The following is a 72,089-nucleotide window of genomic DNA, read 5'->3' on the forward strand; positions in this document are numbered from 1 at the left end:
CAGGCATCTTAATCATAGGGCGGGTCCTTTTGGAAAGTCAGGTGATGGACTGCTGCTCATTTCCCTATCACATGCATTCTCCAGTGAAGTGCATGCTAGTTGCAGTAGTCCCGATTCTTTCCCTTCGGTGGGGTCCGTTTTTTCCAAATCATTTTTACACCCAATTTCAGCAAAATATTATTTCTTCCCTCCAGTGGGTTTAAAGTTCGTAATTCTGCCTCGTACTTGCTGGCTTACTCGTACTGGAATTAGGCTGCCACAGTCTGCAGCCCCACAGACCTTCAACCAATTGTCAGCGGCGGTGCGTCTCCCACGGCTGGAGCAGCCGTTTGATTAATCCTCCACAAAAGCCTCCAAGCTTTTAGAAACGCACTCCACGAGTGAGAGTTCAACAGAACCTTTTATTTCCAGAGGCAGCAATTTGCAACTTTATTGATTCCAAGTCCCTGACGCGTTTCGATGCCACAGGCATCTTAATCATAGGGCGGGTCCTTTTGGAAAGTCAGGTGATGGACTGCTGCTCATTTCCCTATCACATGCATTCTCCAGTGAAGTGCATGCTAGTTGCAGTAGTCCCGATTCTTTCCCTTCGGTGGGGTCCGTTTTTTCCAAATCATTTTTACACCCAATTTCAGCAAAATATTTTTTGTTCCCTCCAGTGGGTTTAAAGTTCGTAATTCTGCCTCGTACTTGCTGGCTTACTCGTACTGGAATTAGGCTGCCACAGTCTGCAGCCCCACAGACCTTCAACCAATTGTCAGCGGCGGTGCGTCTCCCACGGCTGGAGCAGCCGTTTGATTAATCCTCCACAAAAGCCTCCAAGCTTTTAGAAACGCACTCCACGAGTGAGAGTTCAACAGAACCTTTTATTTACAGAGGCAGCAATTTGCAACTTTATTGATTCCAAATCCCTGACGCGTTTCGATGCCACAGGCATCTTAATCATAGGGCGGGTCCTTTTGGAAAGTCAGGTGATGGACTGCTGCTCATTTCCCTATCACATGCATTCTCCAGTGAAATGCATGCTAGTTGCAGTAGTCCCGATTCTTTCCCTTCAGTGGGGTCCGTTTTTTCCAAATCATTTTTACACCCAATTTCAGCAAAATATTTTTTCTTCCCTCCAGTGGGTTTAAAGTTCGTAATTCTGCCTCGTACTTGCTGGCTTACTCGTACTGGAATTAGGCTGCCACAGTCTGCAGCCCCACAGACCTTCAACCAATTGTCAGCGGCGGTGCGTCTCCCACGGCTGGAGCAGCCGTTTGATTAATCCTCCACAAAAGCCTCCAAGCTTTTAGAAACGCACTCCACGAGTGAGAGTTCAACAGAACCTTTTATTTCCAGAGGCAGCAATTTGCAACTTTATTGATTCCAAGTCCCTGACGCGTTTCGATGCCACATGCATCTTAATCGTAGGGCAGGTCCTTTTGGAAAGTCAGGTGATGGACTGCTGCTCATTTCCCTATCACATGCATTCTCCAGTGAAGTGCATGCTAGTTGCAGTAGTCCCGATTCTTTCCCTTCGGTGGGGTCCGTTTTTTCCAAATCATTTTTACACCCAATTTCAGCAAAATATTTTTTCTTCCCTCCAGTGGGTTTAAAGTTCGTAATTCTGCCTCGTACTTGCTGGCTTACTCGTACTGGAATTAGGCTGCCACAGTCTGCAGCCCCACAGACCTTCAACCAATTGTCAGCGGCGGTGCGTCTCCCACGGCTGGAGCAGCCGTTTGATTAATCCTCCACAAAAGCCTCCAAGCTTTTAGAAACGCACTCCACGAGTGAGAGTTCAACAGAACCTTTTATTTCCAGAGGCAGCAATTTGCAACTTTATTGATTCCAAGTCCCTGACGCGTTTCGATGCCACAGGCATCTTAATCATAGGGCGGGTCCTTTTGGAAAGTCAGGTGATGGACTGCTGCTCATTTCCCTATCACATGCATTCTCCAGTGAAGTGCATGCTAGTTGCAGTAGTCCCGATTCTTTCCCTTCGGTGGGGTCCGTTTTTTCCAAATCATTTTTACACCCAATTTCAGCAAAATATTTTTTCTTCCTCCAGTGGGTTTAAAGTTCGTAATTCTGCCTCGTACTTGCTGGCTTACTCGTACTGGAATTAGGCTGCCACAGTCTGCAGCCCCACAGACCTTCAACCAATTGTCAGCGGCGGTGCGTCTCCCACGGCTGGAGCAGCCGTTTGATTAATCCTCCACAAAAGCCTCCAAGCTTTTTGAAACGCACTCCACGAGTGAGAGTTCAACAGAACCTTTTATTTCCAGAGGCAGCAATTTGCAACTTTATTGATTCCAAGTCCCTGACGCGTTTCGATGCCACAGGCATCTTAATCGTAGGGCAGGTCCTTTTGGAAAGTCAGGTGATGGACTGCTGCTCATTTCCCTATCACATGCATTCTCCAGTGAAGTGCATGCTAGTTGCAGTAGTCCCGATTCTTTCCCTTCGGTGGGGTCCGTTTTTTCCAAATCATTTTTACACCCAATTTCAGCAAAATATTTTTTCTTCCCTCCAGTGGGTTTAAAGTTCGTAATTCTGCCTCGTACTTGCTGGCTTACTCGTACTGGAATTAGGCTGCCACAGTCTGCAGCCCCACAGACCTTCAACCAATTGTCAGCGGCGGTGCGTCTCCCATGGCTGGAGCAGCCGTTTGATTAATCCTCCACAAAAGCCTCCAAGCTTTTAGAAACGCACTCCACGAGTGAGAGTTCAACAGAACCTTTTATTTCCAGAGGCAGCAATTTGCAACTTTATTGATTCCAAGTCCCTGACGCGTTTCGATGCCACAGGCATCTTAATCATAGGGCGGGTCCTTTTGGAAAGTCAGGTGATGGACTGCTGCTCATTTCCCTATCACATGCATTCTCCAGTGAAGTGCATGCTAGTTGCAGTAGTCCCGATTCTTTCCCTTCGGTGGGGTCCGTTTTTTCCAAATCATTTTTACACCCAATTTCAGCAAAATATTTTTTCTTCCCTCCAGTGGGTTTAAAGTTCGTAATTCTGCCTCGTACTTGCTGGCTTACTCGTACTGGAATTAGGCTGCCACAGTCTGCAGCCCCACAGACCTTCAACCAATTGTCAGCGGCGGTGTGTCTCCCACGGCTGGAGCAGCCGTTTGATTAATCCTCCACAAAAGCCTCCAAGCTTTTAGAAACGCACTCCACGAGTGAGAGTTCAACAGAACCTTTTATTTCCAGAGGCAGCAATTTGCAACTTTATTGATTCCAAGTCCCTGACGCGTTTCGATGCCACAGGCATCTTAATCATAGGGCGGGTCCTTTTGGAAAGTCAGGTGATGGACTGCTGCTCATTTCCCTATCACATGCATTCTCCAGTGAAGTGCATGCTAGTTGCAGTAGTCCCGATTCTTTCCCTTCGGTGGGGTCCGTTTTTTCCAAATCATTTTTACACCCAATTTCAGCAAAATATTTTTTCTTCCCTCCAGTGGGTTTAAAGTTCGTAATTCTGCCTCATACTTGCTGGCTTACTCGTACTGGAATTAGGCTGCCACAGTCTGCAGCCCCACAGACCTTCAACCAATTGTCAGCGGCGGTGCGTCTCCCACGGCTGGAGCAGCCGTTTGATTAATCCTCCACAAAAGCCTCCAAGCTTTTCGAAACGCACTCCACGAGTGAGAGTTCAACAGAACCTTTTATTTCCAGAGGCAGCAATTTGCAACTTTATTGATTCCAAGTCCCTGACGCGTTTCGATGCCACAGGCATCTTAATCATAGGGCGGGTCCTTTTGGAAAGTCAGGTGATGGACTGCTGCTCATTTCCCTATCACATGCATTCTCCAGTGAAGTGCATGCTAGTTGCAGTAGTCCCGATTCTTTCCCTTCGGTGGGGTCCGTTTTTTCCAAATCATTTTTACACCCAATTTCAGCAAAATATTTTTTCTTCCCTCCAGTGGGTTTAAAGTTCGTAATTCTGCCTCGTACTTGCTGGCTTACTCGTACTGGAATTAGGCTGCCACAGTCTGCAGCCCCACAGACCTTCAACCAATTGTCAGCGGCGGTGCGTCTCCCACGGCTGGAGCAGCCGTTTGATTAATCCTCCACAAAAGCCTCCAAGCTTTTCGAAACGCACTCCACGAGTGAGAGTTCAACAGAACCTTTTATTTCCAGAGGCAGCAATTTGCAACTTTATTGGTTCCAAGTCCCTGACGCGTTTCGATGCCACAGGCATCTTAATCATAGGGCGGGTCCTTTTGGAAAGTCAGGTGATGGACTGCTGCTCATTTCCCTATCACATGCATTCTCCAGTGAAGTGCATGCTAGTTGCAGTAGTCCCGATTCTTTCCCTTCGGTGGGGTCCGTTTTTTCCAAATCATTTTTACACCCAATTTCAGCAAAATATTTTTTCTTCCCTCCAGTGGGTTTAAAGTTCGTAATTCTGCCTCGTACTTGCTGGCTTACTCGTACTGGAATTAGGCTGCCACAGTCTGCAGCCCCACAGACCTTCAACCAATTGTCAGCGGCGGTGCGTCTCCCACGGCTGGAGCAGCCGTTTGATTAATCCTCCACAAAAGCCTCCAAGCTTTTAGAAACGCACTCCACGAGTGAGAGTTCAACAGAACCTTTTATTTCCAGAGGCAGCAATTTGCAACTTTATTGATTCCAAGTCCCTGACGCGTTTCGATGCCACAGGCATCTTAATCATAGGGCGGGTCCTTTTGGAAAGTCAGGTGATGGACTGCTGCTCATTTCCCTATCACATGCATTCTCCAGTGAAGTGCATGCTAGTTGCAGTAGTCCCGATTCTTTCCCTTCGGTGGGGTCCGTTTTTTCCAAATCATTTTTACACCCAATTTCAGCAAAATATTTTTTCTTCCCTCCAGTGGGTTTAAAGTTCGTAATTCTGCCTCGTACTTGCTGGCTTACTCGTACTGGAATTAGGCTGCCACAGTCTGCAGCCCCACAGACCTTCAACCAATTGTCAGCGGCGGTGCGTCTCCCACGGCTGGAGCAGCCGTTTGATTAATCCTCCACAAAAGCCTCCAAGCTTTTCGAAACGCACTCCACGAGTGAGAGTTCAACAGAACCTTTTATTTCCAGAGGCAGCAATTCGCAACTTTATTGATTCCAAGTCCCTGACGCGTTTCGATGCCACAGGCATCTTAATCATAGGGCGGGTCCTTTTGGAAAGTCAGGTGATGGACTGCTGCTCATTTCCCTATCACATGCATTCTCCAGTGAAGTGCATGCTAGTTGCAGTAGTCCCGATTCTTTCCCTTCGGTGGGGTCCGTTTTTTCCAAATCATTTTTACACCCAATTTCAGCAAAATATTTTTTCTTCCCTCCAGTGGGTTTAAAGTTCGTAATTCTGCCTCGTACTTGCTGGCTTACTCGTACTGGAATTAGGCTGCCACAGTCTGCAGCCCCACAGACCTTCAACCAATTGTCAGCGGCGGTGCGTCTCCCACGGCTGGAGCAGCCGTTTGATTAATCCTCCACAAAAGCCTCCAAGCTTTTCGAAACGCACTCCACGAGTGAGAGTTCAACAGAACCTTTTATTTCCAGAGGCAGCAATTCGCAACTTTATTGATTCCAAGTCCCTGACGCGTTTCGATGCCACAGGCATCTTAATCATAGGGCGGGTCCTTTTGGAAAGTCAGGTGATGGACTGCTGCTCATTTCCCTATCACATGCATTCTCCAGTGAAGTGCATGCTAGTTGCAGTAGTCCCGATTCTTTCCCTTCGGTGGGGTCCGTTTTTTCCAAATCATTTTTACACCCAATTTCAGCAAAATATTTTTTCTTCCCTCCAGTGGGTTTAAAGTTCGTAATTCTGCCTCGTACTTGCTGGCTTACTCGTACTGGAATTAGGCTGCCACAGTCTGCAGCCCCACAGACCTTCAACCAATTGTCAGCGGCGGTGCGTCTCCCACGGCTGGAGCAGCCGTTTGATTAATCCTCCACAAAAGCCTCCAAGCTTTTCCAAACGCACTCCACGAGTGAGAGTTCAACAGAACCTTTTATTTCCAGAGGCAGCAATTTGCAACTTTATTGATTCCAAGTCCCTGACGCGTTTCGATGCCACAGGCATCTTAATCATAGGGCGGGTCCTTTTGGAAAGTCAGGTGATGGACTGCTGCTCATTTCCCTATCACATGCATTCTCCAGTGAAGTGCATGCTAGTTGCAGTACTCCCGATTCTTTCCCTTCGGTGGGGTCCGTTTTTTCCAAATCATTTTTACACCCAATTTCAGCAAAATATTTTTTCTTCCCTCCAGTAGGTTTAAAGTTCGTAATTCTGCCTCGTACTTGCTGGCTTACTCGTACTGGAATTAGGCAGCCACAGTCTGCAGCCCCACAGACCTTCAACCAATTGTCAGCGGCGGTGCGTCTCCCACGGCTGGAGCAGCCGTTTGATTAATCCTCCACAAAAGCCTCCAAGCTTTTAGAAACGCACTCCACGAGTGAGAGTTCAACAGAACCTTTTATTTCCAGAGGCAGCAATTTGCAACTTTATTGATTCCAAGTCCCTGACGCGTTTCGATGCCACAGGCATCTTAATCATAGGGCGGGTCCTTTTGGAAAGTCAGGTGATGGACTGCTGCTCATTTCCCTATCACATGCATTCTCCAGTGAAGTGCATGCTAGTTGCAGTAGTCCCGATTCTTTCCCTTCGGTGGGGTCCGTTTTTTCCAAATCATTTTTACACCCAATTTCAGCAAAATATTTTTTCTTCCCTCCAGTGGGTTTAAAGTTCGTAATTCTGCCTCGTACTTGCTGGCTTACTCGTACTGGAATTAGGCTGCCACAGTCTGCAGCCCCACAGACCTTCAACCAATTGTCAGCGGCGGTGCGTCTCCCACGGCTGGAGCAGCCGTTTGATTAATCCTCCACAAAAGCCTCCAAGCTTTTAGAAACGCACTCCACGAGTGAGAGTTCAACAGAACCTTTTATTTCCAGAGGCAGCAATTTGCAACTTTATTGATTCCAAGTCCCTGACGCGTTTCGATGCCACAGGCATCTTAATCATAGGGCGGGTCCTTTTGGAAAGTCAGGTGATGGACTGCTGCTCATTTCCCTATCACATGCATTCTCCAGTGAAGTGCATGCTAGTTGCAGTAGTCCCGATTCTTTCCCTTCGGTGGGGTCCGTTTTTTCCAAATCATTTTTACACCCAATTTCAGCAAAATATTTTTTCTTCCCTCCAGTGGGTTTAAAGTTCGTAATTCTGCCTCGTACTTGCTGGCTTACTCGTACTGGAATTAGGCTGCCACAGTCTGCAGCTCCACAGACCTTCAACCAATTGTCAGCGGCAGTGCGTCTCCCACGGCTGGAGCAGCCGTTTGATTAATCCTCCACAAAAGCCTCCAAGCTTTTAGAAACGCACTCCACGAGTGAGAGTTCAACAGAACCTTTTATTTCCAGAGGCAGCAATTTGCAACTTTATTGATTCCAAGTCCCTGACGCGTTTCGATGCCACAGGCATCTTAATCATAGGGCGGGTCCTTTTGGAAAGTCAGGTGATGGACTGCTGCTCATTTCCCTATCACATGCATTCTCCAGTGAAGTCCATGCTAGTTGCAGTAGTCCCGATTCTTTCCCTTCGGTGGGGTCCGTTTTTTCCAAATCATTTTTACACCCAATTTCAGCAAAATATTTTTTCTTCCCTCCAGTGGGTTTAAAGTTCGTAATTCTGCCTCGTACTTGCTGGCTTACTCGTACTGGAATTAGGCTGCCACAGTCTGCAGCCCCACAGACCTTCAACCAATTGTCAGCGGCGGTGCGTCTCCCACGGCTGGAGCAGCCGTTTGATTAATCCTCCACAAAAGCCTCCAAGCTTTTAGAAACGCACTCCACGAGTGAGAGTTCAACAGAACCTTTTATTTCCAGAGGCAGCAATTTGCAACTTTATTGATTCCAAGTCCCTGACGCGTTTCGATGCCACAGGCATCTTAATCATAGGGCGGGTCCTTTTGGAAAGTCAGGTGATGGACTGCTGCTCATTTCCCTATCACATGCATTCTCCAGTGAAGTGCATGCTAGTTGCAGTAGTCCCGATTCTTTCCCTTCGGTGGGGTCCGTTTTTTCCAAATCATTTTTACACCCAATTTCAGCAAAATATTTTTTCTTCCCTCCAGTGGGTTTAAAGTTCGTAATTCTGCCTCGTACTTGCTGGCTTACTCGTACTGGAATTAGGCTGCCACAGTCTGCAGCTCCACAGACCTTCAACCAATTGTCAGCGGCAGTGCGTCTCCCACGGCTGGAGCAGCCGTTTGATTAATCCTCCACAAAAGCCTCCAAGCTTTTAGAAACGCACTCCACGAGTGAGAGTTCAACAGAACCTTTTATTTCCAGAGGCAGCAATTTGCAACTTTATTGATTCCAAGTCCCTGACGCGTTTCGATGCCACAGGCATCTTAATCATAGGGCGGGTCCTTTTGGAAAGTCAGGTGATGGACTGCTGCTCATTTCCCTATCACATGCATTCTCCAGTGAAGTCCATGCTAGTTGCAGTAGTCCCGATTCTTTCCCTTCGGTGGGGTCCGTTTTTTCCAAATCATTTTTACACCCAATTTCAGCAAAATATTTTTTCTTCCCTCCAGTGGGTTTAAAGTTCGTAATTCTGCCTCGTACTTGCTGGCTTACTCGTACATATATATATATATATATATATATATATATATATATATATATATATATATATATATATATATATATATATATATATATATATATATATATATATATATATATATATATATATATATATATATATATATATATATATATATATACATACCAAAATTCCTCCTTTACCATGGAAAGAAGTGCACTGACTCCGGAAATGCTGCTTTGAAATTTCTTTAATGAGTGGAACGACACGAAGGCAAAGAGGCTTACTGTTCCCAACGTTTCTGCTCACCAGAGCCTTGTTCTCGGGAGGCAGTCTCTCTGACATTTGAATTGCCCACGTGGTTTGTCTTTTAAACACGCAGGCCGTATTCTCTTGCAGAAAGCGCAAAGGAAAACTTTCACGACTTTCCTTGGATGCAGAGTCTTGCTTTTTAATAAAGTCCGTAATAAAGTATTCTGCATGATTTTCAGTCTTTTCCTTGCGCCTTCCCTCTATGCACAGTTCGTTTTTAACATTTTCCACTTACTTTTTCAAAGCTGCAAAACCTGCAGTCTTAGGAAAGCGTTCCTTCTGCTCCCCAACTTTCCACACTCCGAGAGTCTTCTCAGGGGGCAAGCAGGTCATGCTATATATATGCCCAGACGTGGGTCTCATGCTCACATTGCCACTGGAGTCAAGCTATCCTGGTTGATGAGGGGTGAAACCTTGAAACCAGTCCTAGGATGCTTGTTTCCAGTCCAGGGAGGACCTGGCCTTGCAGACCGGGCTGTACTGTTCCCATTGGGTGTAGGGTTACGACTGATTTGCATATGGCTGGGTCCAAACTGGATCTGTTGTCTGACATTTAAAGAAATGATTTCTGGAAAACTTAGCAAATACAGTTTTTGATATAAACACAGTAGCTTTGCAAATATATATATATTTTTGCAACAATTATTATTGAAATATATCAAAACAATCACATGTATAATAAAAAGTTTTTAATATCTAAAGAATATCTGTGAATAATATAATAAATGTTCTGAAGTTTGTTTAGTTTGCTGAACGTAGTTGTTTTTTTTGGCATGTTAGAACCTGAAATGGTCATATGGAACTTAAAAAGGTCGGGACGGAGGTTTCTCAAATTTGCTGGGGTGGATGTATGACATTGTTTTGCATTATGTCCATCAATTGTTCTTTTTGCATTTGTCACCCCGAGTGGGACGGGTATGCCCAGACGTGGGTCCCATGCTCTACATGCCACTGGGCCTGGCCTGGCAGTTCTGTCTGTACTGTTCCCATTGGGTGCAGGGTCAAGACTAAGGTCTAAACTGGATTGGCATGGTGAGCAAAAAAAACAATGTATTTATGCCCAGATATCTGTACTGGGGTGAATGTATGACATTGTTCTGCATTCTTTCCATCAATTGTTCTTTTTGCATTTGTCACCTCAGGTGTGACGGGTATGCCTGGAAATGGGTCCGGTGCTCTCCATGCCACTGTAGTCAAGCTATCCTGGCTGATGAGGGGTGAAACCCTGCGACCGGTCCTAGGATGCTAGTTTCCAGTCCAGGAAGGATCCGGCCTGGCAGTTCTGGCTGTACTGTTCCCATTGGGTGCAGGGTCAAGACTGAGGTCTAAACTGGACTGGCATGGTGAGCAAAAAAAACGATGGATTTAGGCCCAGATCTCTGTACTGGGGTGAATGTATGACATTTTTCTGCATTTTGTCCATCAATTGTTCTTTTTGCATATATACTTACGTGTATATATATAATATATTATCTACTGGCCAGTAAACTCCTTTTTTGTTTTCCCAATATCTTTGGCGCCGTTTGACGAATCTTCGCAAGATGGCTGGCTCCGGTCTGCTTCTATCTTGAAAGTTTCGGGGTGATTCGGCAAGTGGGGACCGAGAAAAAAGGGGGATCCCAAAACGTGTTTTCTCCATGCAATTTTCCATAGGAAGCTTTAGACACTGCTACAGCCCAAACTGCTGAACGGAATTAAACCGAATTCGGCAAAAAGGTAGCCTTTGTTTAGAAAAAACTATTTTGTTAAATGGTGTAAATCAATCAGTAGTTTTTAAAACATTAATGGAAAATGAAATATATATATCTGGGCGGAGCCTAACCACACATCTCATCGTGAGATCTGATTGGCAGTGTTATGATTCTGTATGAAGTCTCCACTGGGGGAGCTCTAATGTCTTATTGGCGCTATTCACCTTAAAAAACCCACCCCTTTTCCGTGCACCTGCACTCCATAAGAATGTATTATGAGGGTGTGTGTTTTGCGTAATACTGTATTTAAACATTGTGACTCTGAATGCTTTTGAAACGTAAAGCCTTTAATTGTGGTATTTTCAATCAGTTTTTGTTGGACCTGGGGGTTTCCCAGTCACATCGGGTAGCCTGGTACCGAACAGGAAGGCCTAACCTAGAGGCAGAGTATTAAGCGTGCGTCTCACCCTCTCAGTAACTCAGTGTCCATCCATACAAAAATAACACTACACCGTAATTTTTTATAAAAGTAGAAAATTCTTTATATTCTTTTCTCTCTTTTAGTTAGTTTATTGGTTCCCTTAGTTCCAAAGACAGTTACTCATACACATTTATCACAGTACCATACCTTTTTCCCCACATGTATATTTTGTCACCTTCATAGTTACATAGTTACTTTAGTAAAGCGTTTTCAATTCCAAGGTTTCATTTAGCACATCAAAATTCTCAATTAGGGTATTTTCAAACTGGTACGATTAGGGGGTTTCCAACACCAACTACCCTGAGTTGTCTCACTCAATTACAACCTGTAAAAGAAGGCACCCTAATTCCAATTTTACCACAGTTATGCTTTACATTTCACACTAGTTTTACCCCTCCTCTTCCTCTGAACTGAAGAGGTACAAATGACCGACTGCACCCTAAGGGGTTCAGTCTCCTTCTTCTGCCGTGCCGTTTCAGTTTTTCAGGACTCAGAGTTTCCCTTCGGGTCTCCCCCTGTTCACTTGCCACTGCTGGGTTGCTTAGTTCTTCCAAGCTCACAGGGATCAAGTACAAGGCTAGCGTCACAATTGGACCCATTCGCCCGACTTCCTCTGGGCTGCCAGCACCTTCTAATGAGCCGGTGTCAGGGCAAAACTCCTCCTTTCCTCCCCCCTCACCCAGCGCAAAGTCACGAAAAAAAGTGAGACTCTCCTCGGATCCAAGGGGAGGTCCCGCGCTCTCCGACCGTCTTACCAGGCTCTTTGGACTTCCTCCCGGACAGATGGTCTGCTTACGCCACTTCTACTGGTCAAACCTTCGAGATTCGGCTCCGCACACTGCCGCTGCCGGCTCTCCTTAGCTGCCGAAGACAAAGCTTTTCTGCGACTCCTTTGATGACGCCACGGGATCCGCGTCCCGCCCTCTCCTGGCTTGACGGAAGGGAAGGGAGCGGAGGGGGCTGGTCTGGCTCCCGCCCCTTCACTACCGCTCCTCCCAAATCACCTCGTTCGCGTCAGGAACCCAGTCTCTGTCAGCTGGACCTCCCTGCCAGGGGCCTGTGCCTACAAGCCAGGCACACGATGGCGGGACAGTCGGGGACCGTGTCTACCAGGTAAAATTTCCCTTACACTAGTGGGAGGGTGAGGAGGTTTCCGTGGAACAGTCTCTGTCGCCTCAGCTGCTCTCTGCCAACGAACGACTGCTCTCCATAACGGGAAGGGGGGGGGGTTCTAAAGTCGCTTCCCACAGGGATCTCTTCAAAAGTCCTGGCCACTAATGACCATAGCCTGGTGACAAGGATCGGTCAATGGCTAGGGGGAGACGTCCTCAAGAAGAGGCTGACTTATGGGACGATCTAACCACTTACAGTGCGCCTACCTCCCCAAACCACTGCCTCACTCCTCAACTCTCTGGTCAATACAAAATGTCCACCCACCCACTGGCCTTATATATAGGCAGGCCTCAGGCTACTAGAACCAGCTAGAAGGTTCTAGAGCATCCCTATGCAATCCTATGGGCCCCTCTCCTTCAGTATCCGTTATAACAGTTACTGGCCACCATTTTGTGGGTCTTGTAAATTCAGTCAGAAAGGCACCTAGGCCTCAGGAAAAAGACTATGTGGGAAAAGAGCACCTAACCCCTAGGTCAACACCTGAAAAATCCAGTGGACATCAAAAATAAAGAGATTGAGGGGCAAAAAGAGGACAAAAATAAATAAATAAATAGGAGGGAACACCCAAAGGGCTGACAGGTCTAACAGTTTTGTTTTGCCTTTTAGTATCTGAAATTCACCTTGCCCCTTGGTTTAAAACATGCAAGCTTGCTTCGGAACAAAGGCATCAAAGCTGTTCACTCGCGTGCGCCTCAGCCTAATCTGGCCGAGCGCACGCATACATGGGGTGCGGCTGGGTGCGGTCGGAAGGCGCTTTGCTTTCCGCCTGCTCCAAAGAAAGGACGCGCTGTGCTCCAACTCTAGTGAAGATGGCAGCTTACCTGATTTATGATCCCAGAGCTTCAGTCTTCAAACATCGACATCCTTTTGAAGATAAAAGCCCGGCATCTTCTTTTCAGCATCGGAAATCTGCAAAGACAAAAAAGATAAGTGAGATTTCTTTCTAGTTTAAGGCGCCCTTTGCAAGAAAGATCACCGGAACAATTTTTGGAACTATTCAAGAAAAAAAACCTACAAGACTTTTGGAAGTGAAACTTGAGATTTGTTTTAGGTATTTAGGAATGTGAACTTGTTAAAGAAAAGGTCAAAAGGAGATCCCTGTAATTTGGAAAGGCGTTATTTCTGAATGTAGTACTTGTTTCCTCTTGTTATTAAAACCTTTATTTCTAGACAGAAAGACTCAGAACTTAAAAGACACAGACCATAGTCTAAGTAAGTGAATAAGGGAGAAAGGCTTTTGATTTCTTACAAAAAGGGGAATTTATAACAAGAAGAGGGTAGGAAAGGAGTTTAACTAATATTTTGTTTATTACAGAATATCTATCAAAGGCACGAGTTAACAACAGAACAACAAGACAGGGTAACAGAAAAATCACCTGACAAGACTGACCAACAAGACAAGAAAGACATACTGGATGAAAGACAGACAACAGCTGTTCGCAGGTAGGCGAGAGTTTCTACATCTAGAGAGAGGGCTGAAGTTAGAAGTTGTGATTATCAGAAAGATTAGAACAAGGAGTAAATTCATGATTCTTGTTGCTTCACAGGTCGACAGCAAGAACATCTACGTCCAGTACCGGCCCTCCTCCCCTTAGTCTACTTAGTCTAGCTCATATCTTGTAGTGTTAAATACTTCCTCCAGGAAGGGGTTAGTCTCTAGGGAGGTTGGTCCCTTGCGTCCCTGCGAATTCACTACTCGTCTCATAACAAGACAAGGTAAGAGACGTCGTAATTACTGTTCTGACAGGCAGCCCTCTTGGGACCAATATACATGATAGAACCTCATTAAAAAGCATTGCAGTTAACAGAAGGTTTTAAGACTTTAGTTACATTATAAATCATGTGTTGATGGTACCATACTCATTTTAGGTATTGCGGTGTGTTCTAAGGTGATTTTACCATGTAAAAAAACGTTCTGCTGGGATATCATCAATCATGTTTGAGAGAAAACAGTTTTTTCATGCTTTTCCTACAGAGGTTTGGAAGGTGATCTATAAGCGAAACGGAGAGCATATTTTCTGCAAATTCACATTATCTTTCTCAGTCATGTGAGAATGAAGTCTGACATTCTCAGTAAAACATGTACATCCAACAAGGGCAGAGACTGTCAGTTGATTCCTTTGTGTTCTACTGCAGCTTCCTTGAGTGTTCTAAAGAACAACTAGAGCGCTAACAGTCCTACTTATGACAAACATATTGCACACCTGAAGCCACCTTTGTCTTTTCACCGAGTTGGAGCTTGTTGCAGCTTTTTTGGCCTCAAATTTCAATCTGGGTTGACGGGTGTCAGTTTTCCCCATGACGGCATGGGCTAGGACAGGGTACTGGGGCACAAATGCTGCAATCCAAGATCACCAGATGGTCCCCCTCCCATGTGTGATTACACTGTATAGAAAATGGCTTAAAGGGGCCACTCTGCACCCCCGGTTGCAACCAGCTGTTGACAGGACGTGAACAACTAGGTCTCCTGGATTGTTTATATCCGAAGGCTGCGGCGGTCATCGGCAAATGCACGGAGGAAGCCTAGTGTTTTTGGGCAAGTCTTGCATGAGGTGACAGGATAGACAGCCCACAGGTAGGGCCCACCTTTGGGCTTGAGCAAAGTTACCACAGCAATGTTGTGTACACGGAGAGAGTAGTGACCACAAACACCCCAGGATTAGGTCATGCACAGCAGATGTCAGCCAGCCATGCACAGTCTGTAGGTATCCGAAAGTCCAAAGGCCCACCAGCCTGCAGAACCTGCAGCACAGGTCACAAATCACTCCCATGTCACACAGGTGCAGCGCCAAACAGCTGGCACAGGCTATTAGATGTAAATGTAAATGTAAATGTAAATGTCACTGCCACCAAGCGGTTTCCTGGCGCTATTACTCATACCGCTGTGGAACCCTTCCTGGCTTTCCCTGTGAAGTGTCCACTCCTGGGCACCCCCAGGGTGAAGCCAGGCATCCTAGTGCTCGTGGGGCCGGTGTGGAGGTTAAGCAAGCTATTGCCCAGGGTTGCAGTGTGGGGCCCATGATTAGAATAGGCACGAGGAGAGAATTGTCAGGTCCGAGGAAATTGAGCCCAAGACCCACGAGGCAGGAATTGAACCCAGGTCCCGGGCCAGAACTCTGCATCAGGGTCTGCCGCTCTAACCATTGAGTCACACTCCTCCTATTAGGTGCCGAGAGGTAGAGTGGAAACAAATATAGAGGCTCCAGTCATTCATATACCCCCCGCACCTGAAGCCATCTTGATTGGAATAAAGTGGTAACTCATAAAACATTTAATTTAAAAAGGAACAACATTAGGGGGTTCATTTTGCCATAGTATGATTAGTGCTGCGGAAATAAAAATTAGGGCACATTTTGAGTAACTTCTCAAATCCTCTTCTGTTTCATTAAACAATTCTGACATGCAGACGGAAACATGCAATTTCAATACCAGTAGCTGACTTCCCTGGTGAGCAGTAGCTTTACCACAGTGATATGATAAGCAATTAGAGTGCTAACATTTAGAATTTATGGCAAACGTGTGACACATCTGAATGCCTTCTTTATGGAATCAAAGTAAAAAAGTGAAAGTATTTCCTACTGAGGAGACTGTAGTAAATGAGGAAATTAGGAAACTTCATAACAAATAAGTCTTCCAAGATGGTCACTAGAGACAAAAGAGCCCAAATGTAGTACATATATCATCCAGATGTAGCCCACTTATAGCTCAATGGCATAATGTTTCTGATTGTTCTTCAGAACAACTAGAGCGCTTACTGTCTTACTTACCATAAACGTATGGCACACCTGAAACCATCTTGGTTGGAATAAACTGGTGGTAACACTTAAAACATTTAATTTAAAAAGGAACACAATGAGGGGGTTCATTTTGCCATAGAAATTATGATTAGTGCTGAAGAAAGAAAAATTAGGGCACATTTTGAGTGACTTTTCAAATCTTCTTCTATTTCATTAAAACATTCTGACATGCAGACTGAAACACACATTTTTAATACCAGCAGCAGACTTCCGTGGTGAGCAGTAGCTTTACTACAGTGATCTAATGAGCAACTAGAGAGCTAACATTCAGAATTTATGGCAAATGTGTGACATATCTGAATACCTTCTTGATGGAATCAAAGTAAAAAACTGACAGCATTTCCTACTGAGGAGACAGCAGTAAATGAGGAAATTAGGAAACTTCATAACAAATAAATCTCCCAAGATGGCCACCAGAGACAAAAGAGCCCAAATGTAGCACAAATATCACCCAGATATAGCCCACAAGTAGCCCAATGACAGAAGTGTGCAAAACAGTTTATATTTTTTGTATTTTTGAAGTTTTATATGGTGCAGACTTGTCAGGTATTGGAGTGCTTTACATGAGCATTGGTTACATCACACAAGAACACATTAATTTTGGTTATAGACATGGGGAGATTAAGTGATTTGATCAGAATCACAGAATGTCGAGCTGAAGCAGAAACTCCAAACTGGTTCCGCAGTTGCAAAGTCTACAGCTCTGGACGAAACACCCCATCCTCTCCCCTAAGTGCAACATTTATTCAAGTGTTCAACAGGATAAAAAAACATAAAGATGACAAATAATTTAAAAGTGCTTTGTCACTATTTGAAAACTCAGAAAATATGTCCTCATTTCAGTTTTTTAGAGCACTAACCATAATTTTGATGCAAATAAGACACTCTCATATATGTAATTACTAAAGGAAATGCTCTAGGTATTGCAGTATTGATTACATCAAGATGACACCAGGCGTTCCACACCTTTGTAATAAATATAGAATGTTAGCAATCTAGTAGCTCATACTGATGAGAGGCACGGACTCTAATAAATTGAAGGCAGGTAGGAGTGTGAAGAGGCAACAATTTTACCACACTGGGCAGGCAGGAAGGGCAGTGGCAGCCCAACAGACTGTGGAGGGCAATGGAAAGGGGGGCAGGGGTAACAAACCAACAATACAGGCCTGGCAAGAGAGGCTGTGGCAATTTAATAGACCATTGTGGGCAGAAGGAAGAGGCAGTTGTAGTACAACCATACATGCCAACAGACCCGATTCAGCCAGGAAATGTCCAATGTTTTTAAGCCCAAATGGGCTTTTTTTGCTCTGCCTCCTGTCTACAATCTCCTCTTTTTCAATGTAAGTCAAAGGGAAAAATCAATACCCCATTTTTTTTCAAAATCTCCCTCTTACCAAGTTCAAAATGTTAGCCAGTATGGTACATAGGATCATGGAAGGCAGGAGGAATTGGGGTAGGGACATGATCTCGGATAACAGAGGACAGGAGGGACATGGAGAGATGCACCAAACTGACCCTACAGGTCAGGCATCATGGTTTGCAGCAGCACATACACCACATTCGGGACGAGAGTGCAGCACAACAATCCATAGAAAACAATAGGGAGGGGGCAGGACCATTCACATGTCCATAATGGACAGACAGGAGAGAAAGCTGCAGCATAACGGACCATAAAGGGCAGGAGGGATGGAACAGGGGCATTACAATGGAACAGACAAGCCAGGAGGGAGGGAATAGGGGTATGCACATGGAAACAGAAGGCTGGGGGCAAGGGAGCAGGGCAGGAGTGGCACGATGACCATGGAGGTCAGGCAGGGTGGGCACTAGAAGCAAGACACACCATGGAGAGCAATACTGAGACTATAATGGCATACACACAGACCATGGAGGGAAGGTGGGAGGGGCTGTGGCAGCACAGAGGATCATGCATGGCAAGCAGGAGGGTTAGTGTCATGGATGATAGAAGGGAAGATCAGGACCTGGGCACAGACATGAGAGTTCAGGGGAAGGGGCCTCACACCAGACCACATGGGGCAGGCAGTAGGAGCAGTTGCAGCACAACAGACCAGGGAGGGCAGAAGGGTTTGGCAGTAAAATGGACCATGGGGGACAGGAGGAAGGGGATAGGGGCATGGAATGAGGACAGATAGGGTAGAGGTGGCAGGGACCAGTTACAGTCATCTGACAATGCTAGGCAGGTGAGAGGGGAGTGGCAGCTCAACAGAACACTCAGAGTAAACAGGAGTGGCAGGTCCATGGAACATGGTGGGCAAAAACGATGGAGCAGGGGCATACATACAGACATTGGAGGGTGGGGGAAGGAGAATAGGGGCAGCAAGCTAAGCACAGAGGCTAAGCAGGAGGTCAATGATGGGGCATATAATTGGGCAATGGAGGGCAGGAGGAGTGGACTGGTACATCATGCTAAAAGGAAGGCAGTGGCAGAACATCAGATCATGCATGGCAGGAGGAGGAGGCTAGTCCATGGATTCAGACAACAGAGGATAGGGAGGAGGTGGATGGGGCAGCAAGCTGACTGTTCAGAGAAGGCAGGAAGGCCAGTGACCAAACAACAGCCACACAGGGCTGTAATAAGGGAGCAGGGACTTGGACTTGGACAATGGATGGCTAGGAGGAGGGAAGGCAGGGGATGGCTAGGAGGAAGGTAGGTGGGAGAAGCAAGCTTGGGTGGGGACAGCAAAATGCCAGGCCCTGCTTCCAACCCCCCACCATCCATGGAAATGTGCTGAAAAGAACAAAGATTACAGGGACGGTATATTTAGACTCAGATTTTACTCATACACAACCAGTGAAATTCAGCAGTTATAGTTACCTGAACTAACTATAACTTACGCCCCCGCAATGTACTGCTAATGACCTCAGACATTACATCGTTCATGACATGGTCTCAAATGAGCTGTGAATAGAATTGAACTATAATCGCTAGAACTTTATTTATCGATAGTGTGTGTATATTAGCACCCCTTTTTTTCTTTTCTTTCATGTATGAACCATTATAATACGCAACGTGCCCAGATTAATATGGCCAATATCCTTTCACTTTAAAGTAATGTGTAATCCATTTTTTATGTTGATGTTTGCAATCCTAAGTATGTTTATTATAAATAAATCACGTTGACAAACATACAGGTATGGCGGTCACAGGGCAAGATATGCTGAAATGACATTGTGTGCATATTAACACTTGTTTTCTTTTAGTTATTGTATCAATTCCTGTATTTTGACATCATGACCAGGCCAATATGGTTACCAGCTTTTTGGATTAAAGTAATATGTAGTCCTTTGTTAATGTTGGCAACTTTAGGCAATTGTACATTTAAATAAGGATGCTACGTCTTGTATCGTTATCAAGGTTCGGATGAGAAAAAACGTGTGGATCACGTTCTTTGCAGATTTAATACTTTCAAACTACAACCTGAGTGCTGAATCCTTCCTTGTAAGAGTGAGAGGAGATTAAATACATATATATAAAATTCACTGAAAAAACCACAAGTTTCAGGGACATTATAGTTAGAAATTAGCATTTAAAAAATCTCAGATTCACTGCAAAAACCACAGTTTTCATGGACGCCTCAGTTAATTGGACATTTCACTCATACAAAACAAGAGAAATTTGGCCGTTATAGTTTGTGCTAACTATAACTCACGCCCCCACAATGCACTGCTGATGAAGTCACATATTACATCACTCATGACATGGTCAGTGACATCACTGATGACATCACTGATGACATCTCAAATGACATCACTGATGACTCAGCCACCTGATCATCTGATACATCTCCTCACACTCTAAAATCCAGACTACCATTCTCGAAACCATTGACACACCAATACTAGTTCAGCTACAATATTCTGTGCACTATGCATGCAGACCTCTAACCAGCTACCTACTATTGATACGCTCTTCTAAATACCCAGTTAGTACCTACGCAGTCTAGGAATCCTTCTGTCTGTCCCATGCACTTCTCCATTCACCCATCCAGCACTATCAACATATCCTATCACTCCACTAATTCCTAAGCACTTACAAATTCAGCACGCACTTTCTTTGCAGCACTGAAATTACTCCAGTTATTAGTCGTATACTTGAGTAATGGCGTAATCACTAACAGAAGTGCAGGTATAATATTTTGCACACTATGCATGCACACCTCTAACCAGCTACAAACTATTGATAAGCTCTTCTAAATACCCAGTTAGTACCTATGCAGTGTAGGAAACCTCCTGTCTATCCCATGCATTTCTCCAATCACCCATCCAGTACTAACTACATATTCTATTACTCCACCAATTCCTAAGCACCTATAAATTCACTATACACTCTGTTTGTAATACTGTAATTATTCTAGTTACTAGTCATGAACTTATGGAACAGCCTAGCTACTATCACAAGTACAGTTATAATATGTTATGCACTATCTAAGCAGACCTCTAACTAGCTACATACTATTGATACACTCTTCTAAGTACCCAGTTAGTACTCATGCAGTGTAGGAATCGTCCATTCTGTCCCATTCACTTCTTTAATCACTTATTTACCACTATCTACTTATCCTATCACTCCATCAATGCCTAAGCACTTATAAATTAAGTTTTTACTTTGTTTGCGGCATTGTCATCATCCCAGTTACTAGTGGTATTTTTATAAAATGACCTAGGCACCAACAAAAGTACACATAAAATATTCTGTGCATAATCCCTACAAATCTCTAAGCAGATACATACTATTGGTCCACTCCATTAAATACTGAAGTAGTATCCATGCAGCGTAGGATACCTCTTGTAAGTCTCATGCAATTCTTCAATCACCCATCCCGCACTATGTTCTGATTGTATCAGTTTGCCAATACCTAAGCACTTATGGGGCAGATTTACAAGCACCCTGGACCACCAGTACGTCACTTTTTGTAACGTAGTTATGGCGCCAGGCACTCCTTCATATTTACAAGGAGAGAAAAAGTCACCCTGCATGGTTTTTCCTCTCCTTGTAAATACGACCCTTTCATACTCAGACCTTTGCGTTGAAGGGGCTTTCCATAGGTATTGCTGTGGGTGTTCCCACGCAACAACCATAGAACAAGACACATCTCCAGATTTAGGAGAAATCGTAATCCTGGAGTTGTGTGTGAATGCTGCAACATCCTAGAGTTGGTGCAGCAATGCGTAACAAGGAGAATTGTTTCAATTTCTCCTTATTTTTTCCTCTTTCAATGCATGCTGCATTCCACAGCATACATTGAAGAGGAAAATGCCTTTACTGATTGTTTTTGTGCAGGAAGGTGTCCCTTCCTGCACAAAAAAAAATCTCTGCATGACACAGACATCCTTGCACCATGGTGCAAGGGTGCCTGTGTCATTGCATGGCTGCAGTTTGTGTAGCAGTTTAGAGGAAAGCACAGAGTTGCAACATATTCATGTACATATGTCACATACGTGTGCTTCAGAAGTGCCACAGTGCAGTGCAACTAAAGAGCTTGCAGTGTCACACTGCAGTACTTCCTCATAAATCTTCACCTATAAATTCACCATACACTACTAATGCATTCTTTCAGTCAATCATGCTGTATACATATATCATCGACGATGTGCTGCAAATACTCGACCAAAATAGATCTTGCCTACTCATCCTACTTGACCTCTCCTCGGCCTTTAACACGGTCAAGCACGAGAATTTGTTGGACCTCCTGAAACACAGAATGGGCCTATCTGGTGTAGTGCTGAGCTGGTTCACTTCTTTTCTCCAAAACCGGACACAACAATTCAAAGTCAATAACACCCTGTCCATGCCTGTTCCAGTAACCCTGGGGGTACCTCAAGGATCCGCACTATCTCCAACACTGTTTAATCTCTTCTTGCAACCTCTCACCAAAATTCTGCAATCCTCTAATGTGCAATATCATATGTACGCAGATGGTACACAGCTATACCTCAAGATACACACCCTAGAGGACATCAAATTACTTAACACAGCTCTTAGGAATACCCAAACTTGGCTAGCAGAAAATCATCTTAAATTGAACGCCCTCAAGACTGAATTCCTACAAATAGCTCCGCCAGATCAAATCCCGAAAATGCAAAACTTGATCAAAAATATCACAGCGTTTAACGTACAACCTACCATTGTGGACTCAGCGAAGTCACTTGGAATACCTTTAGACAGTAACCTTAACATGCAAAAACACATCAGCAATGCTACAAAGGGAGCTAACTTCCAGATAAACACATTAAGGAAATTGAAACCCTTCCTACCACATAATGACTTTCAGCAGGCAGTTCAAGCTCTGGTTATACCCAGAGTGGAATACGGTTGTGTCTCCCTATATGGCCTACCCAAAGCATCGTTTGCACCTCTCAGAGCCTCAATCAACGCCGCAGCAAGACTCATAACTGGATCTAAACGCAGCTCCCACATCTCCCCGGACCTTCAATCCTTTAACTGGCTACCCCTAGAGGCGAGAATTCATTTGAAAATTGTGTGCATGACACACAGAGCCCTACATCAAAAGACACCCAGTTACTTGGCACAGAAACTTACGATCTCTGGTAGGGCCAGATCCTCAAGAAATGCGGAAAAAATACTTCTGAAACCACAAAAATTCCAGAAGAAAAAAACTTATAACAGATCCTTCTCTGGGATGGCACCCAGAATTTGGAACGCCTTACCACCAGAAACCAGACTTAACCCGTCCTCTACTTCTTTTAAAAAGGAAGTTAAATCCATCCTCATGGCCGAATACACATGACTAGGGTCTGCTGAAACCCTGTAATGAGATGCTTTCGCGCTCTCAACTACATGACACTTATTGATGCTAAATCTAACTATGCTGCTTTTTACTATATTTTATGTACATTTAATTGTATCTATTTCAATTTCCTGTATAAGTAACATTTATTGTCTGTACAGCGCTCTGATATCTGCTAGGATCTTGTTCGCGCTTTATAAAACTCTCCAAATAAATAAAATTCAACCAAACTTTCACACATTACCTTGAAATTATAGTTCTTTGTTTAACCAGATAAGGTAGTTCTGATAAGAACTTTTTTTTTCTTCTTATTGCTTTTGTATTTTTTTGAACATTTTTGTATTTTTGGGGGTATTTTTTCAAAATATGAACAAAAAAAAGAACAAATAAAACAAGAAACTTTTGGAATTACTTATCATTGAAAAAACAACAACAACAACAAAAATGTAACAACGATGATTGCGTTGCGCAGCACAAACTGAATCCACCGACTGCTCACCGAAGCATTTAGGTTTCTTACAGTTCATGCAGTGTTGCTCGAAAAAGGCGAATTCTGGCCTAATGTCCATTACAGGTGTTCCTGAGGACACTCCAGACGTACTTGCCACAGCAGGTGAGGGGTTCAAAGCAGCTCGCCTCATTTCCTCCCGAGCAAGATTGCGAGGATGTGTGGTCCGGAGATTTTTGTACATAGAAGCAGTGCCACAAGAGTATTTTTTTTTCACTGCCTCTTGACAAGACTCGGTCACAAATTTTTCACGTCACCTTTCTTGCATTTAATTTCTTCTCTACAGGTGGAAAAGTGAAGAATATCCACACGTCAGATTCCGGCCTTTGTGGACATGGTGCCTTCTGCAAGAATTCTTCTTCAGAAGATACTTCCTCCTGCTGCTGCTACTTTCCAGATGCCATGTTGTTTGATATTTTTTTGAAAAACACCCCAAAAAAAGAGGGTTCTTGTAGGAAAAGAGATTGTCAGAAGGCTCTTCTTCCATAGATATTGAGGACTAAACTGGCAGATCTCCCTAGAATTATCTTCCATCAGATCCTTTGACTGGCCATGGATTGAGGAAACTACATCTCCGACAATGCCGTGTAAGCAGCTGAGGAATCCCACCATCCAAACATGATTCCCATCCCCGGAACCAGCCACTCCAGAATCCGTCCTGTGCTCTGTCCCAGTTTCAGTTTCATTTCGTAGCTCTGAGATCGGAGGGGGGATGGCAGCTATCACACTCTATTGGTCTTGTACTGCCGGGTCTAGCACAGTCTTGACCTTCCCAGCCTGTATTTTAAATAGCGCGGGACCGTCTGCTTCCCACGAGTAGAGACGTTCTTCTTTTTAGAGAGTCACCCGACCCTGGTGACCAGCCCACTGCCACTTTCCAGGAAAGGGGCCCCCACAGGTTCAGGATTGACCCCAGCGTGTTCTGCTTTGCGGGGACTCCCGGGGATTGCCGGCGCCCCTCGCACCTTTCCACCCTTGATGACAGCCAGTGAAAGTATCACAATCCACCAGACGAAAGGTGAGCAGGACTCCCCAGAGCCAGGACCAGGAAACCCAAATCATCCACACCTACATAAACGCTGCGAGGACACCACTGAGACCGGTAAGCCTTCTGCACTCTAACATTCTACACAGGGAGGAGAGGGGAAGCAGGGAGAGGATAGGAGTCCGCTCACTCGGCCATAGTCACGGCCACCTTCTTTTTCCTATCAGACCATTCTAGCCTGTCAGGCGATGATATCAATGGCAAAGACTGGGCTGCACAAGAGAGTGACACCAGCAGTTTGCAATAGAAGGAGGAAGGTAACGATACGGTTCAGACAAATACAGTCCGCAAAGGAAAGGAACCAGATACTTTCCCAGAGCAGGGTGCAGTTGGTACATTAACTCGGGATTACTCCTTTTCTACCCAGCTGAATTTTAATGGTAATGGCAATGAGGCAGTTTTAGGTGAGGTACCAACTATTAAGGATTATAATCTTAATGGCTCTGAAGAAATCACACTGTTAACAATATGTCAAAGCATCATGGCTCATCGAACAGAAACCAGAGCAGAGAGTTCCCGGAAACAAGGGGAGTGTCGTAAATTGCAGAATTCTATGCACCGGATTTCGAAGACATGCTCTGATTTTGCGGAAAGAATTAGCGACGCTGAGACACGGATTTCGCAAATAGAGGATGACCTGGCTGCACAGAAAAACGGAATCGATCAAAGCAGTGAAAGATGATACAGTCTGGAAATTAAAAGACTTGGAAAACAGATTGAGGAGGAACAACCTGCAGGTTTTGGGTATTCCTGAAGGCAAAGAGGCAGAAGATCCCCGGCAGTTTGTGATTGACCTGTTTGAAGAGGCATTTCCTGATCTACAGCAGTGGGACTGGAAAGTGCGAATTCAGAGGGCTCACGGATTTCCTTTTAATCAGCGTAAGAAAGCCGGTCAGGCGGAGAACAGGCAGCGGCTTACCTTATTTACCTGAATATTTTCCTGGCTAGGGAGTGAAGGACTGGGTTCTTTGGACCCAGCGGTGCCAGGGCACAACACCTGAAACCTTCGTGGGTAACCTGCTCCGGCGTACAAATCACAGAGACACGGGACACTTCCTTCGGCGTCAAAGAGTCAAGGTTTATTTACTGCAGGGAACACAGAAGTCACAAGAAGTACATCGAGTGTAGTTCGGGGAGACTGCTTCAAATTGTATTTGTGGATCGCTCCTTTTATACAGTTTCTACCCATAGGATAACATGATACACAATAGTTTACAACCTGGTTCCCACAAGTCGCTCTCAGAGGGGTCGCTTAGATCACTTTGAAACACACAAGATCCGGAACATAAGTGCGGAAACATTTGGCGGTTCCCAACTGTAAAAACCCATCTTCCCACCATTAGCAAATTCCAATCAGCAGTAAAGTAGATCGAAACAGGAACGAAGACAGGTGCAGAGGAAGACGGAGACAGTGGGGAGATCGGAAAGGGTGTAAAAGGGGAGTGTCGAGAGGCACGAGATACAGGCATCAAAGGGACGTGCCTAATGAGATGCACGGCTGAGACAATAAGCCCGTGCGGCAAGATGAGCCTCGAGCGGCGCCATCTGCCTTACAGTAGCATCCCCCTCGTCATAAAGACACTTTCAAAGAACATGTGTCTTCCGCAAATATCTTGGGAGTCCCAGGGTCGCGAAGCGGACAGCGTCCGTTCGCTGGCTACTTGAGGGCAAGAGACAAAATGGATGCCGTATCTAAGATGGAACCCGTGGGTACAGATGACAAACCCACATAACAAACGAACGGTTTAAGTTAGCACAGCGAAACTGCGCACACTTGCTAAACTCGTCATTTGCGGTTCATAGATACTAGACTCGACCATATTCGTGTGAGTCGAAAACACCACTTACAATTGTCACGGAACCTCAGACGCTCCTTTTGCCCTCATGTAGGCAAGCACTAGTCGGAATCATACTCGATATTCATCAGACCATCAAGATGTCGTTGTAGCATAGCTCTGTCCAACCGAGTCCCCTTGGTAACAGATGGTTGTCTCATACACGCTGTAGCACAGAGGCCACATAAGGCAGGACCACACTGCACACAAAGGCAACACGTGAACAGGAACACTACCACAACCCCGATGATCGTCAGAATCTTCCAACCCCAAGTCGACACCAGGCCCCAAAACCAACCAAGTAGCGTCCAATCCCCTACATCCACGTGTATGGATTCGGAGATCTTGTGCAACTTCGAGATGGCTTGATAGACAGTAGGAGCATTATCTGGAATGAAAATGCAACAGCTCGAATGGATCACTTTACATACCCCACCGCGATCTGCTAAGACAACATCTAAAACCATACGGTTTTGTAATGTCATAAGTCTCTCCGCCTGAAGTTCTGTGGTGATATTACCAAGGGCACTGGCAGTAATGTTAGCTGTCGATTCTACCACTCGAGTCAAATGTCTCAGGTTCCTACTATTAACCATAGGTCCCCAAAACGGGAGGAAACCCTTGAAAAAGTCTCCTGCCTCTTGACCGGCAGTATCCTCTTCACTAATTACGCCTCGTACAACTCTAGTCTTATGGTAATCGGCATCTACAGTAAACGTCGGAGGCAACAGATTTGCAACAAAACATGAGCCCATGAAGTCTGCGGGCAACCATGTGTATGCACGATCATGACAGATGAAGTACGTACCCTTGGCAGCCAGAAGCACAGGGATCGGGGACATTGACAGAACGTAACTTTCAGTGCAAGCACTTACTCCAAGTGAGGCTTGCGAGCCACGACCCACAAGACAAAGATTACCAGTGTGGGGTACGACCCATATTGGAGACGAGCTTTTAAGCTGCTTTTCATTAGTGAACGTACTATATTCCCCTTTATTCGGTGCCCTATAGGCTTGTACCTCTGCCTTAGGGATGAGATAAGCATCATGGATCTCATCTTCCAAATCCTGTATTATCATCGATACCACCCACTGCCATGAGGTAGGACCCGGTTTGGGGGAACGTTCTGGAGAGGGGTGGAAACCTAGTGCGCTTCGAAGCATTGTTTGGTATGCTCGAGCTGACCCTTGGGAACTATACGGTAACACCAGATATGGAATTCCCTTACCCGTAGTATGTGGCATCAACCCACACACCCAACAATTAGTAGTGTTAACCACTAACTGATGCTGATGGAGGAGCTGGATAAAGGAATTGTTGCGGAATTCTACACGTCTAGCCTGTTCGTGTTCTGGTAACATATGAAAGGAATGAGGAGAAGCAGTAGAAGTAATGTTAGGGTAAGGAGTAGGAGTAGGGGTAGGAAGTAAGAAGTAAGACATAGTGTAATACACCCCACCCGCCAAAAATGCGGAAGCAGTTAAAAACAGTACAAACAATTGGAATACAAAACATTTAGTACGACTAAGTTTCTGCAGTTTGACTCTATACGCCTGCGTTCCTTCCAAATCGTTCAGCTTTGAAAATGCCATTTCCCTATGACCGTCCGCAACGTTTCTTGACGCACTTCGTTCTGTGCAGCAATAGTCAATTCCCAGGAGTTCCTAGGAACCGACGGCCTTTAACCTAGCGTCAAGACCTACTGTCCAGAAGGAAGTACGCGCGCGGCCCTACGGCCCTCAATACACAATATGTATTTTATTTAGCACAATAATTCAGCTGTGGAAGGAAAAAGATACAAGGAAGAAGCTTGATATATATATATATACAAAACAATTTTCAATGATACGAATGTTCAAAGTTGATCATGGGAAACGAAGATATTGCAGTTATCAGTTTCAGCAAAGCAAGGAAAAAAATTTATTTGTCCTTAGTATGAGAACGCAAAGAATATCGATGTTTCCCAGGACGTGTCTGCTCGTCAAACAAAGGATCTGTCGAAGAGACAGCGTCCTGCTGATCAGTTCGTTGGTCTGGTCTTGAGTCTCTTGCTGACAATGTTCCAACAATGGCTTTCTGCTGCACTGAGTGTTCACCAACAAGTTGTGCGTCACTGAAAGGTACAAACGCCGGCAATGTCGCTGCTTCTGTTGACGCAATGCCTTTCCTCACCCACGGGTCTGCCGGCAAAGGAATAGGGACTCGCTTACAATGGGTAGCATGTACCCAGTTCTTCCGTCCCTCAAGACGAACGGCAGTCCTCGTGGCCAAAAGCACCTGGTGAGGTCCAACAAAGCGGGGGTCCAGATTCTTCTTGCGCGAAAAATTTCGGGTGACAACCCAATCACCAGGCTGGAGCTGGTGGCCTGGACCCTCCGTCTGCGTCGGCAAGGCGTCGTAAACCTGTTGATGAATTAACCTCAGTTTAGCAGTCAAGTCATGTAAGTAGTCAATCAACATCGGGTACTCAAGATCAACGAATATACCTGGCCTAGGAACCCCCCACACATTCGCAGGACGGCCGAACACTATTTCATAGGGACTAAGCCCTATTCGGGAGTGTACAGTCGCCCTAGTTGACAGTAATGCTAGAGGCAAAGCGTCAGGCCACGAAAGTCCAGTCGTAGCCTGGATCTTCGCTAATTTTAGTTTAAGGGTGCCATTGTACCCTTCAACCAATCCAGCTGACTGGGGATGATTGGCGCTGTGGAATTTCTGATTAATTCCAAGGCCCTTACACACACTCCTCATCACACTTCCAACAAACTCACTTCCGTTATCTGACCACACGACTCTAGGCATTCCATACCGAGGAAAGTATTCCTTCAGTAGGATTTTCGCAGTAGACAAAGCAGTATTATCTTTGAGGGGATAGGCCTCGATCCATCGGGAGAATGCGCAAACCACAACCAAAACGTATTTCAGGTTATTGCATCGCTCCATATGGATGAAGTCCAATTGGATCACCTCAAAGGGATACGAAGGAGGAGCAAAACTGCCAGGGGGAGTTGGGGTTCCTTTGCCAGGATTGTACATTATACACACCATACAATTCTTCACCAAACGTTCAGCACACTTAGTAATTCCATCATTCTTCCACACATCAGCCAACAACTTGCAAATACCTTTCGCGCTAATATGTGCTAACCCATGTGCCATTTGCACAACGGCCAGTACATACGCATCAGGCAACATCCATCTTTTCTGATCTGACAAATCAATCCAGCAACCATTCACATCCAACCTTCCCGTACTTTCTTTCCACTTCATCTTTTCAGTGTCGGTGGCCTCATTCTGAATTGCTTTCACACTCTCTATAGTATTCTCACACATACTTGATTCTGTAGGCCACCTAACCGAATTCGTCACATACATTCGAGTGCTAAGGTTCCGGGCAGTCTCCTTAGCAATCTCATCTGCAAACGCATTACCACGACCAACATCATCCGTCACCTTACGATGCGCACTACATTTAACAATTGCAACTTGAGCAGGCAAAGTCAATGCATCCAAAAGATCGTTCACAAGCTGGCCATGCTGTATTTTCGTGCCATGTGACGTCAAGAAACCACGTTCTCGCCACAATCGTCCGAAACTATGCGCTACACCGAAAGCATACTGACTATCGGTGTACACATTCACACGTTTACCTTTTGCTAATACACATGCTCTAGTAAGAGCGATCAGTTCTGCAGCTTGGGCAGAATTCTGATTCAATCTCGCAGTCTCAACAACAGTATTCAATGTCACCACAGCATAAGCAGTAGTCACATCACCATTCGGCAATTTAAAACATGACCCATCCACATACAGGATGCCATCCGGGTCTTCCAATGGGGTGTTTTTAAGGTCCACACGACCTTTTGTTTCCTCCTCTGTCCGCAAGTAACAGTCATGTTCTGTTACTGCATCTGACTCTGCACTAATTGGTAACAAAGTTGCCGGATTTAGGACATTACAACGTTTTATCTGAATGTGGCTTGCCAAGAGCGTCAATTCGTACCCAGATAACCTCGCACTCGTCAAGTGCTGAGTTTTCGTACGGTTCAAAAGAGTATCGACTGCATGCGGAACCATCACCGTAAGCATATTATCCATGACCAATCCTGCTGATTGTCGGATGGAGACCGCAGCTGCCGCAGTTGCTCTCAAACAACTCGGCAATGCTCTAGCTACTGGGTCTAAGGTCGAGGAAAAATATGCACATGGACGTTGCTTACCACCAAAAGGTTGCGTTAAGACGCTTAAAGCACAACCTTCCCTCTCGTGAACATATAACGTGAACGGTTTACTGTAATCAGGGGTACCTAACACAGGGGCCGAACACAATGAATCACGTAATTCAGAAAAACGTTTCTGACATTCTTCCGTCCATGGTAAAGGAGTCGAAACATCCTTGCACGTAAGAGCCACCAATGGTTTCGCTAGCAATGAAAAATTAGGAATCCACTGCCTGCAGTACGATGTGATACCTAGAAAGGCACGCACATCTCTTTGGGTTTGTGGCACAGCCATGCGCGCAATCGCTGCAATTCTCTCTGGGGTCAATCTCCTTCCCTCCTTTGACAATAAGTGACCTAGATAGGTTACTTCTTGACAACAATATTGGAGTTTAGAAGGTGACACCTTGTGATTTAACTCACAGAGATGTTGCAGCAACGACACTGTAGCAATTTTGCAAATGTCCTGAGTATCAGCAGCCACCAATAAGTCGTCGACGTATTGGATTAAAGCCGCACCAACCGGCAACCTAAACGCATCTAGTTGACCCTTCAAAGCTTGACTGTAAATCGATGGACTTTCACAGTAGCCCTGAGGAGCGCGTTTGAACCGGAAGCTACGTCCACCAAGAGAGAAACCGAAAAGGTCCCTGCTCTCTTCGGCAATCGGGATGCTGAAAAACGCATTTTTCAAATCAATCACCGAAAACCATGAAGCCGTAGCTGGAATCAGAGTCAGTAGCGCCGTAATGTCAGGCACAACAGGGAATTGAGGAACCACAATTTTATTCACCTCCCGTAAATCAATAACAAAACGATAAACAGGCGGTTTGGTAGGATCAGTACGTTTAAGAATGGGCAGTACAGGACTATTGCACACGTTTCCCCGAGTTTCTTCAATGACATCTTTCTCGATCAAATCATAGATGATCGCTAACAAAGCTCGTTCACCATCCAGGGAGATACGATATTGGGGAATACGTGGCAATCGCACATTCGATTTCAACTGAACAACATAAGGGGAGATATCAAGTAGGCCCACGTCGTTTGGACCCGTCGCCCACAAAGATGCAGGAAGAGAACTCAATTCCGGTGGAAGCTTATCGAGGGACAAGTACATGGGAGAGACTACCCTCTCTCCTAACGTAAGCTTTATACCCGCAGGAGAACAATACAAAGTCGCATACAAGCGTTTAAGCAAATCCAGACCCAAAAGATTTTCACCACAACCAGTGGTTAAAATCAACGGAGCTTCGAGCTCACGTGGCCCAATTTTAAGGGGCAAAGGGCGCGAAACTGGATTGCTAACGGGGGCGCCAGAGAATCCAACGGATACATTTGTTAAGCCAGACAAAGGTGCGCCAGGGAGTTTCGAATGCATGATAGAACTTTTCGCTGCACCAGTGTCCAACAGAAAAGGCTCAACGACGCCCGATGTAGCAACTGCGACGTAAGGCCCTCTCTGATCAACCGGAACTGATACCACTCCCTCTCCTTGTCTTTGGCTGTCCTAGTAATTACTATCGTCAGTTCCCTGATCGACGTAATAATTGTCTACATTGTACTGCGCAGATCGTCCTTGCGATGATCCACGTTGGTCGAAACAATTATTAGAATTTGACGAGTTATCAGAACGGTCGTTCTGAGCACCACGACCTCTACCACGTGATGCGTTCTGTGAACCACCACGACCTCCTCTAGACGAATTACCACCACTACGGTCATTTAAAGCAGGACAATTGAATTTAATGTGTCCCTCCTGTCTACAATAAGCACATTGGTTGTACCCCAACGAAGATCTCTGAAAAGATGAATCATTACGCGGCTGCGATCGATTTGATTGCGACTGCGATCTATTCTGCTGAGGCGCATTCTGATTAGAACGCGGCGGATATGCTTGTTGTAACAACACTTTAGTTTTCAGCTCTTTCGTCTTTTTATCGGCACGGTCATTTTCCTCTTTTTCTCTATTTTCGTAATATTGTGCCGTAGCCAATATCTGAGCTGAGGTAGAAACGGCCCACGCACTTTCTGAATTTTTCAATTTATTGCACAAGTCGGGCAATAAGTTCGATACAAATTTATCCACAAACAACCTCTGTCCACCCTCAGTACCCATATCCTGCCCACTATGATCGACGAATGTTTCCTCGAACCTCGTAAAGAAGTCTGAAACACTCTCATCTTTCTTCTGCTTACAGGCTGACAACTTGTCCCAATTTACCCTCATAGCTGGCATAAGCGTTTTCATTAACGTAATGATTCGCTGGGGAAGAAGTTCAATCAACTGATCGGGTTTAGTAGCAGCCACTTGTCCAGCGTCTGCCGCTGTAATGGCAGCCCAATCACCACCTAATTCATTCGCGTGATCTTGGTGACGAATCTTGGCCCATACCGGTTGCGGTACGACATTGCCAAACAACATGTCGATATCGGCCAGATTCATTATCGTAGCGTCTACGAGCTGCGATAATTCTTTGTAATATCCCGCAGGATTTTTGCGAGGATCAGGCAAAGTTTGTTTCACCTGAAGCACTTCCGATCGTTTCCAAGGGAGGTGTATCCACACTCTCTGGAAATGTGCTGGTATTGGAGCATTAGCATTAGTATTATCAGCGGGTACCCAAACTGGCGGAACTTCTCGCATAGGATATTGGCCAGACCCATCTCGTTGTTCAATGTCCTCAACGAACAATGCATGAGGAATAGGAGCAGGACGAAGAGATAGCAACCGTTCAATAGCACGTCGGACATTAGTATCGACTATCAGTCCAGTTGCGAACTGAAGCCGAAGATTAGACAGGGCGGTCAGCACCTCGTCAGGCGCATTGTCCGCTATCTGATCATGTAAGAACTTGCACATTTCATCAAACACATATCTCTGAGTAGGTATGTTGAATTGATCAAACGTTTCGAGGACAACACGAGGTGGATTTCTAACAGGGTTTATCATCCAACCCATCGCCATATTGTATAGCGCAACACGTTCTCTATTACCAGGAAGCTGGCTACGTCTCTGTGGACCATCAGAACCAGCAGACCCAAAAACAGGTCCGAGCGACTGAAAGAAGTTTGTCGCAAGGGGAGAATCACGATTACGAGTAGAGGGAGAAGAGTAAGACACAGGACTAACAAGAGAAGGAGTAGAGACGTTAGCAGCAACAGGGGTTAACAACACAGGAGCAGTAGCGTGAGCAGTAGCGGGAACAGGAGTATGTGGAAGCGGAGGAGCAGTAGGAATAGAAAGAGGCAAAGGAGCAGGAACAGTCGGAAGAGCAAGTGCAGGTTGAGGAACTGGTGGAACAGGTACGGCAGGGACCACAGGAGCTGCGGTACCCTGTACGTACGGAGGTGGCGACTTCATAAGATAGGACATTAAAGAATCCTCAACTGCCTCTTCCTTCTTATCCGACTCCGTAGACAAAACAGGATAGCATTTGTCTATGGACATACGCTGTAATCTCTCAAACACTTCCTTATCCTTATCCTCCTTATCACGCTGAAACTGCTCAGCTTTCTTCACTATAGTAGCAACAGTATCTCGCTGACTACGTTTATTTTGTCTGATCTCTTTCTGTCGGGCTTCTTTGCGCCAGAACCGAAAGGCATCAAACATGGCCGGCCTAGATTTGCGTTCGAACAACTTTATTTCCAAATTATCTAAGATCGACGCTTCGAAGCTACCGTGAGGTGGCCAACGAAGATCGCCGTCTTTCTTTGTATATTTGATCCAATAATCGTTAAAAGCAATCGGGCCTAGCCCATGTTTGCTATATAAGTCATATGTAGGAGTTCCAACCGGAGGTATCGGACATGAGTCCTCCAGCAGGGAATCCGCACCACAAGGTCTAAAGCAACTGAACAAAGTACTGCGACCAGGCATCTTGCACACTAGCCGAGTTTCACAAACTTCAAGGGTTACGGGATTTCGGGATTTACCAAGTCCCAGCAAGAACAAAACCCTCGGTCTTTGGCGGCTGCAGTCGTCAAACAAATACAACAACAACAAAGTACGCTAGCAAAGTGTCACCGACAAAAACACTCACACAGCGTGTACAACAAAGACACCCGCTAAAGTGTCTACAACCAAGAACACTCGCTAAAGTGTCTACAACCAAGAACTCTGGGAGCGACCCACAAATACTTAACTCAAAGATCAATGGCGTCCTCAGGAAGGCCCGTCTAATCGTCTCGCTATACCAAGGTCTACGCCAGGCGCCAAAACAGGTCTACAGTCAGGGTAGCAGTCCGTCGCAGCCGTTAGGAGGCGGGAATCTTCGCGGGAAAAGTCTTCGGGCCACTTATTTCGACAACAGGATCGATGAAGCGGGGTGCACCTTCCCTCGGAGATTTCACACGAAGTTCCTCACGATCGTCAGGCTTGGACCGGTACCACTGATGCAGCCCCACGTTGGGCGCCAACTGAAGGACTGGGTTCTTTGGACCCAGCGGTGCCAGGGCACAACACCTGAAACCTTCGTGGGTAACCTGCTCCGGCGTACAAATCACAGAGACACGGGACACTTCCTTCGGCGTCAAAGAGTCAAGGTTTATTTACTGCAGGGAACACAGAAGTCACAAGAAGTACATCGAGTGTAGTTCGGGGAGACTGCTTCAAATTGTATTTGTGGATCGCTCCTTTTATACAGTTTCTACCCATAGGATAACATGATACACAATAGTTTACAACCTGGTTCCCACAAGTCGCTCTCAGAGGGGTCGCTTAGATCACTTTGAAACACACAAGATCCGGAACATAAGTGCGGAAACATTTGGCGGTTCCCAACTGTAAAAACCCATCTTCCCACCATTAGCAAATTCCAATCAGCAGTAAAGTAGATCGAAACAGGAACGAAGACAGGTGCAGAGGAAGACGGAGACAGTGGGGAGATCGGAAAGGGTGTAAAAGGGGAGTGTCGAGAGGCACGAGATACAGGCATCAAAGGGACGTGCCTAATGAGATGCACGGCTGAGACAATAAGCCCGTGCGGCAAGATGAGCCTCGAGCGGCGCCATCTGCCTTACAGTAGCATCCCCCTCGTCATAAAGACACTTTCAAAGAACATGTGTCTTCCGCAAATATCTTGGGAGTCCCAGGGTCGCGAAGCGGACAGCGTCCGTTCGCTGGCTACTTGAGGGCAAGAGACAAAATGGATGCCGTATCTAAGATGGAACCCGTGGGTACAGATGACAAACCCACATAACAAACGAACGGTTTAAGTTAGCACAGCGAAACTGCGCACACTTGCTAAACTCGTCATTTGCGGTTCATAGATACTAGACTCGACCATATTCGTGTGAGTCGAAAACACCACTTACAATTGTCACGGAACCTCAGGAGGCTCTGTATGACTTGGCAAGGCCTGATAGGAAGCGAGCCGCAAAAGGCTGCGATTTCTTTGTAAGGCCTGACTTCTGTCAGGTCACTGTGGAACACAGATGGCTTCTGAGACAACTAAAATCAGCCTTTCAGGCAAAGGGCGCACAGGCCTATCTTCTTAACCCTGCCAAATTAAAGGTGGTTGTTCAGGAAAAATCCCATTATTTTTGTCTGAGATCCTAGCCAAGGAATTTCTGCTCTCCATATAAGGATGCGAGGACTTATACTTTTTTGATTTGAGTGCTGGTGTTTTTTCCTTTCAGCAAGTCCTGTGTCTTTGATAGGGTTTAATAGGCTATTAGCAAAACTAGGGAATCAGTCGTAGAGCAGATAACTTATACTCAATAGCCTAGGAGGGGGGGATAGCTTAGTAAGGAGATGGAAGGTTAAGCTCAGCATCACCAGGGACTTTTAGTCCCCCATGCTCTATGTGGTCGGTGGTGGGGTGTGGGAGGGTACTCAGGGGATGAGGATGGTGGGGGGTTGCGATGGTGGTGGTGTAATGTTTTTGTTGTTCTCATTTTCATTTTCTTATGAGTGTATCTGTTTACTGAAACTCGCAGCTATTGGCACAATGTGGAACCGTGGTGTTTTTTTAAAGTATAGGCCTGATGAAGAACTTGACTCTTTACTGAAATGACAGGTAGAAGGGGAGGAATCTCACTGTGCTCATGGAATATCTGTGGGTTAAATGATAGCTAAATGTGTACAGCTTATGCACATAGATATTTTTTTGTCTACAAGAAATCCACATTCCTTGCAGTAAAAGTAGCTGGCTAAAAGAATTTAGGTTAGATTTTGTGGCGCACACATGACAAAGTACTACTACTAGGGGGGTGGATGTACTCGCACGACGCAGTGTGGGAATATGTCGCAGAGCTAAGGAGGACCAATTTGGGCGTTGGGTGATTGTCAAATTTGTGATCATTAGGGTCCCCTTTACACTCTGTTACGTATATGGGTCTAATATGGACGATCCTGATATATTAAACTTCTTGAGGCCACAGCCATCAATCCTTTGTGGGGACTTTAATATTCATTTAGAGAGTATTTTTGATCTTTTTGGGGACTCATATATTGGATGGAAAATTCAGACTTTCAAGGCCTTACAGTGGCTGGTTAAAGAGCATTGATTAGTTGATCTATGGTATAGGCATAGACGAATGGACATGGGGTACACGTTTTATTCTGCCCCCATAACAAGATGTTCCGCTTAGATTATTTTTTCGATTGAAATGCCAAAGAGCAGAGGGAATTAACATCAGTATATCCCCCAGGCCTATTTCAGACGATAATCCTGTGATGGTGGAACTTCTGTCTAGTGGGTTTACTGTGACTCCACGCCCCCTGGACTTTTGAACACAAATTACTGTTGGATCAGGCTTACTGCGAGCATATGGCCAAGTGGGTGCTTGAATTCTTAGATTTTAACAGGCATTCGGCTCCAGATATGGTGGTCTGGGACACCTTTAAGGCGGCTGTGCGGGGTGAGAACCTCAATTATTCTGTTTATCATCGGATCACACTTAAGAAACAGCTGAGTGGCTGGGTTGAACATCTTAGGCTGGCAGAGGAACAACTGATGCTGAGGATCTGTGCTGGTCAGAATATCGAGGAATGCCTGCCATCAACTGCTATTATCAAGGCTAAGATATGCCAGCATTTTAGTGAAGAACTTGCCCTTAAATATGTCCAATACAGAACCGAATCATATGAATTGGTAGAAAATAAGGGGAAGGTTCTGGCTAAGTGAATATGACAGAGGGAGGTCTCAAATAGAGTTGATAGAATACAAGATCAATCTGGTAGAATTCACGATTCCTCAATAGGGGTCTTGAAAGTGTTTCACAATTTTTATCAACAATTGTATACTGAAGAACCCAGGGGAGGTGAAGTGGAAAGTAGGCAGGAGCCTTTAGAGGAGTTTTTTGAGGATCCGCAAGCTCCTAAAGTCACTTTAGACCAAAACACGCTTCTTGCAGCTCCAATTACGTGGGAAGAGATAGAAACAGCTATAATCTTTCTTGCCCCTGGTAAGGCTGTGGGTCCGGACGGGATTCCTCTTGAATTCTTTAAAACATTCAGGAATGTCCTAAGTGCAGATCTAATATCCCTATTTCATTCAGCACAAAAGGGTTGGATACCTGAGTCCTGGAAGAAAACCACCATTGTTGTATTCAGAAAGAAAGGGAAACCAGAATTAAATCCTTCATCATACAGACCTATCTCGCTCACAACACCGACAGTAAGATGTATTCTAACATCTTGGCAGCTAGATTAGGCAGTGTCTTCAAACCTGTGGTCTCTTTACGACAGCATGGATTTATCCCGGGGAGGGATACGACTGATCATGTTAGGAGAGATATTTCCCTTCTTGACTTGGCATGAGCCACGGGGTCTCCGCTTGGGATGATCCTGTTGGACACCGAGAAAGCTTTCAACAGGGTCTGATGCCAGTTCCTGTGGTCCGTTCTCCGCTGGAAGGGGATGGCGAAGGAATTCATTCAGACAATTCAGGCCCTATATGTGTCACCGGCGGCGGCAGTTCGGATCTCAGGACAGGAGTCCGATGTGATCAATATTATCAGGGGCACTAGACAGGGCTGCCCCTCCTCTCCTCCTTTGTTCTCATTATATTTCGACCCCTTTTTGCAGAAACTGAACAATGTTGTGATATCCAGCCTATAAGGGTTAATCGCTTTGAATATACGACATTGGCTTATGCCGATGATGTCGCGATATTTATTTCTGACATAAGATCGGCATACGCAGCAATTATAGATCAGGCTGTGCACTATGGTATCCACGCAGAGTACAAACTTATTACTGATAAGACTCAGATTCTGTATTCGGGCATGGAATCTTTTAGGGATCTGCCGATTGTGCCAGTAGTCACTTATCTGGGTATCCAGCTTACTTTAGAGGTTGACCAAATTCCAGATATAAATATGGATCCTATAATGGAAACAACTAAGCAGATGCTGGAAAGAATAGACCATCTACATTTGTCTATACAAGGGTGTAGCAATGTCATCAAAATTATGGCACTACCAAAAATATTATATCTCTTCAGGACCATTCCCTTAGTGTTTTCTGCTTTATGATTTAAAAAGCTCGACAGGATGTGTTCTAGATTCATGTGAAGCTATCATAGATCAAGGAGAGCGGCCATGTGGTTGACCCTCCCTAGAATGCGTGGGGTTGGGCAATCCCTAATTTCCTATTTTATTACTGGGCATGTATGCGGAAACATATGGGGATACTTCTGTTTGGAGATAGGAGTCGGTGTTTAGAGGCATTCCACCCAACTATTTTTGAAATCGGTTTGGGGAGGGAGGCTAAACATTGTCTGGTCAAAATTTTAGAACCTAGTTATTACAAAAGAACTAGATTCAAGATTATGCAGGCAGCTTACATGGTTTGGAGGAAGGTGTGTAACAGATTCAAATTTCACAATATAAATAGTTATACACCCTTTTCGGCTACCAGGGTTTTACCTGTAATTTTCCAAGACCCAATCATAGAAAGATGGAGCAATCTTGGGATTAGCACGGTGGGGGATTTGGGTCAGGAAAGCCAATTAGCTCCCTTTTCTTTTTTTACAAGAGAAGTACAGTCTTGTTAGGCCTGGATTTCTTCAAATATTTACAGATCTGTAGCTTTTTGGATAGTAAAAAACAGCCCACTGGCGTAGAAAAGGGGAAGATATCATTAGTGGAAATAATATGTAGGAAATCTCGGATAAGGGGGATATATCATACTTTGTTGGAATCCCTTCCTGATGATCTTGCCATTCAAAACGATAAATGGGAACAGAAGTTTAGGAGGGAGGGGATCAGCTTTGAAGAATCACTTCAAGTTGCCAATCAGACTTTGTTATCGGGCAGTCTCAGAAGTCAAAATTTTATGTCTATTTTTGATATGCCAAATGGGGTGGGAGTGCAGATGGCTCCTGCAAATGGTATGGGGCAGTACTGCCAGATACAGTTCACATCTTTTTTTCCTGTCCCAAGCTAATAGTATTTTATCAGGATTTGGAGTCTTTCCTGGCCAAAGTTTTTGGGTTCCCCATATCTATTTCTTCAGACATGGTTATCATGGGGGTAGGGGTGAATGGGAGCTGGTCGCTCGCTGTCACTGGCCTTGTGTTCATGGCAATGGCTGTAGCTAGACTCTGTATTACTTCTAACTGGATCATCCCTGATCCCCCAACCTTCTGTAATTGGCACTCATGATTCCTAGCTGTATATAATTTAGAGAGTTCAGTGTATCGATTAAAAGGACGAAGCAGACAAGAAAAGGGCTTAAGACTGTGGGCTCCTATAACGGATTGGCTTCAGTAATATGGGTATGTAAATATGTCATATGCCCGAAATCCCCGAGATCCCACAATGTAGAGTTGTGAGTATGTTATAAAATTATTAAAACATTTTTTTTTTCGTTTTTCATTTAGTTTGGCAAAGGTTTGTCAGATTAAGTTCATTAGCTGGGTATTTTAGATACCTGTCTTTGTGTTCAAATGTCGATCTATCTGAGGTAATGTCAGGGTAGAATACGTTTTCTTTTGTGTATAAATTCAGGAACTGGGTATAAGGAGCCAAGATGTAATGGAATATGGATTTGGCAACTGCTTTTCTTTTTGTGCTTATTCAGAAACGAGGTACATAGTGTCAATCCACAATGTCTTTTCCTTTTTTTGTATTTCTTTTCTCTATGTATGTTAACAACAAAAATAAAAGAATAAAAAATAAAAATAAAAAAAAAGTAGGAAAAGAGATGCTCCAACAAGAATGATTAAAATGGGTGGGGTCCTTCAATAGATACAGTGAGAAATGTTATGAACCAAAGAAATCTGTTTTTTTTAGGTCACATGGGATCCACGCACTCTGCGCTCACGAAGCCCGCACCCAACGCGACTACTCGAAAATGTATTTTAAAAAAATTATACATTTATTACAAGTACAAATATATTATTTTTATGAACATCTTAGACAATCTCTTGCCCTAATATGTATGTTAAAGCCACATGCATATAATTTCAGGACATAACTTTTTTTGTGGAAGTCGCACACCCAGAGTGCCCCATCATGTATATGACGTCACGGGGGACCCGCCACCGCTCAAGCGTCACGTACCATAATGCGCATGTGTTGCGAATGCGCGGGAGCAGGAGTCAAGGACTGGTCGCATACCAATCGCGTACATCACATAATATTAAATGTATCTGATGTAACTGAAGAACAGGCAGCCGTTGCACACCGTACACGGATTCTTCAGGACTTTTCGAAATTGGCGGGTAGAATCCGCACACCCACCGTGATGTATATGCTTTGAGTGAGTGACTCCAAAAAAAAATGGGAAAAAAAGATAATAATATAAATATATTAAAATAAAAAACAAAACAAGAAAATTAAACAAAATTTCTGTTTGATTTTTTAATTTTTTTTTGCAATTTTCAGGAAAATATATAATGTAATTTAATGAATACAATATTTATAAATAAACAGTTAAAAAAACTGTAGAAAATCAGTACAAAAAATAGGTATAACTACTAATACACTAAAAAATTAGCATTTAAAAATCTTTTGAAATTCACTGAAAGGGTTTCAGAGACGTTATAGTTAGAAATTAGCATTTAAAAAACCTTAGAAATTCACCGAAAAAAACATAGATTTTATGAGTGTTATAGTTAGCTGGACCTTTCACTGATACAAAACCATAGAAATTCCTCTGTTATAGTTAGTTCTGCTAACTATTACTCGCGCACCCGCAATGCACTGCTGAAGATGTCAAATGACATCACTGATGACATCACTGATGACATCATCCACGTGACAATTCGATAACCTCATCATACACTAGTATAACCTTTCATCACTCACTGTAAAATAGAGAGTACCATATTTGAAAACATTGACACACCAATACCAGTTACTACATACCCACTCACTGCTTCCTAAGTCTACACACACAACTACCCATTCAACAACAGAAACACTTATACATGCAGTCAATAATTAATAGAACACTATCAAATGTACATATACACATATGTAGACATTGACACATTAGCAGTCATCTAAGTCAGTTATGCAGTCATCCTACTCCCTCATGAAAGAAAATTAATCACACTTACATTTACTCACTTACACAGTTATACACACAACACCTCATTTATTCAAACACATAGTAACTCATAGTTAATATGTTAAAAAATCACCATTACAATTATACACTCATTCATATAGTTACTCTCACAATCACTGACTCTTACATATACTTATTTATATACACCAACTCTCACATACAATGCCTTTTATTTTTTTACTTTGTTGAAGATGTACAACTAAAGCATACAAATATTCACCCAACTAATCAATAACTAATATACAGATCCATGTGGTTAGTGACCAACTGATGCAGCATGTTATACAACAACAGAGACAGTGATGCTCTAATCCATGTATTAAGTGAGACACTTTTAATTAATCACTTAAACAGACAGTCAGACAACTACTAAACCCTCTATCCAGACAGTAATATATCCACTCAATCTTCAATACTGATTGATATATATAATACATATTTAAATTTCAAACTAAACCACATTCAATGGGTGATGTCATCTGTGATGTCATCAGTGATGCAATTTGAGATGTCATCAGTGATGTCATTGACCATGTCATGAATGATGTAATATGTGACGTTCTTCCATCGACCTTTACAAATACATATATAAAACATATCTTTTTTTCAGAAACACACACATTCACTGGATGGTGTCATCAGTGATGTCATGAGTGATGTCACTGACCATGTCATGAGTGATGTAATATGTGACGTCATCAGCAGTGCATTGCAGGCGCGCAAGTTATAGTGAGTCCAACTAACTATAACGTGGGAATTTCAATGGTTTTATGTCAGTAAAATTTCCAGCTAACTATAACTGGTGTGAAACCTATGTTTTTTTCAGTGAATTTAATAGGTTTTTTAAATGCTAATTCCTAACTATAACTGGTGTGAAACCTATGGTTTTTTCAGTGAATTTCAAACGTTTTTTAATAGCACATTTCTATAGCTATGAAATGTAATATTTTTTATTATTAATCCTATATTGTATATTTATGTAATACTATTTTTTTATGTATATTGTTCATGCTTTTTTTTTTTTTGCCCTGGAGCGCTCCCGGTGTGTGTCCCATTGAGCGCACCAGTAAGCACAGTCTTGCGGCGCGTACCGGTGAGCGTCCCGTTAGCGCTATTGCCGCGAATGAAAAAATCATCGTGACGTATCGCGTAGCCGCGTCCGCGTGATACGCATGGCGTAAACGCACCCGGAAGCACTCGAGCGCATACGATCGTGCAACGTAGTCAAGTCAAGTCAAGTCAGAGAATTTATATAGCGCACTACATACCCAGAGGGTCTCAAGGCGCTTGAGGAGGGGTGGGGAATTACTTGTCAAATATCCACGTTTTAAGTTGCTTTCTGAATGCTAGGTGGTTCTGGGTAAGGCGAAGGTAAGTGGGAAGTGAGTTCCAGGTTTTAGCTGCCAGGTAGGAGAAGGATCTACCTCCCATGGTGGTTTTGTTGATGCGAGGTACAGTGGCAAGGGCTTGGTTGGAAGATCGAAGCTGGCGGGAGGGGGTGTAGAAGGATAGTCGTGTGTTGAGGCATTCTGGTCCGATTTCGTAGAGTGCTTTGTGTGCGTGGGTTAGGAGCCGGAAAGTGATCCTCTTATTGACGGGAAGCCAGTGGAGGTTTTTCAGGTGACCAGAGATATGTTCTTTACGCGGGATGTCTAATATGAGCCTGGCTGAGGCGTTTTGGATTCGTTGGAGTTTTTTCTGGAGTTTAGTGGTAGTACCGGCGTAGAGGGTGTTTCCATAGTTCAGTCGGCTCGTGACCAGAGCGTGGGTGACCGTTTTCCTAGTTTCGGTGGGGATCCAACGAAATGTTTTTTTGAGCATGCGAAGAATGTTGAAGCAGGATGAGGAGACGGCGTTGACTTGTCTGTTCATTGAAAGTGAGGAATCCAGGATGACGCCCAGGTTCCGTGCGTGGTCTGTCGGGATGGGTGCTTTTCCAAGGGCTTCTGGCCACCAAGAGTCGTCCCATGCGGAGGGGGAGGTACCTAAGATGAGGACTTCTGTTTTATCTGAGTTCAGTTTCAGACGGCTGTGTTTCATCCATTCGGCTACTTCTTTCATTCCTTCGTGTAGGTTAGTTTTGGCGGTGCTAGGGTCATTGGTGAGTGATAGGATCAGTTGAGTGTCATCCGCGTAGGAGATGATGTTGAGGTTGTGTTGGCGGGCGATGGCCGCGAGGGGGCTCATGTATACGTTGAAAAGGGTGGGGCTGAGTGAAGATCCTTGTGGTACGCCGCAGATGACTTCAGTGGCCTCTGACTTGAATGGTGGAAGGCGGACTCTCTGGGTTCTTCCGGTGAGGAACGAGGTGATCCATTCTAGTGCTTTACCTTGGATTCCGATGTTTTTGAGGCGCTGTAGAAGGGTGCTATGGCAGACTGTGTCGAAGGCTGCGGAGAGGTCGAGGAGGATGAGGGCGACTGTGTCTCCATTGTCCAGTAGAGTTCGAATGTCGTCTGTTGCTGCGATGAGGGCGGTCTCAGTGCTGTGTTTTGCTCGGAAGCCGGACTGTGAGGAGTCGAGGGATTTGTTGGCTTCGAGGAAGGCGGCGAGCTGGTTGTTGACAGCTTTCTCGATGACTTTGGCCGGGAATGGAAGGAGCGAGATGGGGCGGTAATTTTTGAGTTCGGTGGGGTCCGCTGTGGGTTTTTTCAGAAGGGCGCTGAGTTCAGCGTGTTTCCAGCTTTCCGGGAAGGTGGCGGAGTTGAAGGAGCAGTTGATGACGTCTCGGAGGTGTGGTGCTATGATGGAGTCTGCTTTGTTGAAGATGTGGTGAGGGCATGGGTCTGTGGGGGATCCTGAGTGGATGGAGTTCATCAGGCGGATGGTGTCCTCAGTGGAGATTGGGTTCCAGTCATTAAGGGTGTTCGAGGGGGGTTAAGGTCCAGCAGATGGTTGGGTGGTAAGCATCCGACGCGCTTACGCGACGCGCCCCGGGTCACGTAGCGTAAGTGTGTCGGGTCATGTGACCTAAAAATAACATTTTTTATTGGTTCAGGACAGTTTTGGTTTCCAAATGATGAAAGCCCTGGTCATGTGACCTGAAAATAACACTTTTCATTGGTTCAGGACAGTTTTTTTTTCCTAATGATGAAAGCCCCCACCTTTTTTCCTCATTCTCACTTTGTACTTTGAGTGAAGAAGACCTGTTGAAAGACCTCTCTGTACCTTTTTGGACTGAAAAATGGCTTAAGTAGCAGCAGCAGCAGCAGGAGCATCTCAGCCACCACCACCACCACCAAGAGGACCACCACAACACCACAGTGGTGGAGATGAAGAAGAGGAGGAGGAGGAGGAGGAGGAGGGGAGGAGGACGTTCCTGCCAGAAGATAATACCCCATATAGGCCAAAGCAGCACATTATCTGGGAGTTTTTTCCATCCCAAAGGACCTCAAAAAAGTGAATGCGCCAAGGGTTACTTGCCTAATCTGTGGCACTGACCTTTCAAGGGGGAACCCTAACAAGAAGTACTCTTTTGCCAATAACACCATGATTCGCCACATGCAACAACTATGCTGCGGCAGAGGTCCGAGAACTGGCCAGAAACCCTCCCCAATCCTCACCCAGCACCTCCAAAAGAAAGCAACCCACTCCATCGGGTCGAGAGACAAGGGAGATGGTCCCAAACATACAACCCCAGTTTGGGCAATACAAGATCACTTGTATTTTTTGTGGTAAAACAATTACCTATGGTGAGCAAAGCATAAAGCTCATCAACCGTGCTGGTGACAACCACAATTGCCCCAAAAAACCTTAATTTTTTCCTGATTTTTTTTGCTCCAGTTGAGCCGTTTACAATTCCCTGTTTTTTGTTTCTCCCCATAAAAATACCAACAAAAAAAATAAAATTGTTCAAAAAAGCCAAAAAAAGTACAAAATGTTCAAGAAAACTGTAAAAAAAATATAAAACAACAAAGAGAAGAAAAAAACAGTTCTTTTTAGAACTACCTCCAATTTATAAAAAAGCTACATTTTTTTAGAACTCTGTCATTCTTTTTTCCCCATGGTACGCTCCCCGGTACGCTCCCCAGTGCGAGTAACGGGCGCTCCACCCGCGCAAATCGAAAAAAAAAGATTTTTTTTTTTGCCCCGTGGGACCCTTTTATGGCCCCCACATCAAACCTAGGGGGTCAGGGGGGGTCTACTCTGCCCTCTTTTGGTCATTTCCCCCTTTGTTTTTGCCACCTCTTGTGTCTCGATCCTACCGAGACACAAGATGGCGGCCATTCCGGACTGTTTGGAATGTTAACAGACAAGCGAGAGCCATTCATCTTTCTGCACGCGAACTCGCGTAGCGCACTGGTAAGTGCCCCGGTATATATTTTTTTTAACCCAAATTACTCAAAATCCACTGGAGCACATATCTTTAGACATAGAAGGAACATCGGGCTACCAGTCCCTACAATTTTGCCAAGTTTGGTGGAAATCCATTCAGCCATTCGGGCTAAAAGTGAGTTTGACCGCCCTATGGAAATTAACATGGGGAAAACACGTTTTAGGACCCCCTTTTATCTCGGCCCCTGCTTGACGAATCCCCCCCAAACTTTCAGGGAAGGAGCGGAGCGCCGCAAGGCATATTTGAGGATAATTTCAGGCAGATTCCTCAACCGGCGCCAAAGTTATTCCCAATAGAATGTTGCGAATTCCCTATACAAAATAATCCTAACTATAACTACCTACTGGCGACCGCCAGTAGGTAATATATATATATATATATATGTATATATATATATATATATATATATATATATATATATATATATATATATATTCACATAAAAAACCATAGGCTTCACACCAGTTATAGTTAGCTGGAAATTTTACTGACATAAAACCATTGAAATTCCCACGTTATAGTTAGTTGGACTCACTATAACTTGCACGTGCAATGCACTGCTGATGACGTCACATATTACATCACTCATGACATGGTCAGTGACATCACTCATGACATCACTGATGACACCATCCAGTGAATGTGTGCCTTTATGAAAAATAAATATGTTTTAAATATGTATTTGTAAAGGTCGATGGAACAATACATTTTTAAAAAAGTGTCTTAATGGATGTTTTTAAAAAAAAAAAAATTATTGGTTAACTGGCTTATTAAGTGTATTTAAGTGAATACATATATTAGAGAGTAATGTTTAAATATTTAAAAATATGTATCAGTGTTTCACTTTGTGCATAAGTGGCTGCATGGGTTGACTCTGACCCTGCTGGTGGCTGCTTTGGTGGCGTTCTGGAGTTGCCCGGGGTACCGGGATTTGTTGGAGTCCACCTGCCTGTCTGGGTCCAATATGGCGGTGTTGGGGTTAACAAGCTCCACGTTGGACTGGGCGTGCATGACAGCCTTGTCCCCGCTTTTTCGATACCAGGAGCAGGCAGGTTGAAACGGAAGGAGACCGGAGGGGACAGCGTGTTCTTCCGCAGCCAGATGGGGAACAATTGCAAAAGAAAGACGCTTTGCGATCTCCACGCAACGTTTTCCAGTAATCAAGCAAGATGCACTCTGGGAATGGTAGTCACTACACACGACTAGCCAATAGACATTTGCATTTGCCTTGGGGCTGAAAGGGGTGGAGCAAAGCAGGCCAAGTCAGGAGGGGCGTGACTTTTTGTCAGGTATATGTGCCGCTGCCTGACTGACTGAAATCACTCGCGGCGTTGAAGAAGGCTATACAGAAGCCGAAATGCATTCGCCTGGACAGCGGGTGTACAATGTAACCTTACCTACTGCGGATGAATAAAGGCTGTTCCCACTTGTTCTCCTGTGCAGGCCTCTTCACTCTCGGCGGCTGTTGTGGGTGACGGATTGTATGTTACTGCGCGGAGTCCAGTACTGCGCTAAGGGGCCCCCGTTTCATCAAGTTGACTCTGACCCTGCTGGTGGCTGCTTTGGTGGCGTTCTGGAGTTGCCCGGGGTACCGGGATTGGTTGGAGTCCACCTGCCTGTCTGGGTCCAATACGGCGGTGTTGGGGTTAACAAGCTCCTCGTTGGACTGGGCGTGCATGACAGCCTTGTCCCCGCTTTTTCGATACCAGGAGCAGGCAGGTTGAAACGGAAGGAGACCGGAGGGGACAGCGTGTTCTTCCGCAGCCAGATGGGGAACAATTGCAAAAGAAAGACGCTTTGCCATCTCCACGCAACGTTTTCCAGTAATCAAGCAAGATGCACTCTGGGAATGGTAGTCACTACACACGACTAGCCAATAGACATTTGCGTTTGCATTGGGGCTGAAGGGGGTGGAGCAAAGCAGGCCAAGTCAGGAGGGGCGTGACTTTTTGTCAGATATATGTGCCGCTGCCTGACTGACTGAAAACACTTGCGGCGCTGAAGAAGGCTATACACAAGCCGAAATGCATTCGCCTGGACAGCGTGTGTACAATGTAACCTTACCTACTGCGGATGAATAAAGGCTGTTCCCACTTGTTCTCCTGTGCAGGCCTCTTCACTCTCGGCGGCTGTTGTGGGTGATGGATTGTATGTTACTGCGCGGAGTCCAGTACCGCGCTAAGGGGCCCCCGTTTCATCATGTTGACTCTGACCCTGCTGGTGGCTGCTTTGGTGGCGTTCTGGAGTTGCCCGGGGTACCGGGATTTGTTGGAGTCCACCTGCCTGTCTGGGTCCAATACGGCGGTGTTGGGGTTAACAAGCTCCACGTTGGACTGGGCGTGCATGACAGCCTTGTCCCCGCTTTTTCGATACCAGGAGCAGGCAGGTTGAAACGGAAGGAGACCGGAGGGGACAGCGTGTTCTTCCGCAGCCAGATGGGGAACAATTGCAAAAGAAAGACGCTTTGCCATCTCCACGCAACGTTTTCCGGTAATCAAGCAAGATGCACTCTGGGAATGGTAGTCACTACACACGACTAGCCAATAGACATTTGCGTTTGCCTTGGGGCTGAAGGGGGTGGAGCAAAGCAGGCCAAGTCAGGAGGGGCGTGACTTTTTGTCAGATATATGTGCCGCTGCCTGACTGACTGAAAACACTCGCGGCGCTGAAGAAGGCTATACACAAGCCGAAATGCATTCGCCTGGACAGCGGGTGTACAATGTAACCTTACCTACTGCGGATGAATAAAGGCTGTTCCCACTTGTTCTCCTGTGCAGGACTCTTCACTCTCGGCGGCTGTTGTGGGTGACGGATTGTATATATATATATATATTCACATAAAAAACCATAGGTTTCACACCAGTTATAGTTAGCTGGAAATTTTACTGACATAAAACCATTGAAATTCCCACGTTATAGTTAGTTGGACTCACTATAACTTGCGCGTGCAATGCACTGCTGATGACGTCACATATTACATCACTCATGACATGGTCAGTGACTTCACTCTAGGCAGTTATTTTTTTTATTATTGGATATACACTTAATTCCTAATTCTTTATTTTGCAGTGTACACACAATATCCATTTACAAAAAAAATTCAGAACCATAAAAGGCCAAAATCATATAAATGAGAGCCGCAGGGCTGCAACATGCTTTTTATAAGACAGTGTTTACAACTGCCTAATTCACCTTCCCCTTTAAGACTAAGGAGGGCAAACACTAATGAAAATACAAATGAATGAGAAATCAGATAAATGTACTTAGCGTTAGTGATGACGGTGATCTGATATTTGGTGATGTGTATTATGAGAAGCTGAGCAAACCTATTGGCAGTGGGCGCCAAATGATAAACTTACAAGGCAAACATGAATGCATAATAGAATCTTAGCAACAAAGAAAACATTGATTTTGGAGTGGCTGCTGGCTCACATTCTCAAGCTATTCTCGTGCAAGGAGATTGCAACAATTGTCTGCAGCTATGTAAAGCAGGAAACAGCCACTACAACGCGGCTGTTTCCACGAATACACTAACCACGCATGCTTTACAACGCTTGCATGGTCACCACGTATAACCTTTACCACGCATTCCTTTACTACGAGATACGTAGTAAAGGAATGTGAGTTAAAGGTCGAATTAAAAAAAGGGGGTTGTTTGGGGGGGGTCTCCCCCCCAAAAAAACAAGTGGATTTTAACAAAAGTTACCTAAAAAACGATCTCCTGTGCCTCTTGTCCTTCATGTGATGAGCCTCAATTACGATGTAATTACGTACGTACGTGTGCGTACTGCATTTTCAAGAAAAATAGAAAAAGGACCACTTACAACTGTGTAAGAAGAAGGAGACTTACGAACAGAGAAACTGTAAGTATATTATTTATATTATAATAATGTATGAGTTTAGGCTTCATTAAAAAATATATTTATAAATTAGAAATAAATAATAAGCTCTGCAGTCGGTTTACCATGAAAATGCCATTATCATGCATAGCTATACAACGAAAATCGTTGTAAAGGTATGCGTGGTAAAGGCATTTTCGTGGTAAGACCATGGGCCATATGTATCATAGTTCCGTTTTGCGATTCCTAAATAGCGATTTTTAAGGAATCGCTATTTAGGAATCGCAAAATGGTATGTATGAAGACAATCGCTTTTTTTTAGCGATTCCTTAATATTCCTTAATTGCGAAATCGCATTTTGCGAACTCGCAATTAAGGAATAATTTCCAATGCATTCCTATGGGCCAGTAGGCCCATAGGAATGATTGCGAAATAATTCTCAAATTGCGAATTCGCAATTTGCTAATCGCAATTTTAGAATTATTGCAAGGGTGTAGGGGTGTCTCAATGACACCCTGCTGCACCCCTGAAAAGAACATGTGTGTGCATATGCCGCACATACATGCCCTATGGGCATGTGTGTGCATCATATGCCACCTTTAAAAATGCCAATTTGTGCATTTCTGGAAGAATTCGCAAGTTACCATCAACTGAAAGTTGGTGGTAATTTGTGAATTCTTAAACAAAATTTGCAAGCTAAAATTGCTACATACATAGCATTTAAGGAATCGCAAATTTGCGATTCCCTAAATGCTATGGAAAAATAAGGAATCGCACAAGTTTGCAATTCCTTATTTTGGGAATGTTTCATACATTCCAAAACGTGCAAAACGGCCGTTTGCGAGTCGCAAAGGCCAAAGTTCTGCGAATTTCGGCCTTTGCGATTCAAAAACGGCTTGATACATATGGCCCTAAATGCGTGGTAATGGCATTCCGTTGTAACGCATGCATGGAAAAGGCATGCGTTGCAACGGAATGCGTTGTAACGTCATACAACCTGTAATGCACCTTGTTCGGGAATTTGACACCCTTACTGTCTATCTACTAGCAGCCTCTACTAGGCATATGGCTGTCAGCTGTGGATTTTTAAGCTTAGGCAACAAACCCTTGCCCACGTGTTGTGGCTCCGACCAAAAATAAACCACTGTCAATGATCTCTTAATCAGCTAAGCCAAAAATAACCGAAACTGCCTACTGGTCCATTCATACTAGTGGGAACTTGCAAAAATATTCACCTCCTCCCACTTTATTTTCTGAGCGTTTAGGGGGATCGAAAATTAATACAGAGTAATGAATGTCCTACTTGAAACACTCCCACTACGGTCACCATGACAGACCCCAACAGGATAATAGTAGCTATTACTAAAAACACCCAGAAGGATATAGATGCTCATAATGTCCACCTGACAACAGACGTAGCAGTGGTGAGTTTATTGATTACATGTTCATGTATGTCCGAGGGATCACTTAATGACTCTTGATGTAATGGCAACAACTATTCGAGCCTTAAACGTTATTCATCCGAATGCAACTATACCATTGTTCATCAGGGTTAAAACATACAGAGGGGTCCGCGTCAGGGAAAAATTCCACTGCAAAATTTATTAATTGCTGTCACCCAGGTGTTAATGAATTGGTTCATCTAATACTAGTAATAGCCGTAATGTTATCAGAACCGCATTTGATGGCTAATAATTCTGCTTACTCTGTTTTGACTGTAGCATGAACCACGCGGTGCAGATAACTCAAAATTGAGCACTGTCTGTCTGTTGCAGGATTTGCCTTCATGTCAGCTAGCATGTGAAATCCCGTAAAGAGATTTGTGATTGCTTCAGTTAGTTGATTTTTTCCATATACTCTATCAAACAGACTGGTTGATCTAGGCCCTTTGACTTACAGACGAAAATGCATTTGGCCAAAACCATGTCGCCAATCTCTCAATACCGTTAGAGTATGCCACCTAGTCAGCAAAGTAGCTGTCTTCGCTTATTGCACTTTATGGTGAGGATGGCAATTAGTATAGGAGGTGAGTCATGAAAGATAGTACTTGCATGGAAGTAAAAGGCTGATACTTGAATAGCAAAACAGAACCTACGCACAGAGCCGTGGTCATACCAGCATTGTAGCACTGTCACTATTGCACCAATACTTCCCACTTGCACTCCTGATTCATCAACTGCATCATTCTCATGACTATAGATGTTTTTAACAGTTTACATTAGTGTATCACATGAAAAAATAAAATCTACTCAGTCGAGAGTCATTGAAAAAATGTGAAAATTAGAAGAGCGATTTCAGCTGGGGTACTTCTCAGAGACAAAAGGAGTAGAATGCCCGGCGATAATGTTGAAAGACTATGCGTCTGGAAAGGAGCAGGCATTTATTCCCAAATTACTATTCGGAACACGAGAAGGACAGGGGCATTAGACTGGACTCCCAATTTGAGATATCATTTCTGAAACTGCAGACTCCATCTCCAGTGATCACGAAAGGACATTCTCCGTGTTTTTTGTTTACCACACAATCACCTTGACTGCCCAAATGGTGAAAAATAAAAAAATCAATCCTTAAAAATGTATTCCAGTGACAGGTATGTGAACTAGCATATTCTGTAGACTTGCATCTCTGTTTCTGGTTAAACTATGGGAGAGAGGTTATTGCACCAGTCAGCAGCTGCAACGAGTTCCCTGTTTGAAGTGAATTTATTTCCTACTTCGTTGTTCTGGCCCTATTTACCACCTCCACCATCACCCAGACCCTCTGGACTGCCCAGCCATGCTTTGCAAGGCCCCACCAACGTACTTGCCAACATCATGCAAACTCTACGCTCATTTAATGTTCTTTTTTTCTCCCTTCAGTAGTTCCAGTGATCGCAGGAAGGTGCAGCCTTTGTGTCCAATATTTTCAGCTTAAAATGCACTATCTATAGGGGCATAGTAGATGAGGTTATGGACACAGAAAGCCATGGGTAAAGTTTTTTCGTATGCCTCATATATTGAACAACATCGGCTGCAAATGTGCACATTTTCTCTGTGCTTGTGCATATGCTACAGAGAGTTTACTAAGAGGTGATTCTGCCACTTGTGAGCGAAAGTTATATAGAATTAAATTAGTGTAAACAATTGAGCATTTTTGTTGCAGTGTCACGAACGTTTTTCTGGGGTGTTTTTTCAAAATAGTGTCACAAAAGTGCAGAATTCCTCAAATTACCGAAAATCTTGCAAAGGGGATGCCGAAAATCTTGCCCTATTTCAAGACTGGTGGGGCCGCGACAGGAACGACAACCTTTAGAAGGCAACTCAAGCCCAGGAGGAGGGCTCCAATGCCCAGTGAATTTGCCCCACACTAAATAGTCCCTTTGCCACTAGCTAAGTTATGAGTGTAGGATCCTCAAAAAACATAGCCAAAAACATGCAAGAAGTTTAAATACTCTCCCTTAACGCTGCTTTTTTTAACGAGCAAAGGGCGCTGCGAGAACTGGGTCACTTTTACAAATGATTGCAAAATTATTTAGTTACAAGAGACCTGGGCTATTGAAGATTTTAACTTGGATGATTATGTCTCTTATGTGGTCCCTATGATCCCTTTTCCTTTTAGTAGGGCTAGAGTCGGGCTTGCGGCAATGTTTAGAGTCACCTTGTCATGCAAAGTTATAGTATTGGCACTAACAGCACTTTATTCCACGCTTTGTTGGTCCTTCTGGCCATGTGGTTTGATTGTTGTTTTAAATATTTTTTATAAGGGGAACATTGGATCCGATTCTAGTGCTAACATTAAGATTAACATTTACCTGGATAGCAAATTCTCCTCTTTGGAAAAAGGGTATCGGATCAATTTAGGTGGTGACTTTAACACAAAACTTAGGGCTAACAAGGAGAAAAATGCACTTACCTTGTTTGATACCAATAGCTCGGGGTGCATACATATGGGGAAAGATCATATGTCTTTTCACTTATGCACATATAAACCAATTTAACCGTTTTAGTGTCTGTGAATTCCTGGACCCGCTCTACCTCTCCAAACCGACCTTCGTAAGGGGAGTGTATGGCTCTGTCAGTGACTGTATTTTTGTATCTATAGATCGAATAATGATCCAGGCTTTATGGGAATAAATTATATAAAGCATGTATGCTGACCATAACCTCGGAGTGTCAGTTTATATACTAGCAAGGGGGGGAGGGGTAGCAGTGTGAAGGGCATGGCCTGATCCTCATTAGTCGTTAAGAAGCAGGGTCTCCGGTTGGCATGGAGAAACGCTGATGTAATTGCTCTTATGTGCCATCTTTGTGTCATCCATCTTAACACTTCATTGATTGTCTTACACTCCCCGCAAAACATTTTTGTCTGGTCAAACAATTTGCTTTGTTGGAGCAGACAATAAGTAGTTATCTCATGAAGCCGATCAGACAAGGGAAACAGGAGGCCAAATGGTTTGATAAATCATCTTGCAGGAAGGCCTTGGCAAATTTACATAAGGCATTAAGGGAGGAGCCCAGGGATGAGTGCACCATTCGAGAGTGCAGAGCAGCCTACAAGATGGCCCAGCAACATAGGTGCAAGGAGCTTCAAAACGAATCCTGGGGAATGTTGGTGTTGGCATGCAAACTAAAAGACACCAGGGCCTTTGGGTAGTGATGAACTAATGGACCAAGGGGTCCATTAGTGACTCCATGATCACCTCCATTAGCCCTGAGGATTGGGTAAATCATTTAAAAGCATTATACGGCTTTGACACCCATTATCAGCCATGTAGGGACAGGTGGCGTCCCCCTTAGCTCTGGAATTCACAGTTCGAGAAGTCTGGGAGGTTAATATCTAGTCCCTATCAAACAAGGCCCCAGTGCCAGATGGGGTTTCTAGGACTTGTACAAAACCCTACCGGAGATGTGGGCCCCACTACTGTGCAGCTGCTTCAAAGCTTTTGTCAAATAGGGCCTCCCAGACTCCTGGCACACCACCATCATAGTTCCCATGTTTAAAAAAGGTAATTCCCAATCACCAGCCTGTTACTGGCCCATATCACTGCTGGATTCAGCCATGAAGATTGCAGGCACAGTTGTCCTGGAGTGCATCCTAATTTGGGCCGGGGAGTCGGGCACACTTTCGGAGCTCCAGTGTGGATTCCCTGAGGGTCTTGGCACGGTGGAGCAGTGTTTGAACCTACACATACTGATCAGTAAATATACCATCGCCAAGCAGGGCTCCATCTGCCTGACCTTCATTGATCTGTCCTGCACCACTGACATCGTGGCTAGATCAAAACTATGGGAGACCAACTAATTTCCGGGTGTCCAGAGATTTCGTGTAATTTCTGCAAGCCCAACACTATGATCTCCCCGCCTCTGTAAGGTTTGACCCTGCGGGTGAGCAGACCAATAGTATTATTGGGAAGGGGCTGTGAAAAAAAAGTATTTTGAACTTAACTGAACTTGTTAAATTTCATTAGACTTTGCTAAGCTTTCAGATCAAAAAGTTCACAATATTCCAGAGTACCACTGGTAGTAATGTCATAATGGTGGTATTAATACAGTGTTAATTATTGGTTGAGCAAACCACATAGCAGAGCTTATTTTTAAGCACAATGGATTCAACAACAGTTAAATTATTGGGCATTGTGGACGATTATGATTTGTCATACAGTTAGTTGAATCCTCTTGAGGAAGCTACTATGCTACAAACGAAAACTCCTACTACCCCAGTTAGAATTGCCTCTTTAATGCAGTCATGGCGTGAAGCAATGGCTTAGTGTTAAATTAAAATTAAAATTCTGGCTTTATTTTTTACTGCAACCTCCATGTTTTGGCTTTGATCTACACAATATCACTTGTTTTAGTATTTTATTTGGAACTAGCGAATCTATTATGCTGCATCAAGGAGGAGAAATGTCCGATTACACTAATTGTGTAGAAAACCGAATGTATTTCAACAAATAAAGGCTAGTTTGGACAACTAACTCTATTTTAAAAATGAAACCCCCCAAAATACCATGGATTGAACTGTGTGAGTTTATGGACGGAAACTAGTATTCATGTACATTCCATGTTGGATTTACTAGGCAGAAATACATAAAGAGAAGGAAGACATGGCCAAAATAATTGAGTTGGCATTCATCCTACCATTCATCGAATTTTGAGAAATATATTTTACAACCCACACGGCTAGGCAGCTTACTCTGCGCGCACCAGCAGCTTCTTGTTTGAAGTCGAGTTATTGCCAAGCACAGTGCTGACAGATGACAGCCGCCGAAATAACAGAAATCCAAGCTTGAATCTAAGATTTCATTCGCACCCGGAGGGGGCTCCAGAGCATTAGTGAGACCTTTGCAACTTTTATATATGTACTTTGTCAAATCCGAGCAAAGTAATAAAAAAGTGGCTCAATGCCACATAAAGCTTTTCTAGGAAGCACAGTCGTAGCAGGTATGAGGCAAGTAATAAATGGTCACTATTTCACTCCAAATATTATTGCATTTTGATTTTCTTTTTTTGAGATTAAGGTCAAGTACAGCTGTGCATCACCAATACCCTACAAATATACTGATCAATTCATTGTATTCTACCATTAAGCTATTTTCAAATATTCAGTGTGTATAAATAAATAAATATAAACACATTTGTGATTAAATAGACCTGTTGATAGGCTCGATAAACTGGGATACCCTTTATGCACCTTGACAGCCTCATTTAGAGGGTCGGTAGGCCATGCTTTTTAGGGGGAAGCTGTACAATTTCTTGTCTACTTTACATTTTCAACCAAACCACATACACCTTCTTTTTCATATTAGAGGAAAATTGACACCTCTCATTAACAATAGGTTGAAATTGAAATGTCGTTTTTCCTACAAATTGATAAGAAAAGCACAGCGGAAACTTAATTTTGGGTAAGAGATTTTATATTCCAAATTAGCGCACTAGTTCATAAAAATCGCAACTCTCTTAGTATGAATTATATTAAGTATGAGTGTGTTGCCCATAAGCCGAGCTATACTAATATTTTGTTTTATTTATGTATATCAAAGACAAATTCTTTTAGAGGGCGCGGACATTGAGTTTTTAAGATGATCCAAAGATGGAGGCCCATTCGCAAAAGACGAGGAAGTCCAGGTTAGCGTATCTATTGTTCTAAAAAGTCCATGAATGTTCTCATCTTTACCCAGTCAAAGTAGTTTCAGAGATTTAGAGATTCTCTAGCAATTACTACATTTACTGAATTTTTCTGTGTTTTTTTCTGGTCGGTCCTAAGTTTAGATGTGAAGTTGCACATTTATATTCTCTTTTCTTCTCCATAAGGAAAGCATTTCATTCATTTGATGAATATCATCGAAAGCAATTGCACACTTTAGCCTTAATAAAGTATCAAATTTAGAAGTGTGGTTAATAGGATAATTGGCATTGCAATTGTTTGTCCAAGCCCATAAAGTTATGCATGACTTTGTAAGTTTTCATCTCATTTGCAATTTCACATCACATTATTTTTCTTCATCAGTAATTTTTATGGCCATAGAAATTAAACCATATAGAGCATTTGTCACTTTTGCTAGTGCAATTTTTGGATGGGATAACCACCAGTTTCTAATTTTATGAATCAGAAAGTTCTATTTGGAGTCTTTACTTTTCCCCAAAAAATGTGATGCTTCTCATCTGCATATCATCAAGTAAGCAAAATGCGATAAGACTCTACTCACCATCTGGCGTTCTGCATATGTAAAGGAACATTGCAATCAAACTTACAAAGCATTTGGAATTTACCCAATGCAATAGAGTTCTACAAAGTTGTATTTACTTCGGTGTCTTCGGGACACGAACTCACAAATACAGTGCGCATCAAAATATATGAAAATGTTGTGGATCTCCATAAGCTAAGCAACGGGTTATTCACTGGGTATTTCTTCCTTTGGGCTGTAACTGTCCAATCTTAGCAGACGTCGTTTGGTGGGTCCCATGGGCTACTAGGCTCCTACCGAGGTGGGCGAGGTCATTTGCCACTGGTGTCTTGCCATCCGTCCTACTGTAGCTCGAGAAACGGCCCAGTTCTACACTTGACACACATGACTACCCGGTTATCAAGGGCAATCAGTCACAGTCAGGAAGGAGGAGCTGTGGCCAAGTGCTCAGAACTTAGCAGTCAACCAACAAACACAATAGCGTAAATCCAGGCCAATGCTGGTATTTTAGGTAGAAAGAAAATATTTTATAACACAGCAGTACTATGAGGAGAGCCTACCATTCTCAAACGAGTGACTCCTATTCCACCACTTTGCTAACTCATAATCTAAGGACCTGGTCTAGCATTCAATACCCCAGCCAGTGCAAACTTTCCAAAGTAAGTGATGGCAGTTGTACTTTCTACTACACTTTATTGCTGAGCCATCATCATTCCTAACAAAACACCCATCGTATAATGAAGCCTGAAAAGATCTTGGGTGGTCTGTCCTTACAGGCTTGAAATAGTTTATGATCTTCCTTCTTTCATCAAAGAATCAAACACTAGCAGCATATTTACAAAAAGTTGATGCAACAGAAGGCAGCAAGCAAAGTTGCTGTGCTGCATTGCCTGAAAGGAAGACAGTAGAAATGCACTATCTTTACTAAAATGTGGAACATATCTGTTGTCACTGTGTGTTTACTAGCACTACTAAAGGTACCCTTGCACTATGGTGCAATGGTGCCTGCGTTACAAGCAAGATTGTTTTTGGCAGGAAGGAAGAACATCCTGCCCAAAACAATCCCTAGAAGCAAATTTCTCTTTCTATATGTGCAACATAATGCAGCATGCAGAGAAAGAGGAAGTAACAAGGAGAAATAAAGATATTTCTCCTCATTACATCTGTTACAGGGAGCTATCCAAGGTTTTCTCATCTGGGATTGTGTGATAAATCCACTGGTGGAAGCATGGGAATGCCTGTGATCCTCCCATGAATCGCATCCTGATGCGATGTAACACAGGGCAGCGCTATGTGCTGCCTTGCATTACTTTGTATTTACTAAGGCACAAAGTGGCTTTGCATGGCTAAGTAAATTCCAAAAAGGAATTTTCATCGGCTGTGCCATAAAAGTAATGCAACCCCGACGCTAAACCATAGTAACTCTGGGCCCAAGCCTCATGAATTTGGAACATGTTTGATCTTTCTTTCCTTTCCAAAATGGTGGAGTACTGTTAATTCGTTTCTGATGTACACCCAATTGTGTTTTGTGGGCCAGCCAATGTACTAATAGGTTGGTTCACAAAATACCAAATTGCAGAGGATTCCAGTTAGAATATTAATGAGGTAGGTCACTAATTGCGACCCACTACAATTTGCTGCAATCAAAAGATGGTGAACTGCCGGGGTCAGCAGAACACTATGACTGTGATTGCTTTTAAATAAAACAGACTTTTGTTTTAAAAAATGCAGCCTGTTTATTTTAAATTAAAAAGGATCTGTTTACATCAAAAAGTAAAAGGTTTGTATAATCAATTTTTTAAAGTAGATTAACGTTGAAAAGGGTAAGGACTCTCAGATGTCTCCTTTACATTTATTTAAAATACTGTTTTAGTTTGTATGGTATCCAATATGTGAACCAATTGAATTCATGTAGATCAATAAAAAACAAAACTCAAGGGCGTAGTTGTGGTATAATGTTTCTATAGTGGTTGAAAAATGCTTTAAAAGTTCATCATTATACCAATAAATCAGCGACAGCAACATTGTTATAGGAATTTCCAGACAACCAATCATTAAAATCTTGGTAATCAAGGTTTGTATGTCTTTCATATTAAAGCCATTCTTTAAGCTTTATGAGTGAGAGGTCAGCCAGCATATGTTTTACCCCCTGTGGGCTCACAGATTCTAGGATGAAAGTTTAATAATGTGTATGGTTAGGTGAGGGAACACTGTTTTCATTTTTTTAAAAAGAGAGAAATCTGTGCAAAGTATTTAGAAGAGACATCACAAGCTGGAGCTACATTTGAAAAAAGAGAGAAAGATAAGTGGTTATATAATTGTTAAGGAGACTTCCTAGTGTTGATACCCTTTCAACCTTTTCCTATTATTTATCGTCTGGATTAGAGGGTACATGCAGTAGGGTATATACCTAAGATACCACCAAACTTCCACTTATCAATTATTGAGCTTTTGAAGGTTCCACTGGGTGACCTTCCCTCTAATCTATACACAAATTGTTAAGAGTAGGCAGTGGTTCCACGGACCCCTGCCAACTCCTAAAATTTGTTTTCGTGACCATTCCCATGGGGACCCCTTCCTATTTTGGGGTGGGTTACCATGTCCTTAGAGGTGTTGGTAAACTGTTAATGTATTGAAACTTAAGTTTGGTGGCAAAGTATTAATTGTCATTAAAAAAATCACTATTTGGAAGTGATGCCCTAAATGTGCCCCTTCCAAATCTTTACCATGTAACTGAATTGCTAAATGGGTTTACTACATTTAAAAACTACATTTCTATGTTGCAAACCAAGATATATTCATGGAATCGCTGGGTTTGCAACAAGAACTCTCTTTTCTGATGCTCTTAAAATTAATCAGTTAAACTGCCTTCTGGCCTTTTAGTGCTGCTATGGCAATTTAATTTCAGCATCTGCTACATGGATAGACATACATTTATGTAGATAAACTGTAAAGGAAAATACTAAATATTAACCCCGTTACATGAAAGTTTTGTGTAAGAAATTACACCTTTCTGAGTGGACCTCCCATTTTGTCCGTAGGTTGTTTTTGTATTCTGACTCTTATAATTGTAAAACTGTAATTCTGATTCCAAGTGCATATGCTCTGAACCCTAAATACAGTATACAATGGGCTTCATGAAATTGACTTATTTAATTTTAGAGATGGACCATACTGACTATTCATACGACATGTGCGGGTAGCATAAAGGGTGCATATTACATATGGGCTTCATTGCACATTTATACCACTCACATTTATGACTGTAAAAGTATAGCTTCAGGCTTATCTGGATGCAGCTTAAAACATTCCAGAATCACATGTCAAAGGATCTATTTTGACATGTAGAAAAATCTACTTTAAACACTAGATAAGGCATCTCTTAATGTGCCTTGTAGCTCACAAGACCGGATGTTTACTAAACAAAAGCGAGATATGATAAATGTTAAGAAGAGAATGATGGCCCTATATTGAGTAGCTGCAAAGTGCTTTGTCCCCATATAAGCTACATTGTCTTTTCCTTTGGTGAATTACATGTTGTGGTTAAAAGTCAGATTTTCCACAAAGTAGGCTATGTAAATGCCACAAAGTTCATTCAATATTTATTTTCAACATTTATCGAAAATTGGGTCGAGATGTGAAGGTATATTAAAACTACATGTAGGACAAAGCTGCCCAAATAAAATATGTTGTGCTGTCCAGAAACATTAGCAGCAATTATTTTTCCTCAAAACCAATCCAATAGAATTGAACATCCATCCTTTCCAGATGTTTCACAGGTTTTGAAAAAGTTGAGCAGAGATTGAATGATTGGGTGATCTCCCAGTTCATTTGCCTTTCTCACATTGCTTTGATTTGTGTAAACATGCAAGATAGTTAAGGCTATAGCTTGGTCCCTTGTGATGACATCTGTGTTCCTGATCACTCCCAGCCACAAATGCCTGAATATGTGGTGTGAGGTATTGACTTATAATTTGGGGTTGGTGGTAACTCACCATAAGTGATGAAGTCACTAAGCTGTTCAGTCCAGTAAAATATGTTATTAGTTTAAACATCCGCTCCTGCTAACTATTGCACTGAGTGGACAGGCTTAAGATAGAGAATATGTGTAAATATTCGAAGCGTCTTAGCAGCTAAAAAGTTGAAAATAAAACAAAAGGAAATGCATACCAATTTAGAAAAACTGAGTAAAATTAAGTGAAACAAATGACACCAAAATTCCCAAAAATCCAAAATAGGAGAACTGGAGATCTGCACATTTAAAGGTTTGAATGTAAAAAACACCAAGAAAAAAGTAAAGTGCCATTGATACTGAATGGTTGCAGTAAACCAAGATGCAATTTAAGGCTGACAGTGATGGAACTCATATCAGATACACCAAGTAGATTGATCTCAGTGAAATCCGGCAGTCAACATCGTTATAAAGGTTCATCACAGCTCTGCAGGAACATATTTCAAAAGTTTACAATCTTAATTCTGGTGCTTAACCCTCCATAGGAGTACATTTCTGAGCAGCGACGGCTCGTGGAGGGAGTTACGGTGGGGCAGGAGGGTGGGGAGGGGGAGGTGCAGGGTGGAGGTTGCTAAAAACCGGCATATGGATAATTGCAGGTAAGTAAACAATTTAATTAATAAAACGAATTTCGTAGCTCGCACTGCATTGCATTTTGCGATGCAAGGCGCACTACGAAATTCGTTTTATTAATTAAATTGTTTACTTACCTGCAATCATCCATATGCCGGTTTTTAGCAACCTCCACCCTGCCCCTCCCCCTCCCCACCCTCCTGCCCCACCGTAACTCCCTCCACGAGCCGTCGCTGTTTCTGAGGTTCCCAGAACCTCAGGTGAGGTACTTAGAGTCTCAAGCTCAGGCCAAGAGCAAGGTTCAGTCCAAGTTCAGCTGCTGTGGTCAGCTGAGTACTTTAAGACAAAAGCCCACTTTAAGCTTGTTGTGTCCCTGAAGCCACCCAGGAGGCCAGCTAGCTGCTCGTTGGAGCCACATCCTAGTCCAGGGTACAAGAGGGAGTAAGTCCAGCCCTTCATTGCTCCTTTCAGATCATAGGCAGACAGCCCAGTCATTTTTAGCAGATCAAGAAACAATTCTGAAACTGGGATGTCATTGATACTTGGCACTAGCTAGTGGGTGGGGATGCCTTCTTGGACACTCCCAACTGTATCTACCTTTTCAGTAGTTCCTGTTTGCATTTATCGAAACAAGCCCAAAATGCCATGTGTCAGCGGATTTTCAAAAAGCCACACTGAACTAGGACTCTGAGCATTGTGGGTATGTAGGATAGTGCACTATGGAAATCACCAGTGTCTATCCACAACTAACTTTAAAATCCAGCTCAAAGCCTCCCCTGTACCCACACCAAACAAGGAGACAGCCTTTTGGTAGGACAAAGACAGGGTCCTTCAACAACCGGGCAGGGAATATACAAGAATAGTTCTAATGTCCTGTTTGCTCCCTTTCAAGTGTTCCAAAGTGTTACATGTGACTCAAACTGCCCTGTCAGACAGAATTTGACATTGTGGTGCCATCTGGATGGCATATCCCCACCCTACTGCTGAGCTCAAAGGAGTCATCTATGTGCATGTAAGTAGATCTACCAATCACAGGGACCTATCATGTAGTTCCTGGGAGTAATAGCACACCTCATCTACAGCTTATTCAGGCAAAGTACAGGCTTCGAGATACTGATAGTTAAGACAAAATCACCTCCAGGAACTTCAGGAAGGGAAAATTTGACTTTTTGAAAGTTACTTTTTCCTAATTTTCAATGAACATCTGATGCCACATTGAAATGGATGTTTATTATTTATTTATAATAGTATTTCATTATTATTCTAGCTGGTCCCATACCTGAGATACAGTATTAGTAATTGAATATTTGCTTTCTATATAGGACAGCGAGTGCTATTACAATTAAAATAACTTTTAGGACCCTGTCAATGTAGGGATTTGGTATCATTAATTTTCTACATGCCCCACTTAGAAATATCATGAACCCTACTTGGTGGACTACAAGATCTACATAGGGTTGACTTGTTAATATGTCTAATATCTATAATGGGGACTTTACCTGTCAAAATAAGGATATTGTAACAGGTCACACTACAGGATCAAACTGAAATCATGTTTTCCTTGCCACACCACTGGATGGCACAATAAATCCTGGAGTTCACAGGCAACACTTAACTTCCCATGCCATGGTTGTAGTTTACACACCATAAACTATAAGCCAATTTCAACATGTTTTAGGCAGAAGAGTGCATACACTGGGCACCGGACAACAGTGTTCCAGTGTACAGAATCGCCAACAACATGTAGCAACTAAAGGTGGTGACCTCACAAAAAGGGGCATTTTCTCACACACAATCATTTAATTCTTCTCCCAGTTATTCTACTTTTAATGCCAACTCCCTTTGTCTCTGGCAGGTAGGCATTTCACATTTCATCAAAAGACTACTTGCTATCTCATGATGCTGCAAAGGTTCAGTGTAAAAATTAGTGTTTGGCAGTTTAGCATTTAATAGTCACAATTTCAGAATATCCAGAATGAATATGTACAAAGAAATTGTATATGTAATTTATTCCAATAAATAGCATTTTCATATTTGTTGGACATTCTAAAAACCCAACCATATTTTAATACTGAGCGTTAAAACACTGTAGTTCTAGTAAAAATGAATATAAAGTAAAAAAGGAAAATAAAGTTGTGGAATGTTATGTTTTCAGGGTGTTACTCTTGCACACCAGGTCATGTGTGAAAGTAATGTGTAATGATTTCTGATGAGATCTTTATTTTGAATGAGATCTTTATTTTGAATGTATTGAATGTAGTATTGACACTTAGGATGGGAGTGGCTGGAGTCCTAACACAGTTGCTCTGTTTCATACTTCCAGTGGGATAAACAAGGAAACTAGTTGACATTTTTTGTCTGGTAGCATGAGGGTTGGCAAGATAATAATGATTTTTTATAGACAATAAAACAATATTATAGACAATAAAACAATATTTTTGTAAACAGACATCAGTGCCTTGCTTTATTTTGGCTTAAAAAGACTTTTCCAATCATTTTATTGCCTCTCTTATTCATGAAACCTTGTATCTTCTCCGTTTCCAGGTCCGATATCTCCTGTCTTTTCTATTCCTTATCTTCCTTCAGTTCTTTGAACCCTTCCTACTTTTCTATCTCTTTTGTGATTTGCCCTCCTATGGCAATTCTCCTTCTCCCTCTCTGTCTCTTGCTCTCTTCCTTCATATCTTCAGGAGTGATTGCTCTCAGCTCCTCGTCCCTGTCCTGATAAGAGGAAAAGTTAAGGATTTAACCCAATTACAGTGCCCTACGGCATACAAAAGTTACAAAAAGTAAGCCCCTACTGACAAAAGCAACAAGAGTACATGTATTAAAGACATTATTAAGTATAACTCTATAATGGGTTCTGGATAAAACATTTTGAAAGACAATGCAATGGCTTTCACAATAGGACATCTACTGAAAAAGTTAAGTGAATGATGTTTCAATCAGTGTGTAGGTATTCAATTAGGCTTTTTGTTAAGAGGACAAGGACGCATTAAGACTTGTCAAATCCTATTTAATAAAGCGTATACCATGAAACAGTACTCCAGCTCAAGGCCCTCATATTAGCAACTGAAAAGCTTGTTGCCAATCCAAGTGATGTCCCCAAGAATCTATTGGGTGCATCACTATTAAAGAGGCTAGGACATAGGTAGGCTATAACACATTTTCCCTCATAAATAAACTCCAAAACAAAACATTAAATACAACTATGATACATTTTCAGATTAAATAAAACAAAAGAGAAAAGGAAAAATAGCAAACATAAGTAATAAGACTTTCAAGGAAAGACTAAAAGTAGTAAAACCAGGGGTAATGATATCAATATTAATGACATTTTCTTCAAGGTTACATTCTCAGGAAGATGTTGGATATAATCCTTGAGGTAGGTAGATCTTCTAATACGACCACCTGGGAGGGATGAACACAAACCTGATTCAGGGTGGATTTGACCACCACCTTCAGGTTTGTCACCATTAGGTACATTCAGTCCTGCTGCGAAATTCCTCTTGCTAGGCGTGACATACTCCACATTCTCCAACACCACCACATTCCTAACCTCATCAAATAAGAGAAGGTCCCTTGAATTTGGATTCATCCTTGGCAAACCACTAGGTTTCTTAACATGCATATGTTTGCCAACTTTCAAAAGTCTGTAAACAACTCCATGTCTTGCATCATACTTCTCCTTGTAACTTTTTTGATGTAGTGAGGCTCTATCCCACCTGCGCCCCACCATATCTTTTTCTGTCCCAACCACCTGGGGTGGAGCTTAGAACCTGCCACGCACCCCTTTAAACAATGAAAAGGAGGTACATTGGTTACTGTGTTAGGAGTGGTACAGTGCACTCATATCCTTTCTCTTTGAATCTTCCAGAGAGACCCTCTGGCTGCTACTGCAGCTTGAGAACAATCACTTACATCCCATTCATTTTTTCTACAAGACCATTGGTTTGAGGGGAGTACAGTGCTGTATGACAATGCTCATTGGACAGTTCTGAAAGAAAACCCTTCATCTCATTAGAAAAAAACTGATAGTTTTAGGAATTTCTTCACATGTAAAAACATCTCTCAGAATTTCCATCACAATCTCAGTCATTGTACAGCAAGGAAGCAAGTTTGATGTATAACCAACCAAAACAAGCATGTATTTCTCACTTAGGCCTGCAAATTGAAAGGCCTTAAAATGTCTGATGCCAGTTTATTCCATAGTTCCTCTGGTATATCAACCGGAGACAGAGGCGCAGCTCTTACTACTTGTCGCTACTTGCACACAATCTCTTTCTCACCACACTCTCCATCTGCCTATCAAAGCCAGGTCACCAATAGTTTTCCCTCACCCTTGCCTTAGACGGGTTCCAGCCTAAGTGTCCCTCATGAGCCAAAATCATTGTTTTGTCTTTTAACCCTTCCGGTGGAACCAATCGATCCCCTCTGAAAAGTTTACCATCAATTATGCTTAGTTCCTCCTTCTTCTCTGATAAAGTTTATACTCCAGCCATCATTTAACTACATGTTTCTTCACCTCCACCCACATCAAATCTTTGGCCTAATGCTCTCCCCTGGGATAGTTTGTCCAAGGTAAGATACAGTGCTACATCTTAACTAAAAATGTTCGTGTTTCAACATGAGACTACTGTTCCTTAACCTTTTCAGAACTTTGCAGGTTGTTCTATCCTTACCATACATGAGGATATCATCCTGGAAGAATAGAACATTACATTACTGAATCCCTCCAGACTCCCTTCATAAGCCCATGGAAACACGCAGCCGTCGAGGCCTTGCCGAAAGGCATCCTATTAAACCTGTAGACCCCCAGTGGTATTACAAAGGATGTCAGGTGGCGGTAGTCTTTATGTAACATCACCTTGTGATATGGCGCTGAAAGGTCCATCACACTGAGCACGTTTTCCCCATTAAGCATGGATAACATTTCAGCTATATTCATGAGAGGCTGGGTATCTACTCAATACACTGATTAAGGTCCCTGAGTTCCACACACATTCTCAACTTGGACCCATTGTTTTTGGGTGCAAGACTTACTTTGGCCAAACTCTGTGAAGATTCAATCTCTTCAATCACTTCCAGCTCCTCTTTCAAAGGGGCAAACAAAAGCTTAGGGGCCTTCAGCACTTAATGAACTAAAGGTTAGTCTTACTTTTAAGCATAATTGTATATTCATATCCTCTTTACAACCCAGGTTGTTCCCTGAATACATTAGGAAAATCCCTCATCCGTAGCATTGGGATTTAGGGTAATCCCTAGATTATTTTGACGTTGACAGCCTAGAATGTCATCCTCACGTTTGGCTATGTAAACCTTTCCTACAGTTTTGTGCGCTCTAAAATTGATACTCATTATGGTGCAACCAATTAGATCAATTATAGTACCTCTGTATCCCCAGGGAGAGTTGGGGGGGACAATGTTGTCATTGCCTAATATACTTTCTGAATGTTTGTCTTCAGTGAAGGTGAAAGGAGAACCAGCGTCAGCTAAAACAGGGACCTCTTTACCAGCCTCTGTTGTCTGACATTTAGGCATTACCAATCGTCCAACATCCACTTCAACATTGGTTCGATTTACAACTTGCATCTGGCTATGTGAAACACGCAAGATGGCATGTCGATGCAATTCTGGCTGACCATCTACAAATTATACTTCAGTATTTCTACACACTTTAGACAGGTGTCCATTCTTCCCACATGCTCTACAGGTTATGTTCCTGGCATAACAATTGGGACTGTTGGCTAATTGATTGGGGTGCCTACATCTGTAACATTTCATTCTAGGAATATCTTTAGCATCATTGTTTCTGCTACCGCTTCTTTTGCTCTAGGTGATGACTATCCTGCTCTTAGAGTTAGATGTACCAACTTTGTATACTGGTATATCAAATTTGTCATCATCTTCACTGTGTAGATTAAGGTGGGCCGCTTTATTAGGCAGTGCTGGTGGATGTATCCCAGATCTTCTTAACCCACCATGGTGTGTGTTCCATTCCTTCAGCAATATTCACTGCATCCTTAAGGGTGGGAGTGTTCATTAGTAACTTCTGCACTCTAGGATTGTTGGTGCAACACACCAATCATACCCTAATTAGGGATTACGCTGGGTCTCCAAAATCACATATATGTGCCAAACTTTTTCCATTTTGCCTTGGACCCTAGAGAAAAGTGTATGTCCTTCCAGGACCACGTTAATCCTTAGTCCAAAATGTTTTTCTACCATTCACATCGACATTAAACCATTTAACGAATGTCTCTGGGATCTCCCATGCATTGCCTATACTGATTCTTTTCAAGCTCTCATAGATATTACGGCCCTCCATCCCCAGATCTTGCAATTAAACACACTGTTTCCTCACAAGGGGGAACTGCTCACCTCCAACCGCTACCACATAGGGATTAAATACTTTTTTCCAAGGCACAATTGGGTCACCAGCTTCTGAGAGGAACCACGGAGGAAGAACCATACCTGCTGCTGTTATATTTCCAGGAATAACGGTGTACAATCAACTATGTCTAAAAATAATTCAACAACACTGCAATGTAAGTAAGTAGCTGAAATCAGAAGTTAAAATAACAACTTACTCCTTGTTTCCTGTTGTCTTTGTGAGAGTAAACTGAGGCTGGCTGTACAGGATATAGGCAGGGTAGACTAACCTTCAATCTGGTAAACTCAACTTGAAGCCACAAAAAAGGAAAATGAAAAAAGAATTGTTCAGCCATCCATGTGAGTAAGGTGTAGAGAAGATCCTCACTAATGGCATTAATGTGCAAGGAAGACTCCACATAAATGAGCGCTGACAGTGTGCCCTTTTCCAACAATGGCCCAGTAATGTAAAGGTCGGTGTTCTATGCTTTATTTTTTGCAATCGGCATGCAGCAATCACACAGTGCAGTGGTGCTTTGCTAAGACGGCTCACTCGGATGACTTGTAAATTGCCTGGCCGTACGAATGCGGGGTGCATGGCTAACTACCCCTCTCGGCTGCTCATAGGACACATAAGTTGCTTCACTCAGAAATCACGTAGCAGAACGATGCACCCGACAATGTGTATGCGCGGGGAGTGGCACGTTTTGCAAGCAAGAAGGTTTGCACACAAACAAACAAATTCTACCATCCTGAGAGCTCCACTTAACAATGGTTTCCCGCACCAGGATGACTTGGAGGTATATGTTAAAAAAATAATAGTACTGCAGGGAAGGGATTACTGGCTCTGTGCTCTCGCCCACTCCAGGTCAACAGAACGCACACAAAAAATAAATGTATATAGACCTTCCTAACAATAACAAGCACAAAGACGGCAGGGTGTTGTCAGGGGTCACAACAGGACACTCACCACTCAGAATTGAATTGAGAACCTACAGAGGGGAAGCTTACCTGGTGAAACCTTCCTTTCCTGCTCACCTCGTACCTTGGCTGTGCATCGGTCTCCCTCCCGCCGCCGCTGTAGTCCATCTCGCGGCCGCAGAGCGGAGGGAGACTACACCTCCCAGCCTGCCCTGCGACCAAACCCGGAAGCCATCACAGGGGTTACCGCGCCCGGAGGCGCTACAAATTGCCGGTACTCTCTGTGGAGCGGGTGCTCTGCTGAACCTACAGAGGGGAAGCTTACCTGGTGAAACCTTCCTTTCCTGCTCACTTCGTACCTTGGCTGTGCATCGGTCTCCCTCCCGCCGCCGCTGTAGTCCATCTCGCGGCCGCAGAGCGGAGGGAGACTACACCTCCCAGCCTGCCCTGCGACCAAACCCGGAAGCCATCACAGGGGTTACCGCGCCCGGAGGCGCTACAAATTGCCGGTACTCTCTGTGGAGCGGGTGCTCTGCTGAACCTACAGAGGGGAAGCTTACCTGGTGAAACCTTCCTTTCCTGCTCACTTCGTACCTTGGCTGTGCATCGGTCTCCCTCCCGCCGCCGCTGTAGTCCATCTCGCGGCCGCAGAGCGGAGGGAGACTACACCTCCCAGCCTGCCCTGCGACCAAACCCGGAAGCCATCACAGGGGTTACCGCGCCCGGAGGCGCTACAAATTGCCGGTACTCTCCGCGTCGCGGGACGCGAGCGGGACGAAGCCCGGACAAAGGACGGACAGTCTAAGACAGTCCAAGACTGGCCACGACTGGACTGGACCAGGACACTAACATCTGCTGCACCGTGAGTTATTTGTTGCAGTGTTTACTTGCTACTGACTGTTTATACACGCAGGGGCTATTTTGCTACTCTTACTCTGCCTTCTTGACTAACCATGTCAAAGCAGAAAACACCTATTACCCCTGCCAATACCATGGAGAACTACCTAGTACACAGGGTGACAAAAATAATTAATGATCGGAGGTCCTCTCTAGGGCTTAATGACTCCCCTCCCTGCGCTCAAACAGAAGTTTCTTGCTTAATCGATCTGGACACAGAAGCTACGAATCTAAGTGATGCTGAAAACGTGGAAAATGTTGTTTGTTCAGCACTAAATGCTTCTATAAATGTTTTACAACCTGCTATAAACACTGAATCGCAAACGGGAGATGAAACCAACTTGCACTGTAATGACTTAGTGTTAGTTGATGGCAGCATTACCCCGCCAACGCCAGTCCCTGCTCCAAGAGCAGTTAAGAGGTCCACTAAAGTTCCCTCTAAAAGACCAGGACTACGATCGAATAGTAAAAAACCATCAACTCCGCCTAACACTAAATACAAAAATGTAATTGATGACATAAGGGAGGAAGGGAGTAGCACTATAGATTGGGATGACTTGTTATCGAACAAATTTATGGGCATGTTAGAATCTAGGATTGTACGAATAATTAAACCGCTTATATCCAAAATAGATCACTTGTCCCATAAAGTACATAAACTGGAGTCCTTATTAAAAACAGCAAATGATAATATGGGGGATATTCCGAGCTCGATCATAAACAAAATAGATGAGCTTCAGGTGAATATGATTGAGAACGTAAAAGCTACATCTGCACCAACGCAGACTGGTGCAACTAGTGCCAAAAGTGATCTTACCAACCCCACAGTTGTAGTTCCCCCACCAACACAAGAGAATGTTTTCATATCTGACTCCCACCCTGAATCAAATCCTGTAGAGCTGATAGTGGAAGCGTCGCCTCTAGTTTTAGTACTTGCCAATGTCCCACTATTGAGAAAAGATCAGATTGAGACTCCAGACTCCCTTCTAAATAAATCATTGCAGTGGTTAGGCAATAATATCCAAGCAACTCCTTGGGGTAAAGAAAAGTTGTCTGAAGATTTGTTAACAGCAAGAAGAGTAAAGTGGATAGGGTCCAAACCCAAGAAATTTGCCGGGGATTGTGTGGTACTAAATCTGAAGGGTCCAGATGTATTACCAGACATCCTACAAAATATTCTCCCACCCCAACGCAGAACGGCAGAAATAGTCCCGTTAACGCTAGACTTCTTCTACAGCAGAAGAGGCCTACTAGCAAAACCAAGTATCCTTAGAACCAAGTGGTCAGTGGTTGGATCTAGAAGGGCTAGGGGTGGCCCTAGCGGTGACTGGGGGTTAAATCTGGAAAACTGCTTCTCGGCTTTATCTGATTTAAACGAATGTGATTGACTCGAAAGCCACGATCTAGTCTCTCATATTAGGCCGATGCAGCAAAAACATGTAGGAGATGGAAACATAAATTGCTCTAATCTGGTCAACCCGACTATAGAGAAACAGAAATCACCACTCTTGGCATGTAATAACCCCGCTTCAAATGAGCCAAAGAT

Source organism: Lissotriton vulgaris, chromosome 7 (genome assembly GCF_964263255.1).
Source record: "Lissotriton vulgaris chromosome 7, aLisVul1.2, whole genome shotgun sequence".
In the NCBI taxonomy this organism is placed as follows: Eukaryota; Metazoa; Chordata; class Amphibia; order Caudata; family Salamandridae; genus Lissotriton; species Lissotriton vulgaris.